Here is a 72,089-nt window from a genome sequence, read left to right on the forward strand (position 1 = left end):
CAATTACATCAAAAAGTGACATATGTTCCTAATAAGTGAAACACATATGTCCTAACAATCTCCCCTTTTGGCAATCCGTGACAAAACCACAACTAACAAATGAACATATGAAAGAAGTCATAAATCACCTAACTCATACTCACTTGTTACATACAATAAAATCTATCCTAACACAAACTCTTGAAAAACTTTGCAAGAAGAGAGTTTATGGCAAGTAGATTTTGACAACCTGCATTTCTGAAACACTTTAAACAAAACTTATCAAGGCATCTTATATGAAACAGAAATAATAGATTGCATACAATAAAAAGAAGCATGTGTATAAAGAGAGAAAAAAAAAACAACACATGTAAGAGGTAGGTGAAAGAAACATACATCCACATATAGAAAGACTAAGTACAATGTATATCAAAAATGGTCACAAGACCCAATGTACATGAACAATGTATCTAAAAAAGAAAGAAAAGAAAAGATACATCAAATCCTCACTACATCCCTCATGAACATATCAACACTCCCCCTAACAAAAATGTTCTATACTAACTCTCCCCCTAACAATAACTACTCTCATATCCCAAAACTACTCCCCCTTTTTGTCATAAGTGACAAAGGGTAAAGTGTCAAGTAGACATCTCATCGGTAGAGCTAGCATCTCCATCATCATCATCAGAAGTATCATCGTCATCGCCATCATTATCATCATCATCCTCAGAGTCGGAAGCCGCTAGAGGAGGTGGTGAAGGAATAGCCTCAGAAGCAAAACCACCCACGGTCGCCTAACGCCTAGCAATACGACCAACACAAACATTCACCTGTAAAACTCAATGGAGAGTGTATCAAGGCGAACATCCATGCGCTGTAGCTGCGCCATGATGTCTTTAAGTGACACATCACTCATGGAGGAAGAGGGAGCGGATGTAGATGGAGCAGACCAAGATGGAGCTGATCGGGAGGGAGGAGTTGAATCCGGCTGTCGCAACCTAAACTGCGCCTCACTACATTTTACGGTAGTGGCATCTATGGCAGACATGAAAGTGAAATGGTCGGACGCAAGAGAAGGAATAGAAAAATGGTATAAGATCCTTGTGATAGCAGAAGGAAAGATGAGCTTATCACGGGTCACCGCATCCAAATGAACATCTATAATAGACAGAATGAAGTGAAAGGGAAAGTCTATGGTAAGATGCTCAATGAGGGATAACAAAAATCAAGAACGAGGCTCTATAATGGAGTCGTAGTGAGAGAGAGGATGGAGTACAAAAGTCATCACCATGTTTAAGAATCTAGGACTTTTAGCAAAAGGCCGACATGATGTATACTGATGCTCACCCCACTCAAAAGGGTGCTCACAAAAAGCAGAAATGAGCTCATCCTTGGACACAGTCCGTAGATGCTCACAACTAGGATAGTCAGGAGACACTACCCTCGGAACCCAAAGCACATTCACAACAAGTTGCGGTGTGACAAGAATGCGCATACCTCGAACGCGAGTGAAGAAAAGAGGTACTAAACAATCAATCCCGTGCATGTTGGAGTAAAACTCTTGAATAAGCATGAGAGGACAAGTGATCGGGACGCCACACAGTGACTCCCATTCCCTACTATGAATCAAGAAGGTCAGTATCAGCGAAATCCGCCAAAATAACTTGGCGTTCCGAATGAACACCTCGTATAGAAAAATTCTCCGAGAATGCCTTGTAGGCATCATCATCACGGAACCGAAGAGTAAGAGGAGCAGAATCAGAAGATGAAGAAGCTTCGAAACAAAGAGGGTTCCGAGTCAAAGTAGACTTACGCTTAGGTGCCATAGACACGACTAATGTAAACAGAATGAAGGAAAGAAAGAGGGAGACAATCAGAAAAATCCCAAAGCAATTCAAATATAACAAGTATATTGAATAGAGAGTACGTATGCATGGGGAATGCATGGACATGTGACATGCAAAAGAAAATTCATCATGGACTCAACCCAATCCAATCCTACCAGCACACAAACATATTACATACACCTAAATTGATGAAAATACCATTACAAAGCAAATGTGATGCAATGCATGAGATTTTAAACTCATTTAAGAGAAAACCCATCCCAAAATTTGAACAATAACTTATCAATTTTGAAAAACCCCAAAATTTTTCAAAAAATCCCAAAACCTAGGTTTCAAATCATGAAATGTATGAAGAATGAAAAGTAAGAGATCATACCAAGTGATTTGAAGCAAAGAAAGGCCGAAAATCACGTGGGTTGAAGGTTTGGAGTGAGAAAATAGAGTTTGGGAGGTGAACAGGTGCGGATAGATCGAGAGAGATCGAGAAAAGTGAGAACCAGATTGCACAAGGAGCTTAAATAAAACCTCAGTAAAGCTCGATAGATACAGGTATCGAGAGGTGTCGAGGAAAATAGTCGTCGACAAATAAAGGTGTCGAGGAGGTATCGAAAAATAAACACCAGAATCAAGAATAGAAGCTTGATCGATCGACAAGGTATCGAGAAGCTATCAAGGAGGCAGGAGATTTCTTGAAAAATCCACCAGGTGTCGAAGAGGTGTCGAGATTGCGATAAGAAAAAGCTTAAGAAGCTCGACAAATAGCTAGGTATCGAGGAGGTGTTGAGCCAGCTTTTAAAAACGGTTTTTTGAGAAGTGAAAAACACAGACATGAATGCAGTCCAAACATGCAACTTAACAATGATCCAAACAACATAATAGGCACTGAAAATCATCTCTCAACAGAATTTTAAGCACATGGATCCCCAAAAACACACGCACACACTAAACAAGTCTAACCAATTTTATATTTCAAAGACAAGTCAGGACAGTTTAGTGAGCATATATAAGCACATGTAAACCCAGTGATGGCCAAATCACATTGTACCTGCACATGTATCAAGAGTAGCAAAGAATATTGCGTGTTGTGTGTGAAAAACATCGCAAGACTGCATAAGTGTATACATGTTATGACGATTTTAGATATGAGAAAATCACTTTAACTCACACACAATCATAATTGTTTGATGGGGACTATCACCTTCGAGGTACATCCTATAACTCCCACATCTCCTAGAATACACAATTGCAATCATATTTAAAGTATTTTTAATCTTTTTGCTTTTTATTTTCTTTGCATATTTTCTTTTTAAGCATATCATGCATGGGCATATAAGAGAGAGAAAAGAAATACCCATTGATATTTGACATTCCAATTTTGCTATGCCGAAGCATACGGGTGTCATTCATGATTGGCGGGCAACAGTGGTGAGATGATTATTTATGTCTTTCTCTTAGGATTCTAGTCCTACCCGTCAAAAAGAGTCATACGAGTGTTAAGTACAAGAGATCACTTAACCTTACTCATCACAAACACGAGCCACAAAGCTCACTTGCTTAGTTGTGCATAGAGATGCTCATCTAAGCTACAAAAGATACAAAGTTTAGAAAACTTTGTTTGAATGGTCATCCAAGGTACACAGGTACCAATGTACACAAAACACACACTGTTTTTGTATTTTTTTTATTTTTCAATTTTTTTTATTTTTATATAAAAAACAAAATAAACAAAAACTGAAAATAAAAAAACAAAAACATGTTATCAAAGCACAGCATAAAACTAGACTGACTCAAAATAAAAGCAAAGCACACAAGTAATGAAACAAACAAAAACAAGAAGATAGAAGAAAGTGATATAATCACTTAGAGTCAGTTTCTTCCACACCTTTTAAGAATCTTTCCTTTGATTGAACCCTTGAACCAGCAGTGAGGGGGAAGAATTGAAACCGTTCAAGTTCGAAAGGAACATAAGAGCTTTCAGAAGATCTCCAAGAAGAACAAGAGAGGATTGAAGCTGATTTTGGCTTCCAGATGCTATCATGCCATTGCTCTATTGAGTGGTTAACCACTTATAGCAATTTGGTCAAGTATGACTGGCAACACCACAATGATGACAGAGATGCTGCTTCTTCTGTTTAGGCTTTTAAGAGTTAGCCTTCTTAGCTCTAGAGTTTTTAACATCTTTCTTATCTTACTTAGGGGATGCTCCTAAGATAGATTTACCTTTGTCTAAGTTCTCTCTAGCTAATTTAGTTTTAACATCATTGTTTTCAATTTCAGCAATATCAGTAGGAGGAACAAAAACAGTATTACTAGTAGAAGCAATATTAGAGGAAGAAAGACCATACCCTAAACCCATTCAATCTGAAGCATATTTCTAAATGCTGAGCATCTCATCAAACTTTGCACTTGAAGTCCTCTCCAATTGAGCTCTAACTTGAAATAGCTCCACTTCAAGCTTTTTGGTCTTCTCAGCCAAGAAATTGTTCTCGAACCTTAGTGCTCCTATAGTCTGATTTGCCTCATCAAACTTTGTGGACAACTCTTCACGGTCAAGTTCCACATCCCTGAGCTTCTTGGTGGTCAGCCTATAGAGTTGCTCGTGTTTCTCAGACAGCTTGTATGGTTTCTTATAGGCTGAATGGATATCATCTTGATCATCCATCTTCTCACACTTAGAATCCACCAATTCTTCTTCTTCTTCCACTTCATCAACAATCCCTTCAGTAGGATTGACTGTGGCAGTTAAGGCATTTAAGATTCCATCATCCTCACTATCGGAATCATCTTCAGGCTCAGTGTCACTTAAGGTAGCAACAAGTGCCTTACTCTTCCAAATGCTCTTAAGATATGTGAGGCACTCTTGTTTCATATGACCGAACCCATGACACCCAAAACACTTAGGTCACGCGGGAATAGTGTACTGACCACCTTCCTTTGCATCCTTCTTCCCTTTATCTTGGCTCTTAAATTGAGAAGAACTAGATTGCCTGTGGTCCTTGTCAAAGCCCTTTCCATTGGCATTCTTCATAAATTTCTTGAACTGCCTGGTGATGTAGGACTTCATCTTGGAATCTTCATCATCTAAAGACTCATCTGTCTCACTGCTCTTGGCCTTCAGTGCCATGCTCTTTCCTTTACCTGTCTAGCCAATTCTGGTCAACCCTAACTCATAGGTCTGTAAGTTTCCAACCAACCCAGTCAAAGGAATCTTGTCAATATCTTTGGATTCCTCTATGGCGGTGATCTTGGCATGAAATCTCTCAGGTAGAGATCTGAGCACTTTCCTCCCAATCTTGGGTTCAGGAATGGTTTCCCCAAGATTAAAAGCAGAGTTCATATGTCCTTCAGCTTTGCATAGAACTCATCAAACGACTCATCTTCCTCCATCTTAATCACTTCAAAGCTTGTAGTGAGCCTCTGAAGTTTTGAATCTTTGACAGCCTTGGTTCCCTCATAGATTGTCTGGAGGATGGTCCTAGCCTCCTTAGCAATTTTAGTTGAGGATATCTTCTTGAACTCCTCATTGGTGACCGCACTGAACAATGCATTCAATGCCCTGCTGTTGAAGTTTGCCGCCTTGATCTTGGCATCATCCCAATCAGTCGGCGCTTCCTTTGGCTTAGTCCAGCCAATCTCTACACCTTGCCACACCTTCTCATTTAAAGACTGCAAGAAAGTTCTCATGCGTACTTTCTAGTATGCATAGTTAGTCTCATCAAGTAAAGGAGGTATAATTAACAACTATCCTCTATCCATGACAAACAGAGGTCAATGGATCAAACACAGTAAAGATTAAAACCTAATCAGAGTGTGCCTACTCTGATACCACTTGATAGGCCAAACGCAAATTAACCCCTTGTGATAAATTAATCAATTAATTTAGCCAAGTGAATTAATTAAGTTAATTAATATGCAAACGCGTGGCAGCACAAACAAATCACTAATAACTAAATATGCAGCGGAAAATAAATAACACAGTGATTTGTTTACGAATGGGGAAAACTTAATTGCAAAAACCCCATCGGATGATTTTCAGGTCACCATTCCCGAAACTCCACTATTATCACAACAAGCGATTATAAGTAAAGGAATCTCAAGTACCTTACCAACCTACAATTGAACTCTTACCCCAATACCCAATTAGACTTGTTCTGTAGTGACAGGTTCCCCTTTTGATGCATAGCTCCCAAGTACGTGATTAACTAATTACGTGAATCCCAGTACACGACTTCAATCACCAACTAAAAAGAAAGGTTGGCTGCAAAGTTCTTTAGTTCATCCACACAATGAAGATCAAGAAGATGCTTGGTCACAAAACCCAAAGGTGCACATACACAACAACTTCTTCAGAAGAGATGAACTAGGGTAGAACTTTGTCTCCGGTCACAATTTGCTTGAACAGAGTTTACTCTATACTTGTGCAACTTATGAACTTGTTGACAGCCCTTAAAACAATCTTTTTATATGTCTAGGGTTAGGAGAAAAGAAGGCCTAAAGACACATTCACGGATCCCAAGAAATCAGATCAGAAATTCTGATTTTTATAAACCTCGACAGATAGAAGCTGCCGAGCAGATGTCGAGCTTATAGGCTTGAGCAGCTTTCTAAACCTCAACACATGCTAGTTGTCGAGCCAGCTGTTGAGTTTTAGTAGACTTGCACTTTCAGCTTGTTTTCTTGGACAGACTTGAAGGCTTCCACACTTGATCTTGAAACATGGTTTCTTGAAGTATTTCAACACATCCTAGATCTACCCAAATACAAGTAAAGTACGTTTTGTCAAATGATTAGCCAATTACATCAAAGAGTGACATATGTTCCTAACAAGTGAAACACATATGTCTTAACAAAGTGGAAAAAGTCCTTTTGAAAAAGAGGACTTTGGGCCTAAGGTAACCAATATGCTATGGATTTAGCATCCAAAATCCTACAAAACCAATGTGAACTTCCCTAATCTTGGGCCTCCTTGCTGTATGCCTCAGCCCAAAATGATGAGAGCTTCATGGACTTTGAGAGGAAGGATACAATATAGTCTAGCTAAAGGGCTATTTCAAAACAAAAAGTGGAATGATAAAAAAAAAAATGAAAAGCCCAAAGGTGATGAATACATTGTAAGCCTATGTAAGGAACAAACAATATGAGAAGCTCACCATAGAATCCATAGTTATGAGGGAAAAAATGGAGAAAATGCGACTTGCCTTCCGCAAGGCACAAGGGATGGATGATTACCTCTATAACATGAGGGGAGTAAGTTTAAAGGCTCCTATTGCAATGCCTCCTAAGTTCAAGATCTCTAATGCAAAAAAATTTGATAGGACTAGAGTTTCGAAGCAACACATAAGAAGATACCTAAGCATCACTGAAATGAAAGGACTAGATGAGAAGCAAACTTTGTATGCATTTTCCCTCTCACTCGCAGGAGGTGCATCAAGGTGGTACCATAGCCTTGATCCAAGCAAAACTAATGTGTGGAATGAACTAGTGGAGTTGTTTGTGGACCAATTCATCTTCAACATCATGATTGATGTGACTCTAAGGGATTTGGGGACTACCAAAAAAGGTCTAGGGGAGACCTTTTCCTAATACATGACTAGATGGAAGACCAAGGCATCTAGGATGCTCAATAGGCCAAATGAGAAAGACCAAATCAACATAATCATCAAGAACTTGCTTCCGGTTTATAATAGTAGGGTTTTATCATCGCCTATTAGCTCATTTGGAGAACTATGTGATTATGGGACAAGAATTGAAGATGCCCTTAACAATGGTCAATTGGAGAATGGTGAAAGTAAGCCTCCATCTAAGAAAACATTTGGAAGGGGAGCAACCACCACTAAAGCACCCAATTCTGAAAATGTAAGCACCATCGTACCCCAACAAAAACTAGCCTACCCAAAGAAAGCTCGCTGAGAACTCTCTAACCTAGGAATGACCCTCACTCAAGCATATGAAAACCTATCCTCTAAAGGATTCACCACAGGAGTGACGGAATTAAAGAAAAGGGTCTTTAAGGAAAATGTAGAAAATATCACAAGGAGTGGGAAGCACTACAAGCCATCCTTTTTGGAAAATGATGATCATGGTAGAGATTTAGGGGAAGAGTCCAAGCCCACGGAACCTAAAGAAGACAAAGAAGAATAAGATAGGGTCTTAATGCAATTGAAGAAGACCTAAGCTCATGTGTCTGTATGGGGCCTACTCATGGCCTCTCAAAAGCATTTTAACGCTCTCTTGGATGCCTTGAATGGGAAAGAAATACCTATAGAAACTATACCACAAGAAGTTTTTTCTCTCATGGGAGTCAAGGGCTCCTCACACCCCCTTCTTGCCTTTTCCGATGAAGATCTCCCTCCCGAAGGAGCTACTCACACTTGACCCTTGCAAATCACTATTGAATGCATGGGTGCCAAGGTTTCGATGGTAATTATTGACAATGGGTCTGCCTTGAATGTTTATCCTTTTAAGACCGCCCTTACTATTGGCCTACATATGGAGACTATCATCCCTTCTCACTTGACCGTAAGGGCATATGACAACAGTTCAAGGAAGGTCATAGATACTTTTAAGGCTCCTTGAAAGATTGGGCCAACGGAAACTATTATGGAGTTTCATGTCATGGACATCACCCCAAATTACAACCTTCTCTTGAGAAGAGTTTAGCTTCACCGCAATAGGGCAATCCTCTCCTTACCACACCAAAAAATGAAGATCACATGGAAAGGAAGGATTGCCATAGTGTATGGAGATGGAGAAATTCTAGCACCGGTTTGTGGACTCGAGGAAGGAGGAGGTGAGCATCAAATGAGTGGCTTTGAGTTTGTGAATACAGCTGACTATGGGTTGAAGGATGAAAGGTATGTTACCGACTTGTTCCCATATTGTTGCCACGAGGTGATTGCAGTGATGAAGAACATGGGATACATGCCTGGAATGGGCCTTGGGAATAAAGGAAAAAGGGTAGTCGAATTCTCTAATGTCAAGACTCAAGTAACTAGGGAAGGCCTAGGATTCTTTGAAGGCTGCGATGGAATCAAGAAAAACCATGGCACTCTCAATGGGAACTTAGTGAAAGAAGGAGGAACCAATATGAAAGATGTACTTTGACGGAGCCGTAAACCAATATGGGAGTGGGATAGGAATAGTCTTGATCACTCCCGAGTGCTCTCACATACATTTGGCAATCAAGTTGAACTTTGAAGCAACTAATAACATGGCTGAGTATGAGCCTTGTGTTACCGAAATGGAAGCTCTTCGAGAGTTAAGGGTAAAGGAGGCCGAAGTTTATAGAGATTCAACTTTGGTTATAGCCTAAGCACAAAAGTTATGGAAGGTGAAGGAGGAACACTTGAAGCCTTATCAACAATACTTAGAGGACTTAACCAAGACCTTTGACAAGATTGAATACACAATCATCCCTAGAACTCAAAATCAATTTACGGATGCCTTAGCTACCTTAGCCTCCATGGTTGAAATACCTGAGGGAGTGTGGACACAACCTTTGGAGATTGAGCAAAGTTATGAGGAACTACTCAAAGGGAAGACTGAAGATTCAGTAATAACTGTAGAGGAAGAGGAAGTCCCATGGTACTATGACATCATGAAGTTCTTGGAACTAGGGGCATATCCGGATGGTGCCGACAAGAGAGAACGTTATTCCATTAGGATGATGGAAACATAATACATCCTATGTGGAGGACAACTCTATAGAAGGTCCTGCAATGGTATACACCTTCTTTGCTTAAGGAAGAAGCCAAGAAGGTAATGGAAGAAGTTCATTAAGGCATTTGTGGTCCTCATATAAATGGAAGGATGTTAGCCAAGAAAATCCTAAGGATAGGGTACTATTGGAATACAATGGTACCTTATCCAAATATTCAAATAAGAACTTTGAAAGCAGAAAAGGGGAAAGGTTCCATGTGAACGGCACTTGCATATGGGTTAGTCGATCCTAAGAGACGGGGGAAGCCCGTCTAATAACATGCTAAGTGCAAGCTTCGAAAAGGAATCAGGTAAAAATTCCTGAACTAAGACGTGGCAGCTGATGGCAATGTTTGGGAGTCGGGAGATGTCGACAAGGGCCTTGGGAAGAGTTATCTTTTCCCTTTAATAGCCTGCCCAACTTGGAAATGGCTCAGCCAGAGGTAGGGTCCAGCGGTTGGAAGAGTACTACACATCACATGGTATCCAGTGCACCCTTGAAAATCCAGAGGACCAAGTGCCTCCTACGCCTGGTCGTACTCATAACCGCATTAGGTCTTTAAGGTGAACAACCTCTGGTCAATGGAATAATGTAGGCAAGGAAAGTCGACAAAATGGATTCGTAACCTCGAGAAAAGGATTGGCTCTGAGGCCTAGGTATTGGGGTCCCAGTCCCAAACCCGTCGGCTGTCGGCGGACTACTCGAGCTGCTCCCACAGTAAGAGTGGGTTGCCGTATGCCAGCCGAGGGACGGATTGGGAACGGCCGCCTCGACGGTTTTCCCTGGTCGCCGAATAGTCAACTCAGAACTAGAACGGACAAGGGGAATCCGACTGTTTAATTAAAACAAAGCATTGCGATGGTCCCTACAAATGCTTACGCAATGTGATTTTTTCTCAATGATCTGAATGTCAAAGTAAAGAAATTAAACCAAGCGCAGGTAAACAGCGGGAGTAACTATGACTCTTTTAAGGTAGCCAAATGCCTCTTCATCTAATTAGTGACATGTATGAATGGATTAACAAGATTCCACTGTCCCTATCTACTATCCAGCGAAATCACAACCAAGGGAATGGGCTTAGCAGAATCAGCGGGGAAAGAAGACCTTATTGAGCTTGACTCTAGTCTGACTTTATGAAATGACTTGAGAAGTGTAGGATAAGTGGGAGCCAAATGGTGAAAGTGAAATACCACTACTTTTAATGTTATTTTACTTACTCTGTGAATCAAAAGCAGGGCTCTGCCCCACTGGGGATTGTGAGTTTAATTCCTATGTCTTCTTAACCTTGATAAAAACTATTTCAATATTTGTTTGCACGCACATCACTTGTTCTCTTTTGTCCTTTAGCCTCGGTTGATGATGAGTGGGAAGATGGAAGGCTCCATTCGGGCCCAAATCTTCCAGAGTTCATCCCACCAACTCACAATCGGTGACATCACCTATAATGGGCTTTGAATACGTTAAAGGTTTGCTACCAATCCACTATAGGATCCACTTAGGCCCTCAGTTGGAATCATAACCCACCAAGTTGTGAGTGACCTACTAATCTATCCCTTTAGCCTTAGGGAGCCTACCCACCCTAGAGAGATCCTAGACCCTATCACAAAGGATACCCTTCATATCTCTTATTTGTTCAACCATATATCATATGTTCACCTAACTCTAAAGAACAAATAAAAGATATAAAAATGGAAGGGATGGCCCTAAAGTTATGGCATACCATAAGATATTATGGGATAAAAGAAAAGAAGTTCTCACGTATAAGAGGCTTATCCCTAAATCCAAAGGTATATCTTAACTTAAAAGGTTCATAAGACTATAGCTTAATTGCTATTGTAGGCCCAAGTGGAAAAAGCCCTTTTGAAAAAGAGGACTTTGGGCCTAAGTTAACCAATAAGCTATGGATTTAACATTCAAAATCCTACAAAACCAAAGTGAACTTCCCTAATCTTGGTTTTGTATGCCTAGACCCAAAATGATGAGAATTTCATGGATTTTGAGAGAAAGGCTACAATATAGTCTAGCTAATGGGCTATTTCAAAACAAAAAGCGGAATGATAAAAAAAATGAAAAGCCTAAGGGTGATGAATACATTGTAAGCCCATGTTTGAGACAAAGGGTTGAAAATTTCTAAGTGCATTCTAATGAAAGCCCTGCTAGCCTCTTCGAACACCTCCTACTCTTCCCCCACAAAAGAGAGTTTAGGAAAAAAAATCCACTCTAGCACCAAGAAACATTGATATGTTGAGGGACATCGAGGGACATCGCCACCTAAACCAAATAGACATATTACAACATAAACAAACAACAAAAACAAGAAAGAAACAAGAATCCAAGCAAGAAAAGCCAAGAAAAGAGAAAGAAAGTTTAGAACTTTATACCTCAAAGATACAAAGCTTCTTAGCTTGATTTTGACCGTTCCCTTCAGTCAATCTATTCACAATCAAATAAAACGTGATAAGCAAACTTTGAAATCCAAAGATCAAGACCAAAAAATGCCTCAATCAGAAAAATATTGAATTGAGAATGTTTTGTGAAAAACTCCCTCTTTGATTCACTATTTCTAGTGAATCTTGTGTTTTCCCCTAGGATTTTATGTGTGTTTTGAAAATGTACCACGTATGACTTTTTATAGTTGAAAAATTGGGGTTTAGGATTGCTCCCAGACGATATGAGATTCATTCCAAACCTTACACTTAATGTAGAAAAACTTGTCTTTCATAGTTTTTGGAATCCTAACATGCGCACGCAAGTTCGTGTATGTGCACACATATATGAAACATGCGTACATAGGCTTTAAGGGTGCGCATGCATACGCATGTATGCGTACGCATGCCCTAAGGTTTCTGTGGTCTTTGTTTCCAAAAATAGTTCATTTTAGTTCAAAAAAGAGTTATATTTTTCCAAAAACACTTTTCTCAAGTAAATCTTAATATGATTAGGTCCTTAACTAACCTTGGGTTTTAGAATTCTAACATCATCAGGAATGGGGACCTGAGTTATAAGGGATACAAAATGCGGTGTCTACAATCGTCAAAGCGGGGGCGCTTGCATCCACACTCACTTATGGGCGCAAGTGCCCCACAATGGGTCTTATGGAAAAGTACGCCTTAACTAAGTGGACCATGAAGAGGTTGAATAATGGATTTACCGCCTAGATTAGGTCTATGAACCATGAATATAACATTCTTATGTGAAGAATTGACCGTATTAGAGCACGTATCCAAAGTTTAGGTATGGGGATGGGACGGTGTTAGGCACCCAACCCCACCCAACCTGTGAATTAGCCTCCACTGATTATGTTCTACATCCTAATTCCATCAAGGGTGCACTAATAGGTTATTCTATACACAAATAGATACACACTACTGGAACATGCATTTAGCAACCAACCTATCATTCATCGATCATGACATAGCGCACATAACATCATATGGCATATCATCTCATCCACAATCACAGCCAAGCATCCATTTAAATAATGGTATCTATAACATATATACACCTAGCATTCATATAAGCATATGCATACATCAACACCAGCATGCATGTCATCATACTTTAACACACATCCAGACGTGGCATCCACTCATGTCCTAACATTCATTTAGGAATGGCACTTCTTGCCATTCATATAGCATTTTATGCTTTATATAACCAAGGACAGCGAGCATATCATGGTAGTAGCATCAACAAGGAAGACAGTATCATTACAACATCTTAGGATATTAGACATAGTACCACATACGACTCATGTGCAGACATAAAAGAAAGTCAAAGGTGACCCAAACGGTTTGCTATCTCCTAGCACAATCTCCCAAAACTAGTATAAAGGATTGGATCATCTAGAGAACGGGTGCGAAGCAACTCTAATGCATTAAAACCAAGGTCTCTAACAATCCCACTAAGTCTCGTGAATGAGCGGCAATGGCATAGAAGCTCTTTGGGTGCACTGTTCTATGACTCCAAGTCAGGCCTGTAATGCGCCAATATCAACAGTTGCAAGTCTCAACGCCGCACTACTCTCTAGTTCAATTTGTTCAACGGTAAACCGGTTTGTCCACAATTTTTTTAGTGCCCGAAAATCGTACAAAATCCATACTGAGCCAGTTTATTTTGTGCGTTTCGTTGATAATTCTTGGAGTTGGTGATTGATTCGAAATATCTTAAACCCAATTTTGAAGCCTGGTTCACTCGGTCGTTGGGTCGGTTCAGCCCAAGAAGTTCAAATTGGTGCCAAAGTCATGCCGGAATCGGTTTTACTGATGCATTACGCTAGTTGTTTGATAATACAGTGGATATCAAATTTCCTTTGAAGATTCTTTAATCGGAAGACCGGTGAACTCAGTGGGTAACCAAATCTATTCAGCAAATTCCACTAAGGTGTGAGACTGCAAAACCGTCTAGGGAAGCTTGTCTTGGTATTTTCCGTTCAAGAGATCTATGGATTCAAGTTCATTTGGGATACTCGTGATTTCATTTCAAGGCTCATTTGCCTAACGTTGGCTGGTTCGTTGTGAAAGCCTATTTTGACCCAAAGAACGGCGAACAATCCATATACTGCGTAGATTTATTTTGCACAATTCAGTCGATGATTGCAAGTCTGGCTAGTCGAAGCAAGAGCCCATATGGTGCCTTTCCCGAGGACTATTCTGGTAAATACAGGATCATTCCATTGTGAAGAACTTTCGATGCTCGAAAGTTGAAACCACATTAAATTCATAGTGGGCAGAGGCGTAGCCAGGAATTTTTACATGGGGAGGCCAATTCAAACCATGAAGGTTAAAATCGATGACGATAAGTATCATCGTTGTATGGATAGTCTATATTTTTAGGTTGATATGAACCTTCTTTGAGATAAGCTCGTTAGATTTCATGTTGTTTGTTGATAGGAAATTCACATATTTGTTTACGTGATCCTGGATTACGATCTATCTCTTCAAATTGAATTCTTAAATATTTGGAAGGGTCAAAGTGTTCATCAGTCATTGAAGTATTAGCATTTGTTTCTACAATCATAGGTGTCCTAATTTCTGAATTGCTAACATCTTTTTTCTTAAAAAATGCATCAATTGTTTTTTGTTTGCTCATAATTCTTTTAGCTTTAAGAATATGACTCAAAAATTAACCTAAAAAGAAGTTTAAAAAATAAAATTTTAATTAGAAATTTTTACTTAGTTATATGGATGTTATTCATACTCAAGAAAAAACAAAATTTTCACTATAATTCAAACATACAACCCATTTTTAATACGACTTTAATTAATAATAACCCCTCAAACAAAAACAAAAATTAAACACACAAGTATTAGTACACAACATAAACCAAAAAAATTTAACAACACCCACAGCCACATCCACAGCCACATGATATCTAATTAATCAAAAATAGATAATAAATCAAAACAATTTTACGTTAGAAACTTTGTCTTCACAAAGTGCAAAGATGGGTCACCCGTGTGGCAATGCCTACTACCTCTACCTGACTGCCTCCAACTTTAGATCTTCCCTTCAAGATTCATCACAAACAATCTCCCCATGCCTTCAATCATGTATTTCTCTAAAAATCTATGAAAATATAAAGAGCATGTAAATATTTAGGTGTAGATAGTTGAGAAAATCAAAAAAAGACACTAAAAAGAGATGAATGTCTAATGCTTAAGAAAGAGAAGAAAACTCACCAGTCACCAAGTAGTCACCAAATTCCAAAACTAAAGCTGATGAAGAAAAAAAAATTTGGTCAAGATTTTTTTTTTTTTTTGGGACTGTGAGTACAGAAGATTGGAGTTTTGGGGGCTGGTAGGTAGGCAACGGTACCAGTGCAAATGAAAGTGTATCAAAGAAGACCAAACAAAAGAATAAGAAGTAAAGAAAGGGATTCTGTGAGTCAGTGGGTGGATTTTTTGAGATGAAGAGAAAGTGAAGTTTTGTTTTTAGTGTTTGGACTTAAGCGGCACAGCTTGTTTTATTTGAAGTACATAAAGTGATAAAGCCTAAAACTAAAGCTGAGCTTGGGAGAATATTTGAGCTTGGCTTGGGAGAATAGTTGAGAATTGAGCATTGGGGGGCCGACTATCCAATATTGAGAGGGCCCAACTTTTTTTTCTACCTACTCTAATGGGAAAAAAAAAAAATTTTGCAGGAGCCGAGGCCCCCCCAAGCCACTATGTGGCTCCGCCCCTAATAGTGGGGTAGTTTTAATTTCAATTGGTTCTGATACATTTTATGGTAGATCAAGTCCTACAGAATGAATGGAGATGCAAGAAAAATATAGAATGCAAGCAGATGCAAGAGTAAAATGGATTAATCACAATCTCAACGATGCAAAAATTTATAGGTGAGTAATGAATGATGTGACATACCCATAATGCGCATGAAATGCTGCATTAGCTGATAAACATACATTTGACCGACAAAAGGGCAATGTCCAAAATACATAATCTAGCCCACTATGGGGCAATAATAATACATATCTGACCCCGAGGGGGCAATGTCTGGAACTGACATCAATATATAAAATGCTCGCACAGGGGCTACAGGAAAGTACAACAACAAGAGGCTAAGGTTATGGACAGCCGAAATCATCTCTAGGTGAGCCACCGACAAAGCACTATGCATCATCAATGTCACCCTCGGCCGCATGGCTGGAAGGTGGGATTGGCGGATCAATAGGATAGCTTCCAAGCACATGCAACATGCAAGCGAAGAGGCTAGCATTCAACTAATGAGATTCCATAAATCCAAGAATCTTACATTACAATGTAACGTAACATTATAATAACCAAATGACATATTACGGCTAAAGATTCGTCCCTTAGCATACTATTCGAAGTACCTATTAGTTCTTCGCAGGGGCGGAGCCACATAGTGGCTTGGGGGGCCCCGGACCCCTGCAAAAAAAAAAAAATTTTTCCATTAGAGTAGGTAGAAAAAAAAACTGGGCCCCCTCAATATTGGACAGCTGGCCCCCCAGTGACCAATTCTCAACTATTCTCCCAAACCCAACTCAAATATTCTCCCAAGCTCAGCTTTAGTTTTAGGCCTTATCACTTTATGTACTTCAAATAAAACAAGCTGGCCTGCTTAAGTCCAAATACTAAAAACAAAACTTCACTTTCTCTTCATATCAAAAAATTCACCCACTGACTCACGAAATCCCTTTCTTCACTTCTTATTCTTTTGTTTGGTCTTCTTTGATACACTTTCATTTGCACTGGTACCGTTGCCTACCTACCAGCCCCCAAAACTCCAATCTTCTGTACTCATAGTCCCAAAAAAAAAAAAAAAATCCTAACCAATTTTTTTTTTTCTTCATCAGCTTTAGTTTTGGAATTTGGTGACTACTTTGTGACTGGTGAGTTTTCTTCTCTTTCTTAAGCATTAGACATTCATCTCTTTTTAGTGTCTTTTTTTTTTTTTTTTCTCAACTATCTACACCTAAATATTCACATGCTCTTTATATTTTTATAGATTTTTAGAAAAATACATGATTGAAGGCATGGGGAGATTGTTTGTGATGAATCTTGAAAGGAAGATCTAAAGTTAGAGACAGTCAAGTAGAGGTAGTAGGCATTGCCACACGGGTGACCCATCTTTGCACTTTGTGAAGACAAAGTTTCTAAGATAAATTTGTTTTGATTTATTATCTATTTTTGATTAATTAGATATCATGTGGCTGTGGATGTGACTGTGAGTGTTGTTAAATTGTTTGATTTATGTTGTGTACCAATACTTGTGTATTTAATTTTTGTTTTTATTTGAGGGGTTATTATTAACTAAAATCGTATTAAAAATGGGTTGTATGTTTAAATTATAGTGAAAATTTTGTTTTTTCTTGAGTATGAATAACATCCATATAACTAAGTAAAAATTTCTAATTAAAATTTTATTTTTTAAACTTCTTTTCAGGTTAATTTTTTAGTCATATTCTTAAAGTTAAAAGAATTATGAGCAAACGAAAAATAATTGATGCATTTTTTAAGAAAAAAGATGTTAGGAATTCAGAAATTAAGACACCTATGGTTGTAGAAACAAAGGCTAATACTTCAATGCCTGATGAACACTTTGACCCCTCCAAATGTTTAAGAATTCAATCTGAAGAGATAGATCGTAATCTAGGATCACGTAAACAGATATGTGAATTTCCTATCAACAAACAACATGAAATCCAACGAGCTTATCTCAAAGAAAGTCCATATCAACTTAAAAATATAGACTATCCATACAACGATGATACTTATCGTCGTCGATTTCAATCTTCATCGTCTGAATCGACCACCCCTCGTAAACGTTCCGGGGCACTCCCCCGGCTCGTCGGTCGAAGGATGACACATTTCACAAGCCCCCTCTTCATTAATCCCGTTTCAGTTCCCTCAAAGACGAAAAGTCACGTTTCCAACATTTTGTGGTGACATTTCAAACTCACCCGCTACTATCTCAATCCATTTTTCCAAAGGCTTTTTATCTATATTTACAAGGTGGCGTTGTACAAATCTTACATCTGGGGGAACAACGGTAAGCTTTAGTAAGAAATAGGATGTGTTGTTATCTTCTTTGATTTTTATAACAAATACAACTTCATACAGAGCTCCTGGTGAGAGATCAACTGTCCAAATCCTGCCACTAATTTCTAGAAGACCTACTTCTTTTAGCTCGGCTACTTCAATGTCTTCACCACTGCAAAGGTGAGTAAGATTTAAACAATCAGTGTGTTGAAAAGAAGCCACCAAACCCAAACAACCACCTCCCAATAAAACACATACAGAAATTGTTAAAACTACAAATATACCCAAATTGAATGAAAACTCTTTTCCCCGGAAAATTTTATAAAAAAGTTATCATTTCCCTAAAGAAAAGTTTCTTGATAAGAACTTCACAATAAGGCCTCTTGGAAATTTGCCTCAAAAGTTCTACCGAACTTTGTTAACTATATTTTCTTTCCTTGGTCTATGGGGGAGTTCCAATTGATTATCTTTTTAGATTTTCTTTCTAAGGCAAGAAAGTCTATTTATTGTCAAAGAAGTAATTGGGTTATTATTTTTTATTTTATATTTTTAGTATGACCTGGGTGCTAGATAAATTATTTGAATTTAGTTTAGCGAAAGAGTAAGGCTTTCTAACTAGATAAGCATTGTTAGCTATTTGTATTCAAATTCATCTCCGTGTTTTAGGATAAGATTAGTTCCTATGTTTTAAGATTTTTTTATGGGGTTATCTTATCTTAGTTATTTATGTTGTTAAATGCATTAACAACAATTGAACAAAAATTTTATATTTCTTCTCTCAAGTTTAGGAGAATGGTCATTTCAAATTGAATAACAATCTTTTATATTCAGTAAATGATTTCAGTTTCACAAAATTTGGTACAGAGCATTTCGATCCATTTGAAGTATCACCCATCTAAAAAAGCAACCAATTTCACCATTGTCAGCACTGAAACCCACATCCAACTAACACCATCATCAACACATCAGAATATTTTCAAACCCACAGTGCAACGACCCATAGCTATCCAATAAAAATATCATAAGCCCAAAAACAAATTGCCTACCATAATCCAAAACCCAACTCACAATACCCATCAACCCATTCACACAAGTTTCCACATCTAACACCAAAAAAAAAATGTGAGATATGGCTCATTAAGCTCATCATGTCTGTAAATTGTGATTTACAACTATATTTTTATGTTGGCTTTAATTTCGTGTCAAGTTTGATTATATTTTTGTTAAATCATTTTCCTGTATTTTTTGTGAGATTTAATGTAAGGGTTGTGTGTGAGAGTTTGGCAAAAATCTATGAAAAATGAGATTTCGTGACTGGCTCGCAAGTGACAACCCACAAAAGGCCACATGAGAAGCATATGATGAAATCTGAAGAGTCTCATGCCAGGCTGGATTTCACAAGTCACTTTGCGACTTATGCCAAGTCGCGAGTGACCCGCGAAACTCACTGTCTGAAGCTTTTTAAAGTGTGTTTATCTCATTCCTTTACCAACACTACATAAGCCCTCATTACCCAAAAATTGTAAGGAGTTTTTTATAAGAACTTTTGAGAGAGAAAACCCTAACTATACACTTAAGAGTTAGAGATTGTATATCCACAATCATCCACACCATTGTATATCCAATCTAAGTGTTGACAAAAGTTCCGGTGCAAATGGGAAGCATTGGAAGAAACGATTAATTGATGGATGCAACTTGGATCTAATTACAGAATTCTGATAACTAGTGAAGACATAGCTCTGTGAAGCTTGTTGGTCGATGGAATTTTGAGGGTTCAAGTACATTGGGTAAATTAGGCTTTGAGGGTCTTTTTGATATTCGTGTACTCCAACTTTATTCACTAATGAATCGATTTAGGCTTAGAGCGCCATTAAGAAGTTTTTCATCGAGTACTTTGGTTTCCTCTTCAATAACACATCTCAATGTTATCTTGTGTTTGCATCTCTCTTCCCTACTCTTTAAGCTTTACTTAAATTGTTTATTGTATATGCTTATGCCTTAAGAGTAGTGTTTCGCCTTTATTACAATTCATTTACTCTAGTTCCACACTAAGTTAAGTTAGAATAAAAGTAATTAAGCCACAATTCAAATTTGTGGGTCCAAATTAGCTAGTGTTTTACACTATTTGAACTTTCAATTGGCATCAGAGCGGGTACACTTTTTGGATTTTGTTATTCTTGTGTGATTCTAGCTCCCATTTGAGATGGATAGATCTCAATCCCTCAACGCACTTCCTTTCTTTGATTTGAGTAACTATGCATTTTGGAAAGTGTGTACGCGTGCTTTTCTATGTGCCATTGATGAGACTGTTTGGGACTCCGTTGTGATTCGTTGGGTGAGCCCAACAACACCCAAGGCCAAGTGGGACAAGGTTGCCTTTGCTTTGGCAAATGCCAATAGCAAAACTATTAATGCAATTTTCTGTGGTGTTTTAACTAATGAATTTCACAGAATCTCTCATGTGAAGACCGCTCAAGAGGCATGGAAAATTCTTGAGACCACCTATAAGGGAACCAAGAAGGTCAAGGACACCAAATTGCAAATGCTTACTACCCGGTTTGAGGAAGTAAAGACAAGTGAAGATGAGTCATTCGACTCACTCTATGGTAGACTCAATGAGATTGTGATTTACAACTATGTTTTTTATGTTGGTTTTAATTGCGTGTCAAATTTGATTGTATTTTTGCTCAATCATTTCCCTGCATTTTTTATGGGATTTAATGTAAGGGTTGTGTGTGAGAGTTTGGTGAAGATTTGTGAAAAATGAGATTTTGCGATTGGCTCGCGAGTGACAACCCGCGAAAAGCCACGTAAGAAGCACATGCTAGAATCTGAAGAGTTTTTTACCCATGAAATTGTAAGGAGTTTTTATAGAAACTTTTGAGAGAGAACCCTAGCTATACACTTAGAGATTGTATACTCACAATCATCTATACCATTTCTCTAAAGTTTTCCTCTACTCCTACCTCTCCATCTCCATATTCTTGAGAGATTCTTAGCCCAAACACTTACCTCACCCAATTTGAGTATTGACAGAAGTTCTAGTGCAAAAAGGAAGCATTGGAAGAAGCCATTGAATAACAGATGCAATTTGTAGCTAATTACAAGATCCGAATAAATAGCGAAGACATGGCTCTGTGAAGCTCGTTGATAGCTAGAATTTGGAGAGTTTAAGTACATTGGATAGATTAGGCTTGGAGGATCTTTTTGATATTCGTGTACTCCAACTTTATTCACTAGTGGATTAATTTCGACTTTAAAAGTTCAGTTAGCGTATAAAACACCAATGAACGTTTAGATCCCCAACTCTAAAATTACCAACACAAGTTTATAATCAAACAATATATGTGCAGAAAATGAATTATAAGCTATAACCAAATTGGTAACACACTCTAAACCATAATTAATCACGTACACAGCAGTAATTAAAAGGTAAAGAGAAAGGGAAGAAAGATGCAAACACAAATATAACACGTCGATGTGTTATTGAAGAGGAAATCGAAGTACTCGATGAAAAACCTCTCCGCTGCCCTCCAAGCGGTCAATAATCTACTAGAGAATAAAGTTTGTATACATAAATAGCAAAAGACCCTCCAAGTTTCTTGCTCCAACAAAGTTATGGACTAGGAATCCCAAAAACTTCTCTACTAAAACACCAAACACACATTTAGTGGGTTCATTCTCATATGGTTCACTTGCCTTTTTGACGTCACTACCACATCATCCACATAATACTCCAATTCATGGTGCATCATGTTTTGGAAGATTGCCGTCATGGTGTGTTGGTAGGTTCTACCCTCAATTTTTAGCCCAAAAGGCAACACCATGTAGTAGAAATGCCCTACGGGAGTCCTAAAAGCTATCTTGTCCGTTGCCAAATGAATCTAGTTATAGCCATCAAACCCATCCGTGAAGGAAAACAGGGCACGTCCTACGATAAAATCTATCAGCATATCCATATTTGGCAAAAGGAACTCATCTTTAAGACAAGCTCAATTCAAGTTCCTGAAGTTCGCACATCACCTAACCTACTCATTCCTTTTCCTAACTGGTAAGATGTTGGACAACAACTTCGGGTGTTGAATGGGCTTGACAAACCCAACTGCGAGTAATTTTTGCACCTCTTGCCCTATTTGTGCCTCTATGCCCAATTACCTTTCTTTTTCACTTCTTGGTCCTCTCTTTGGGGGCTAGTTTGGGCTTCTTGCCGTTGGGCCTTTGGGTCTATATTAGCAAAAATGGGTATCAACAAATATCAAAGGATCAACAAAGTAGAAAAAATAGATCGAAGCAATCCACTCATGATTTTGAATAAATATACTCTAATTTCACATATTGAATTTGTCATTCCCCATGAGTTCAAGGATGTAGGAATCAAAGTTTTTTTTTGTTTATAAAAGTGGTTAAAGAAATATTGTTGCAAGTATCCATGGTCATCCTTCATCACTTTAACATTTGAGGAAGAGTATTCTGCAATCGATGTGTGCAAGTGTCAATTTCTATATCTTTGAATCTTGAGGACAAGATTTATCTTGAAGGAGAAAGAAATGTTATGAACTGAGTGCTAGATAAATTATTTGAATAGTTTAATGACAGAATGAAGCTTCCTTGATAGATTAGTATTGTTATATATTTGTATTTAAATTGAGCATGATAAGATTAGTTCCTATGTTTTAGGAATTTTTTATGAGATTATCTCATCTTGGTTATTTATGTACGTTAAATATATTAATCAAAATTAAGCAGATTATTAACCAAAAATATATATTTCTTCTCTCAAGTTTAAAATATTTGTCATCTTGAATTGACTATCTTTTATATTCAGTAAATTATTTCGGTTCATGATAGTTTTCTTCTTTGTCATTAAAGAATAAGATTTATAACCAGCACAAGGTTACATGATATTGGTCCAAGAGTCTTCGAACATGGAAAGAGGAAAAAACCGTTAGAAGAAAAGTTCTTCTAAATGAGGAGAATACTTTTACAGGAAGATTTATATTGAGAGAGGGGTTGAGAGGTTGAGTATTGCAATTTTCATTGAGTACTGTGGATTTAATCTCATATAGTATATAATTAAAACACAAGAGTTTTTGTCTCTATTACGTGTGCTTGTTATTTTTATTTTTCTTTAACGTTATTTCTTCAAATTCGTTAACCAAAATAATGAAGTCAGAATTTCCACTATACTAAGCATTCGCATCAGCTCATACAAAAATTTTTGTCTATTTTAGTATAAGAACATATTTTTTTCAATTTTACATACTTTTCAAAATGCTCCACGTAATATTATTTATTTTATACTACATTTCATTAAAATATTAATTTTTAAAAATTGTTTTTCTTTTTTCACACACAACCATAATCAACCCTCTTCCTTCATCCTCGAGAAACTTAAAAACAGAATAAATAATTAAAACCAAAGTAAATAGTGTCTATATAAATTTTCACGTTTACTATAACAAACTTGTAAATTTACACAACTATACACAAACTGATGTGGGTCATTTTTAGACCTAATTGTGTCAATTCTACACATTTTTCTGTTATACACAAACTGATGAATGCTAGAAATCCTCTATTGTCTCTCATGTCATAGGTTTAAGTGATTTGAATAATTTGAGTAGCATGAAACATAATATGAATTTCAATTAATGTAAGCAAGAAATTAATAACAGTAAAAATAATTGTTAAAAAAAAAATACCTATCTTTCTCCATGTTCCACCCCCAATATTCTTCATGTGCCCCCCAAATGACGGAAAGAATTCTGGCAAACAACATGAAGCAATTCTTGTTTTCCTTGTCAACAAAATACTTCTGTAGTAGCAGCAAAAAACAAAAGCAACAGATAAGTTAGGACTCCTAGCCACAAGCCGAGGAAAAAGATTGAGGGCCTGTTTGATAACATTGTTTAAACAACAATTTTCGTTGTTTAAACAACGCAACACGTATTTTCACAATACTTTTTCACTTATACATATTTTCACAACACTTAATTAACGTTACTAAAACAATATTACCAAACGAACCTTGAGTTATTACACACAAATATATAGTAGCCTCATTACACATGATTAGTGCGTGCAATAGTTTTTTTTTTTTTTTTTTGCCTAGTGTTATAATTTTCCTTAAAAAAAAAATTGGATTAGTTTTTCTTTATTTTTTTTTTTTATGGGAAATTTTGTATAAGTTTGTTTTAAAGACATGAATAATAAAAAAATGTTATATTTTATAAACATTTTAAATGAAATTGGAGATATATTTTTACAGAGTTGTTCTTAAGTTTTTTTCCTTTAAACATAAAGTTTAGGAGTGTTTCTAAAGTCTAATTCAAAAAAATGAATCCTATTTTATATATATAACCAAGTGTACGTATATAACTAGGATACGACGGAGTGAACGAATAAAGAGAGGAATATGGATGAATACTTGATTCTTGAAATTTGGAATACATATCAAACACCGTTTCTCATTCAAATACTGAGAGTATTACAAGGATTATTTTTACTAATACAAAAAATGTTTTTTTGGATCCAATTAAAAAGGCTTGTAAAAACAAGTGCTTAAAGTACTCGTAATGTAAAAAATATATATACCATGTTTTTAATAATATATTTTGAAAGTTCTCAAAAAAAAAATAANCCCCCCCCCCCCCCCCCCCCCCCCAACATACTACAAACTACTATAATTATCCCCTAAAACCCTAAACAAATAAATCACCAAATGCCCTGACCTTCTTCCAAATCAACTCTAAAAACTTCATTCGTTAAAGTTCCAGCACACTGGTCATTAATATCATCATCTCAACCACAAGATGATGAAGACTTGAAGCTCATTTCAAGAGCTCATACCCACAAAGAATGAAAGTGACCAATTGCAAACTACAAATCAACCACAGAGACAATGATAAGCATGCCATACCATTGCTCATTTTTCTCTAACTTCAAAAATTCCTTTCAACCACCTATTTTGTCAGAGATCATATGTTATCCAACAATGATTCGCATGCCTGAATAAAACCATCCTCACAAGGTTTTCAGACCCAAATTGTTTATTGAATCGTAAAAGTGAGAGGTTCAAGGTTTTTGAAGTCGAATTGAGATTGAACCGGGGTCGAACCGAGATGACGTCATAATTAATTTAATAATCATTTTAAATATAAATAAATGTATAAAATTATTACAAATAAAATATTTTATTAAAACAGTACAAATAAATATAGAGATGCAGCACTTTTTAGTTTAAAATATTACTTTAAAGTTTATCTTAATATATTAAATTAAAAAGTTTAACGTTTAAAAAGTTCAACATTTAAAATTAAATATAAAAATAATTGAAATGTCCACTCATGTATTTAATCTACCATTTTCCCAAACAAACTCTCTTTCCCACGTCACTATTCCCTATTCTCATAAAACCATCAGTCCCTTGCCCATTAGTACATTGCCACTAGGCCGGCTAGTCTTTTCTTTCTTTTCCTTATAGGCTTCTTGTTTGTCTTAATATATTAAATTAAAAAGTTTAACATTTAAAAAGTTCAACATTTAAAATTAAATATAAAAATAATTGAAATGTCCACTCATGTATTTAATCTACCATTTTCCCAAACAAACTCTCTTCCCCACGTCACTATTCCCTATTCTCATAAAACCATCAGTCCCTTGCCCATTAGTACACTGCCACTAGGCCGGCTAGTCTTTTCTTTCTTTTCCTCACAGGCTTCTTGTTTGTCTTAATATATTAAATTAAAAAGTTTAACGTCTAAAAAGTTCAACATTTAAAATTAAATATAAAAATAATTGAAATGTCCACTCATGTATTTAATCTACCATTTTCCCAAACAAACTCTCTTCCCCACGTCACTATTCCCTATTCTCATAAAACCATCAGTCCCTTGCCCACTAGTACACTGCCACTAGGCCAGCTAGTCTTTTCTTTCTTTTCCTCACAGTCTTCTTGTTTGTCTTAATATATTAAATTAAAAAGTTTAACATTTAAAATTAAACATAAAACTAATTGCACCATTTAATTTACCCTTTCCCCAAACAAACACTCTTCCCCACGTCAGTATTTCCCATCCTCATAAAACTATCAGACCCCTGCACACTCCACTAGTACACTACCACTAGGCCGGCTAGTCTTTTCTTTCTTTCCCTCTTGCCTTCTTGTTTTCTTTCTCTCTCGCCCCTCTCTCTTTCAGAATTGATCTGAGCAAACTCTTCTCCCTTTTTTCCAAAACAAGTCCGAGCAAATTCTCCCCCAAAACATCAATTTAGCAAACAAGATCTACTACTTTCAGCTTCTAGCAAACAAGATCTACTACTTTCTGCTACATCCGGCGAGTTTTCAGTGAATATTTTCAAACAAAAAGCCCAGGTCTGACCGGAAAACTTGTGCACAGTCTAAAATGTCCATTTCGATGCCTTTTTTTTTTTTTTTTTTTTCCAAGGTTCAAATACAAATGGAAGTAAGGAACCGTGAGAAAGGGTCCAGTCACAGTTCTTAGAACCGTGAGGTCCGATCGCAGTTTCACACAGGTCCCAGATTTTTTCCCATTGAGTGGTTCTTGAAGCTAAAAGAACCGCAAAAATGAGCGGTTCAAGGTTTTTCCAGTCAGACCGTACGGTCTGGTTCGGATTTCAAAACCATGCATCCTCATACTCATACTCATGATCACGCATGTAACTTTTGAACTTTTCAGCAAATGAACTTGAACTTCCCTAAATATTGTTAAAAGGTTTAAGAACATTTTGAAATTAAATGCAATTGACATAAATGATGATAAGATTCTAGTAACACTAATGTGTTTGCTTTAGCATCTTGGTTAGTAAAATTGTAACTAGCTTCTTTCCACACCTCGCTTTTATTAAAGTTAGAAATAATTAGGAATCAGATTTAGCAGTTTCCTTACACAAAAATACAACACCAAAGACCATTGTTTGTCTATGATGATACACTCCAATTATAGGTGCCAATGATGATAGTTTTTATTGGTTCAGTACATGGAATCAAAATGAACTACATCACCAAACAAATCAAAATCCACGATTATTTTATTGTCCATCCAAAATATATAGTTATTTGATCATCAATATCAAATTATATTTCGTTGAAAAATGATACATTTCCAAAACTTCTCATCTCAAAATAATGAAAAATATATATTCCTTTCCCTCTTTCCCTCATTTGTTTAGATTGTAAATACTCTTAGAGTGATTTGCTAATTTTGCTGGCAACCAATATCTTCCTTTGCAATGGAAATTTATGTTTACTCCATGGAATTACAACTTCTTGATTGTGTTTGGATTTTAAAAAAAGTAACACAATATTTCAATTCTTTTGAAAAAGGATAACTATGTAGTTAGTGCAGAAACGAGGTACAAGCCCCAATTACACGCACGTATAGGAGGAAGAGCAAAAAGAAGACAGCCCAACCTATGGCCTTATGGATGGAGCCTATTAGTTATTGGGCTTGAGTTTAAGCAAGCCCGAGCATTTAATAATTAGGGTTCCTTTATGCATTTTTATTGTTAGCTATTTAAACACTTTTTGGGATTATTGTTAGACAGTTTTGAGAATTATTAAAAAAACGTGTTTTCTTTTTCCTGGTGCTGACTCCAGTTTTACTTGGTGCTGATTACCCTTAGGTGCTGACTCCTAGGGTTTACCTTTTTATTCTATTGTTATTTGTGGTTGTCCTACATCAGTTTTGGTATCAGAGCAGACTTCCGATCCATACAACACTACCGCCGACAACCACTTGAAAGCAAAACCATCAAAAGAGAAATCCAGCCAAAGATGACATTACCTTTCAAGTTTTTGCCCCATGAGATCTTGAACAAGCCCAAACCAGCCCCTACAATTCGTATATACCCCGTAGCCCCACATAAGTTTTTCATCCCCAAGCCAACAAAGAAGCTAGTGACGCCTCCTAAGCCAGTGACCACCATCCATGCCCGCCTCTGATCACAGAACCACACCCATAAACCTTTAAAAAAAAAAAAAAAAAAACCATCGCAAGCCCACCAGCCCGGCTTTGGGTGTCTAGTTAGTCCTGCTGCCTACCCATCAGCCACTTGCTGCCGACACCATCACCGCCGCTGAGGACGTCGACCACCTCCAGGTCTCGTGCCGCCGTTGTCTTCCTCATTGATGCTGGCGTCCTTGTTGTTGTGCTGCCACGGTCGTCAATCCCTAGCCCCGCAAGCCCATCGCCGAGCAACCTTCTTTCAATTTAGAGATTCCACTCTCTTTCATTAGTTTCTGTGGTTTCTTTTTCATAAGCCTGTACTTTGAGTCCGTGTCTTTCAATTTAGAGTCTTTCGTTTGACTTTCTTTTAAAGTCTATATCTGTAGCTTCTTAAATTTTAAGTCCATGTAATGTATTTTATTATATTTCATTAAAAAAAAGAAAAGAAGAAGAAGAAGAAGAAGAAGAAGAAGAAGATAATGTGTTGTTGCTACCAGCCCATTTACGTATGGGCCTTACATTGCTTTTCACATATTCACTTTGTCCAATTAGAACCACTCAATTGAGGAGCCAAGCCCGTGACTATCAAGTGCAGTAAGTTGGCCATTGACAAGGGTACAATTCTTACTCTCTTTTTGGTGGATTCAATTTTGTCTCTTTGAAAAATAATATCTTTATGTTTTTTATGTGCATGTCCCACCATACTCCACTGGCCTACCCATTTTGTGCTCAAGTTAGCTATTTTATTATTTGTGCTTTCTTTCAGTACCCATTCTAAAATTTCAAAAAAAAAAAAAAAATCTTTGAAATATCTGATTCTCATTATTAATTGTAGAGCTTATTGGAATTTGACTTTTATTTAGGCTGTCTCTCAATATTGTGAACACTGTCACTATTTGACTGTAATTTACTCCTTTGATTCATTGATCTAATCTCTAAATGCACTCTTGCTTGACCTTAATTTTACATTGAGAATTGGTTACTTGAGCTTTTTTGAATCTCAATTGCATTCATAGATATAGTGTGCATGCATCTACGTAGTGGTTGCATTATGTCAAACTCTGAACATCAATCCACATCCGAGTCTAGGCCATCCTTAGAGCAAACCATAGAAGACCTAGCAAAAAGTCTCCATAATTTACTAGATAAGGTTGGGAAAATTGAAGCATCTCAACGAGAGACCATTAACCATGAAGGAGATAACATGCTTAGGCAACATAACCTCTATTACTTTAATAGGGCTCCAAACTTTAAACATGATCATTATAATCACAATGGCCATAAGGATTATGATAATAGGATGTTTAAGGAAAAGATAGAAGCACCCAGCTTTGATGGCTGCCTAGACCTATGGGTTTTCACTGATTGGTTGCGTCAAATGGAGAAATTCTTTAACTATTACCATTGGCCTGAGAACAAGAAAGTGAGATATGCCAGGATGAAGTTAATTGGAAGAGCTGACCTTTTCTGGGAGGACTTTGAGGAAACCCTTAAGAGACAACGTGAACCCCCCATTATTGATTGGCTTGAGATGAAGGATGCACTCTCGAGGAATTATCTTCCTCCAACTTATAAGAGCTCCCTCCTTGACAAATGAGATCGCCTAAAGCAAGGCACTGCTCTTGTGGCTGAATATATAGAGAAGTTCAAGGAGTTCAAGAGGCAAATTCAAATAGTTGAGGAAGAGGTTGTCACACTCAATAGGTTCAAGAAAGGTTTAAATGCTAACCTACTAGGCGAGATTATCACCCAAGGAGTCACTACCTTAAGAGAAGCATATGACCTCACTAGGAATTGTGAATTAGCATCAAAATCTATCTTTTGGTGATGTTCTGAGCTCCGAAGTGTTCCCACCAACTCTCAACCTTTTGATAGCAGATCTAGACTTGCCTTACCCCTAAGAGTATCCGCATCAGATGTGGCAAAAATTATGCCATTTTGCGACATTAAAACCCTACTTTATTATTTTACCACGTCATTTTACAACATCTCATTTATCAAATGTTTTATACTACAATTCTATACATTAAAATAATATTTCCTACACATTAAAATAATATATTAAATTCCTCCCCCCATCATCATCGTCATCATCAACCACCATGACGGCAGCAGCAGCAGCAACAACAACAACAACTACAACAACTACAACCACAACCAGAAAACAGATCAGAACAGAACAGATCACTAGGAAAAAAAAAAACCACCACCGAGATCAGAATAGAGATCAGCACCACCACCACAACAACAACAACAACACAATCTAAAATGTCCATTTCGTTGCTTTTTTTTTTTTTTTTTTTTCAAGGTTCAGATACAAATGAAAGTAAGGAACCGTGAGAAGCGGTCCGGTCACGGTTCTCAAAACCGTGAGGTCCGACCACGATTCGCACAGGTCCTAAATTTTTTCCCATAGAGCGGTTCTTGAAACTAAAAGAACCGCAAAAATAAGCGGTTCGAGATTTTTCCGGTCGGACCGTACGGTCTGATCCAGATTTCAAAACCATGTATACCACCACTCCAAAAAATATTTCACTCACATTGACGTAGCAATTTTGACAAACGAAGCTATTGCCATGTAGACTTACATGCAGTACAATATGTAATACTCCTGGCACTACTCATTTAATAAAATTCTACATCATTTAAAAAAGGTCAAGTAACTATTATGTTGCTCACGTAAGTAGTACCACTGATATGAGTTAATAGAAAGACTAATATAGTTCATATTTTAAACTTGATGGACTAGCATTTATTGAAATTTGAGGGTTCAATTTGGGGGTTCAATTGCGCTCATAGGATAAGCCTCAGGAACCAGTAACATAGTTTCTCCTTACTTTTTGAAGGGAACAGTATTTGTTACTAGTGGTTTAGAAAAGTATTTTTGTAATTGTTGGTTGCATCTATTTTATGTAACGACATAATCTAATTTATGATAATAAAATATGAATTTGGCTTGGGTCCAATGCTTTAGTGCATTATACCCATTCCGATGGTTTCATGTGTTCATTTTTGCTCACACATTATCATTGCAACAGACACAGGAACCAAACTTTGCCTTTCAAAACCTGTTCATTGTTTCTATATTTCAGTTTTGTGTTTCTACTCCATCATTTTCTATAAAATAAAAATTTTTAAAAAAAAAAGAAGAAAAAAAAAAAGAAAGAGAATGAAACAAATTGGGCTTTCTAACAAACACCTAATAGACCAATAAATTCCACTGAAAATCTCAAAAAATTTAGCTCTAATCACCACCCAAACGAAATAAATACTACTATTAGAATATAATCTTCAAAACATCATATTAAAGCCCAACAAAAAATCCAAATCTGAACAACAAGGATGTGACTAGGTGTATTTGAAATATAATAAATTCATTAAGGATATGGGGTGTATAGTAAGGTATTTTAAACAGTTTACGGTTTTAAACAATATTACACGTATTTTTACATATTTTTTCACCCATACATATTTAAAAAAAAAATACTACCATTGTTACTAGACGACATTACCAAACACTTCAATAGTTTTCTGGAACACACGTTTGAAATTTTAAAAAGTAGAACTAAATTATCTCAATATTTAAGGGAAAATATTGCAATTTAGTTAATATAATATCTTACATGACTTTAATACGATTCAGATCGATCTAATTTTGAAAGGAAAAAATGACTGTTGAGCTCTAATTGGTCATTAACAGAGACACCATTACAACGCATCAACAAAAGGACTTAAATCTACGTAATATATGATGTTAGGGTAAATATCAAAATTTTTAAACTTTTGATGGAAAAATCAAAATTATCTCAACCTTATTTAAGATCACCCTAAAATATTAGATATATACAAATTTTGTGATAATGTTCAACAAATCGATATAAGATCTGGGGAAAGCGATATGGAACTTAATGATAAGATAGTTAATTCTGAGGAATATAGCATGGAAGATATAGACAGAAGTTTGTTAGAATGGAATAAATAGAATATACCAACAGAGAAAGTTGATAAAATTTACAGACAGACTTCCTTTTCTAAACTATCTTTCTTGACAGATTACACTAAAAACTGTTGAAAGAACTTACCTTTTATTTAATGAATATGAAACAATTCAGTTATTCTCAATAGACTCTATTAATCAACATAAAGAAAAGAGAGATGCTACGTCTACAACAATTTTACAACAAATCATAAGTGGTTAGTTGTTATTGGTTCAAATTTGAAACTAACATTAAGATTACTTTTTTGCCCCAACAATAACAACCAGTAATAACTTGCCACTTAGGATTTATTGTAAAATTGTTGTAAAAATTTTGTAGACATATCATTTCTCTAAAGAAAAATACGCATTTTTATATATTAGTTTGGTTCAAGTAGCTGTAAAATCATTAACCAGAGAAGCTTTAAATACAAGTATTTTACTTTGTTTAAGAGATGACAGACATTTAAAATTTAATGACTCACTCCTAAGAATGATGAAAACAAGTTGACATAACGGACTAGTATACTTTAATTGTTATCCTAATTTTGCCTTAAGTTTATCTGACAAAAATATTATGGATGCTTTAACCTTGAATGTAAAGACAAATGGTTACTACATGAAAGGAGGTTCAGAACCTTTAGCTATTATTTATAAGATTTATTATAAACTCATGAAAACCATAGACCCCTAATCTATGGTTGAACCCTCTCCCAAAGGTCATACTCTCCTTCTTCAAGCCTCAATAGCAAATAGTAGACTTCATGTACCTAGATAGATACAGTGGAAAGATATAACCCTTCTTGAAAGATGGCAACTTGAGGCTATTGCACCCACGCCAAAATTAGAAAATACTAAACCAGACTTCATAGCCCAAAATACAGACGGTACAGTTATTATTTCTTTTAATAATAATGACAAATCCACTAATAGCCTTATAAGACCCAGTAGTTCTACAGGCAGAAAAACCCCTATGATGTTTACCCCTAGAAGCTCCTTTTCCTCTAGAACACCTTTCTCTGATTCCAAACCTTTACCTTCTCAAAATCTTCCCCCAGTTATACACCTCCCTTCTATAAACACAAAAAGGAACCCCAAACCATGTTGAGACAGCTTATTACCTAGCAAAAACCACACAACCAACCCCTACTGTTCACCAAGCCCTTTACCAGCGTCAACCTCAACCTCAACCTGATTCTCCTACCCACACAAATATATTAGGATTTACAAATGATAGACAAATTAATGTTTTATCTAAGGAATTTGTTTTAGATAAAGAATTACTAAAATATGATTATTTAAAACCTGAAAACACTAACAGAAAAAATCAGTTTTTTAAAGAATATAATGAACTAGAAAAGAGTATTTTAAGAACTAAATATTATGAAATGGTGACATGCCTACAGATACACTTTAGCTTTTTTGACTTTTTGGATTATCATAATAAAATAATAAGTGTGATAGAGAAGACATTGTCATGGACAAAGACAGAAAATCATGAAAAAGTTTATCAAACTTATCCACCTTTTGAATCAATCATATTAAATCAAAATAGTGAAATCCAAGTACTGGCTACTCCTATCAAAAATCCCAGCCTAAGTGATGACAATAAAAATCTAGATAGCATAACTCAATAGAATAATTATACCAATACCTATCTAAAAAAAATTGGTCAAAAGTTACAAGACATAGAAGACAGAATAACACCACCTTCCACTTCCAGAAAAAAAAGAAAACACGTCCAATATCCTTTTGTTTATCCCACATGAAATACCTACTCACCTTAGAACACCTTTAAAGAAGCCTATGACAAAAAAAACTAATAATTTACTTAATAATACTACTATTAGAATATAATCTTCAAAACATCATATTAAAGCCCAACAACAAATCCAAATCCGAACAACAAGGATGTGACTAGGTGTATTTGAAATATAATAAATTCATTAAGGATATGGGGTGTATAATAAGGTATTTTAAACGGTTTATGGTTTTAATTAATATTACAATATTTTTACATATTTTTTCACTCATACATATTTTAAAAAAAATACTACCATCGTTACTAGACAACATTACCAAACGCTTCAATAGTTTTCTGGAACACACGTTTGAAATTTTAAAAAGTAGAACTAAATTATCTCAATATTTAAGGGAATATATTGCAATTTAGTTAATATAATATCTTACATGATTTTAATAAGGTTCAAATCGATCTAATTTTGAAAGGAAAAAATGACTGTTGAGCTCTAGTTGGTAATTTAACAGCGACACCGTTACAACGCATCAACAAAAGGACTTAAATCTACGTAATATATGATGTTAGGGTAAATATCAAAATTTTTAAACTTTTGATGGAAAAATCAAAATTATCTCAACCTTATTTAAGATCACCCTAAAATATTATATACATACAGATTTTGTGATAATGTTCAGCGAATTGATATAAGATCTGGGGAAAGCGATATGGAACTTACTATGGAGTTGGGCTCTAAGGGTTTTCCTTTCTGCAAGGGTACTCCAGCATAATTTTCTAAGAATACTCCTTCAGAGAGTATTTTACAGAGTTTGCCCGGGTCAGACGTGTCGATGGGTATCTTTGCGTCTTTGAAAATGGATAGGAAAGTAAGGGGGGGCCTTGTTTCCTCTTTTGACGTCGTCACAATCTCCTTTCCTGGGGCTTTGACTGAGTCAATGTCGCCGGTTTCTGTAACTTCTCCAATCTCACGAGGTGCCATTCTAGCCCCCAAGAAGAAAAAAAGTTTGAGAAAGATAATAACAGAGAAAAAAGAAAGTAGTAACCACTAAAACCACAACAACAACAACGTATACGCTCACATCTTATGTCCTTCCTCCACAGCCAAATTGAAGAGAGAGAGAGAGAGAGCCCTTAAGGGATGGGGACATGGACGGAGCTATATATTTGTACAAGGGGGCAATGGTCCCCTAAATATATATATATATATATATTATTTTTTAAATATTAGTATATTATTAGGAATTAATTAAGAATACTCCTTCAGAGAGTATTTTACAGAGTTTGCCCGGGTCAGACGTGTCGATGGGTATCTTTGCGTCTTTGAAAATGGATAGGAAAGTAAGGGGGGGCCTTGTTTCCTCTTTTGACGTCGTCACAATCTCCTTTCCTGGGGCTTTGACTGAGTCAATGTCGCCGGTTTCTGTAACTTCTCCAATCTCACGAGGTGCCATTCTAGCCCCCAAGAAGAAAAAAAGTTTGAGAAAGATAATAACAGAGAAAAAAGAAAGTAGTAACCACTAAAACCACAACAACAACAACGTATACGCTCACATCTTATGTCCTTCCTCCACAGCCAAATTGAAGAGAGAGAGAGAGAGAGCCCTTAAGGGATGGGGACATGGACGGAGCTATATATTTGTACAAGGGGGCAATGGTCCCCTAAATATATATATATATATATATTATTTTTTAAATATTAGTATATTATTAGGAATTAATTTAGCAATTTTGTTCAATAAAATTATACTATACCTTCTTAACAATGTCATCAATTCTTTTAAGAGTAATGTTATAACTACAAATTTTTTTATAACATTTTTACAAATTATTAAAGTAAAAAATTCTTACTGGTTTGCACATTTTCATAATTTTTTATTTACTAATAATCACTCACTATACTAGCAATTTGTAAAAAATTTGTAATTTTAGCATTTTCAACCTTTTAGACGCCATAAAAAATTAATAGATTAAATCTTAAACAAAATATAAAAGCCCAACAAAAATTAGTCCAACAAAAAAATTATCAATAATAAAGCTAAAAAAAATTAAGTCTAGTCAACCTATTTTACCTAAAACAAAAGACTTGGTCCTTTGAAAAGTTTTAAACAAAAATCTTTAGTGGTAAAGTAGCAGAGTCAAAGACCAGAGCTGCCACACACAGCAAGCAATAGAGCCGCCCCCTAACTTTAAGTCCTTACTCCGACCCTAGATGGAGATGTGTACGTTGTTGGGATTTTTTTTTTTTTTTTTTCTGTGTCTGTCTTTCTACAATACTATTAATTTAAAAGAAGAATTTATTAAAATAAAGGAATTACAAACTAAGATTGCGTGCCTCTACCTTACATTTTTTTTTTAATGCAAGTAAAATAAAAAAAAAAAAAAAAAAAAAACTTAACTTGTTATTAAATATCCAAACTAGGATTAACAAACTAAGATTGCGTGCCTCTACCTTACATTTTTTTTTTAATGCAAGTAAAATAAAAAAAAAAAAAAAAAAAAAACTTAACTTGTTATTAAATATCCAAACTAGGATTTAAACCCGAAGAAGTGTGTAGGTATCTTTTTGTGCTTTTGGGTTAAGGCTTTTGCAGAGGGTAAGGGAGTTGGGTCTAACCCTCTCAATGGGATTCTCTTGGAACCAGTCTACGCACTAGACAAAACACTCTAAGCAATTAGGATTGTCCATCAACCCGTCAGACCCAACCTACTTGTCCGACCCAATGACCCACGATTAGATCCGAATTTCCATACGGGTCAGGTGGGGGTCTGTTAATTAAAAAAATCGATTTTTTGAGTCCATTGTGATAGGCCAAAAAAGTATAGACCCCTTGTGATAAATTAACCAATTAATTAGTCAAGTGAATTAATTAAGTTAATTAACATGCAATACTCGAGAATCTACTATTATCACAACAAGCGGTTACAAGTAAAGGAATCTTAATACCTTATACCAACCTACAATTGAACCCTTACCTTAATACACAATTGGACTTGTTCTATAGTAACAATCTCTTCTTTTTAATGCATGGCTGCCAGTAAGTGACTAACCAATCGATGCACGGATCCAAGTACGTGACTAACACACCAACTTGAGAAGAATGTTAGCTGCAAAATTCTTCAGCTCATCCACATAATGAGGATCAAGAAGCTCCTTGGTTACAAAACCCTACGATGTACAAACGCAGCAGCTTCTTCAAGAGAAAGATGAACTATGACAGATTGTCTCCAGTCACAATATGCTTGAATGAAACCTTTGTATCAAGTTGCATCCACTTGCATTCACTATGACGGCCCTTAAAAATAATCATTATATATGTTTAGAGTTGTGAGAAAAGAAAGTCTAAACAAGTATATACGAATATGTATGAAATCAGATCTGAAAAACTGATTTTCGTAAATCTCGATAGATATGTTATCTGTCGAGCATCACGTTAAAACTGCCTTTTAAACCTCGATAGATGCAATCTATTGAGCTAGCTGTCGAGCTTTAAAATACAACACTTCTTCACTTGTTTCTTGAATAGATTTGCATGGCTTTAACTCATGACTTGAACAACATGTTTCTTAAAGAGTTAAACCCATCCTAAATCTACCCAATTCTAAATGACATATATTCTTAACATGATTTACATATGTCCTAACAATCTCCCCCTTTGACAATCTGTGACAAAACCACAACAAACAAATGAAATATGAGAGAAGTCATAAATCACTCAACTCATACTCACTTGTTGAATACAATAAAATCTATCATAACACAAACTCTTGAAAAACTTTGTAAGAAGAGGGTTCATGGCATGAAAGACTTTGACAACCTATATTTTTGAAACACTTTAAACAAAACTTATCACGACATGTTAGTGTGAAACAGAAATAAAAGATTGCACACAATAAATAAAAAGCATGTGCATAAAGAGAGAAAAGAAACAACACATGAAGAGATAGGAGAAAGAATGTAATAACAACCTCAATATATATATATATATATATATATATCAATAAGAGAGCACAAGGCTTGCTATCACAAAGTAAGAAAAATATATCTAAAAAGTAAAGAAGAGAAAAGATACAAAAAGTCCTCACTACATCCCTCAAAAGATAAACACTCCCCCTAACAAAAATATCTCTTATACTAACTCTCCCCCTAAGTACATGACTACTTTCATACCCAAAACTACTTCCCCTTTTTGTCATGAATGACAAAGAGTAAGTCACTGAGAAGCAGTCATCTCATCATCACCGGAAGAGCTAGCATCCTCATCAGCAATAGCATCAGCATCAGCATCACTACCAGTGTCACCATCGCTGTCCTCATCCTTAGATGCCTCTAGAGAAAAAGAGGGAGACTCTATAAAGCCACCAAGGCGAGCCTGTCGTCGTGCAATACGACCGACACGGGTGTTCGCCTAATACAACTCAGTAGTGAGTATATCAAGGTGAGCATCCATACACTGAAGTTGTGCCATGACTGCCTTGAGGGTCACACCACCCACAAAAGAGGAAGGAGCAGAAGAAGTTGGAGGAGTTGCTATCTCGGTTCGTGGCCGCTTCGATTGAAGCTGGGCCTCGCTCCGTCTAATGGTCGTTGCGCTAATGGCACACATCACGGAGAAATGAGGAGACTTGGGATAGGAGACAAATGCGTAGCGAAGAATCCACGTGATATCAAAAGGGAAAATAAGCTTATCACGGGTCGCCATATCCTTATAGACATCTATAAGGGAGAGTATGAAGTGAGAAGGAAAGTTAATAGTAAGTCCCTTAAGTAGGGATAGAAAAAATCGAGCACGAGGCTCAGTAATAAAATTATAATGAGACAAGGGATGTAAAACAAATGTCATCACCATATTCAGAAACCTCGGACCCTTTGCAAAGCCCGAGCAAGGGGTGTTTTGACATTCACCCCAAGATGAGGGTGTCTCACAGAAAAGAGACATGAGCTCGTCTTTGGACACAGTCCGAAGATGAGGACAGTTGGGGTAGTTAGCAAACTCTACCCTCGGAACGTGTAGTACCTCAGATATAAGCTTCGAAGTGACTATAATGCGCATACCTTGAATGTGTGTGATGAAATGAGGTACAGAGTAATCAAATTCATGCATATTAGAGTAGTACTCCTGTATGATCCTAAAAAGACAAGTGACCGGGATGTCACGCAGAGACTCCCAACCCCTACTATGAATGATAGTGGGAAGGTCAATATCGAAAAAATCCGAAAGAATGACTTGGCGTTCCGAATGAATGCCGCGTCGAGAAAAGTTCTCCAAAAAGTTCTTACAGGCTTTATCATCACGGAACCTGACATGAGAGGGGGTAGGATCAACAAAGGAAGAAGATGATGCCCCAGCATGAAGAGGGTTCCGGGACGGAGTAGACTTGCTCTTTTTAGGTGCCATGAGCAGACTAATCGAAAGAAAAAGAGAGAGAGAGAGACAAGCAAAAGAGTACCAAACAAAGTTAATATCAATAAGAAGGAAAGGAATGGTACGTATGCATGAAAAATGCATAAATAAGTGACATGCAACAAAAAATACATCATGGGCTTAGCTCAATCCAATCCTACCAACACACAAAATTTCAACATAGTAAGCACGCATCTATAATGCTTGAAATATTGTGAAAATGCAAATGTGATGCAATGCATGAGCATATAGGATCATTTAAGCAAAACCCAACCCAAAAATTTGCAAAAACCTCATCAATTTTGAAAAACCCCAAAATTTCTTAAAAACCCCAAAAACCTAGATCTAAATGAAATGCATGAAAAAGAGTGAAAACAAGATCATACCAGAGATGGGAAGATTAATCTAGGCCAAAGATCCACTGGGTAAAAGGTTTGGAGAGAGAGAAAAGTGTTAGGGGAGGTGAAGGGTCAGAAACTATTGAGAGAGATTGGAGAAAATAAGAGAAAAATATCGCGCTAAGCTATATAAAGAAACATGAAGCTCGATGGATCGAAAGGTGTCAAGAAGCTATCGAGCACTAAATCTCGACAGATGAAGTTGTCGAGGTGCTATCGAGAGGTGTCCATAGCAAAGTGACCTCGATGGATCGAAAAGCTATCAAGCATCTATCAAGTAGACAGAAACTTTCTCGATGGATCAAGAATTTGTTGAAAAGCTATCGAGACAAATTCCCAAGAATTTCGATGGATCGAGATTGCGTTAGCTTTTGTCGAGAAAGAAGATCAAAGATCTCGATAGATAGCTTAGCTATCGAGAGGTATCGAGAAACTGTCGAGAAGTGCAAAAAAAGTTTTTCAAAGAAAAGAAAAACACAGAAATGAATGCAATCAAGCATGTTACTCAACCAAATATTCAATCAACATTTTAAGCTCTCAAAAACATCTCTCAACAAGAAAAATGTCAAGCATTTAGATCCAAAACACACACACACACACACACACACACACACACAACAATTATAACCAATTTTATATTTCAAAAACAAATCAAGACAGTTTAATGAGCATACATTAACACATGTATCACTTGTGATGGCCAAACCACATTGTACTTGCACATGTATCAAAAGTAGTAAAGAATATTGCGTGTTGTGTGTGAAAAACATCGCAAGATTGCATAAGTGTCTTCATGTTATAACAATTTGGGATATGAGAAAATCAATTTAACTCACACACAATCATAACTGCTTGATGGAGACTATCACCTTCGAGGTACATCCTATAACTCCCACATCTCCTAGAAGACACGCTTGCAATCGTATATAAAGTATTTTGATTCTTTTTACTTTTATTTTCTTTGCATATTTTTCTTTTGTTAAGCATATCATGCACGGGCATATAAGAGAGAGAAATGAAATACCCAATTATGTTAAGTTTTTGACATTGCACTTTTGCTATATCGAAGCATACAGATATCATTTCATGATTGGCGGGCAATAGTAATGAGATGGTTATTTATGCCTTTCTCTTAGGATTTTCTAGTCCTTCCTGTTAAAAAGAGTGATACGAGTGTTAAGTACAAAAGATTATTTAATCTTACTCATCACAAACACGAGCCATAAAGCTTACTTACTTAGTTGTGCATAGAGATGCTCATCTAAGCTACCAATGTACACAAAACACACACTATTTTTATATTTTTCTGATTTTTCAATTTTTTTTTTTTATGTTTATTATGAAAAATAAAATAAAGCAAAACTATAAACAAAAACATGTTAAATAAAGCAAAGTATAAAAACTAGATACAAATGCATGAGGAAGGAAGAGGAGAAGGGAAGATCAATCCATGGAGATCGCACCAATATTTTGGCGAAGGAATTCAAACTGTTTGCTATCAAGAGGTTTGGTAAATAAATTAGTCTTCTGATCATCAGTGTGAATAAACTCAAGAGTGAGAGTATCGTCTTCGACAAGCTCGCGAATGAAGTGATGTCGAATCTCTATGTGTTTAGTTCGAGAATGTTGAACAAGATTCTTAGAGATGTTAATGGCATTGGTATTGTCACAATAGATGATAAGATGTTCTTGACGAATACCATAATCAAGGAGAAGTTTTTGCATCCATAGAAGTTCGATGCAACAACTACCGGCAGCGATGTATTCAGCCTCTGTAGCGGATAAAACTATGAAATTCTGCTTTTTGCTCATCCAGGAGACAAGATTGTTACGCACATAAAAACAACCCCCCAAAGTACTCTTTCTATCATCAGCATTCTCAGCGCAGTCTGCATCAAAATACCCAGCTAAGACATCATTTGTGTTCTTACTATACCACACACTGAAGCTGGTAGTGGTTTTGACATACTTTATGATTCTTTTCAAAGCAGTCATATAAGACTCTTTGGGATTAGCCTGATATCTAGCACAAACTCCCACACTATAACTAATGTCAGGTCTACTAGCAGTAAGGTAAAGAAGACTATCTATCATGCTTCTATAGAGAGACGAATCAACATTTTTACCCAACAAATTAACAGTGAGTTTAACATTTGGGCTCATAAGGGTTCTAACAAAACTAGCAGATTCCAAACCAAATTTTTTTCACAAGATTTTTAGCATATTTAAATTGAGATATGAATATACCTAACTCTTGCTAACAGATCTGCAACCCAAGGAAGTTATTCAACTCTCCAATCATGCTCATCTCAAACTCGACCTGCATGAGTTTAGAGAAACTATGAGCAAGTTTATCCTTTGTTGACTCGAAGATGATATCATCAACATAGACTTGAGCAACTATCAACTCGCCGTCTTCCTTTTTTATAAAGAGAGTTTGATCAGTTTTTCCTTTTGTGAACCCATGTGATACCAAGTATTGTATAAGCTGATCATACCAAGCTCTAGGGGCTTGCTTTAAACCATAGAGTGTTTTCTTGAGGTACAACACATGATCCGAAAAGTGTAGATCAATGAATCCTTTTAGTTGAGTTACATAGACATCTTCTTTAAGGAACATATTCAAGAAGGCAGTCTTTACATCAATTTGGTAAAACTTGAACTTCAAGTGACACGCTAGGGCTAGGAGAATCCTGATGGACTCCATACGGGCTACTAGAGAAAATGTCTCATTATAGTCTACTAATTCCATTTAAGAGTATCCTTGAGCCACAAGATGAGCCTTGTTGCATATCACATTACCCTTCTCATCAATTTTATTGCGGAATATCCACTTTGTGCCAAAGATGTGCTCATCTTCCGATCTAGGTACTAGAGTCTAGACATCATTTCTTTAAAACTGAAGCAGTTCATCATGTATAGTTTCAACCCAGCTTTCATCCTGAAGAGCTTCCTCAACCTTGGTGGGTTCAACCTGCAACAAATAATAAGAATATGACACAAAGTTAGTAACACATTTATCAATTGTATACTTCCTTAGTGTAAGTTCATTCATGTTTCCCACAATAACTTCAGAAGGATGATTCAACTTAATCTTAGAGGAAGGTCCTTTCTCTTCATGGGATTCAGAATCAGGTGAGGTAGGTATATCTGCTGAACCTTCTACTACACTTGGAGTGTCGGGAGTGCTTGGAGATATGGGCTCTTGATCAACAATTTCTTGAATATCCTTGGGCTCGGGAGGAAGAATTTCTTTGGGGATTTCTTCACTTATTTTCTTAGAAATGGAATCTGAAGTTTCATCGATAACAACATTGACAGTTTCCATTACCTTCTTGGTTCTCTTGTTATATACCCGATAAGCCTTAATTGCAGATGAGTATCCCAAAAATATCCATTCATCGCTTCGGGAGTCAAATTTTTCCACATTCTCTCTATCCTTGAGAATAAAGCAAGTACTTCCAAAGATTCTGAAATACTTGACATTTGGCTTCCTTCTCTTCTATAACTCATAGGGAGTTTTCTTGGTACCGAGTCTGAAACACACTCTATTAACCGTATGACACGTAGTGTTGATGGCTTCTCCCCACAAGTTTCTAGCCACATCCTTGTTATGGAACATGGCTCTAGCCATTTCCTAAATAACCATGTTATTTCTTTCTACTACACCATTTTGCTGAGTAATAGGAGTAGAGAATTCTTGAGATATACTTGATTTAGTGCAAAAGGACTCCATATAAGAGTTCTTAAATTCTTTACCATGATCACTTCAAATTTGATTGATCTTTAAGTTTTTTTCATTTTGCAATCTTGTGCACAAGGCTTCAATGTGCTTAAGAGCATTTGACTTGGATCTTAGAAGAATGACCCAAGTGTACCGAGTGAAGTCATCTACCATAACCATGATGTATTTCTTTCCACCAAGAGACTCGATTCTAGTTGGACCCATAAGATCCAGATGTAGTAGCTCCAATGGTCTAGATGTAGTGGATGTCTGAGTACTCGAATGTTTAGCTTTTGTCTGTTTCCTAAACTGACACAGTCCACAGACAACATTGTTCACTCTACTGAGTTTTGGTGTCCCCAAAATAGATTTATGCTTAGATACAATTAAAAGATGTTTGTAACTAACATGTCCAATCCTTTGGTGCCATAGATCTTTATTTGGCAAACGAATGCTATTGCACACAATATCAGCATCAGAGATTAAACCATAACAATTGTCTAGAGTGCGAACACCACTTATGAGTTTCTTTCCAGAGCATTCAACATAAGGCATTTCCCTTTGGAGAATAGCACCATAAAGTCTTGATTACATATCTGACTTATGCTCAATAGGTTCACTCTCAAACCTTCTACATATAGTACATTGACAATGTTTGGCAATCCAGGTAGAGAAATGGTTCCCTTTCCTTTAATTTGTGATTTGCTCCCATCACCGAAAGTAACATTACAGCCTTTCTTAGACTCAAAAACCTTAAAGAGAGATCGGTCTCTAGTCATGTGTCTTGAGCAGCCGCTATCAAGGTATCACAAACAAATGTCCATAACCTTAAATGCGGGCTTCATCATAAAAACACCTCATGCTTAGATGAAAAATCAGTAGGAATGATGTTTTCTCTTATTTGCCATTTATGAACAAAGTTTTTAACTTTCACTATTCTTAGACGAACTCTTTTGCACATTTTCATTTTGAGATAGTCTAGTTTCTTCTTTGTTAAGCTAAGATCTTTTCCAATAGTCATCATGGTGGATTTCAAATAACTTTTAGACTTTCATATTCTGATACACTCAATCAAGTAGAGATTAGAAAAACAAGATGTATTTGAAAACAAAGATCTTTTCATATCGGTTGCAGCCATGACAACAGGGGTCAATGGATCACACAGCAAAACTTAACCTTAATCAAAGTGTGTCTGCTCTAATACCACTTGATAGGTGACCTATTGTGATAAATTAATCAATTAATTAGCCAAGTGAATTAATTAAGTTAATTAACATGCAATACACGTGGTAGCACAAACAAATTACTAACTAAGTTAAATGCAGCGAAAAATAAAGTTGACACGGAGACTTGTTTACAAATGGGGAAAACCTCCAAGGTAAAAACCCCACCAGCTGAATTTAAGGTCACCACTCCCGAGAATTCACTATTATCACAATAAGCTGTTACAAGTAAAGGAATCCTAATACCTTATACCAACCTACAGTTGAACTCTTACCCCAATACACAATTGGACTTGTTCTGTAGTGACAATCTCTCATTTTCAATGCACGGCTGCCAATACATGACTAACCAATCAATACATGGATCCAAGTACGTGACTAATATACCAACTTGAAAAGAATGTTTGCTACAGAGTTCTTCAGCTCATCCACATAATGAAAATCAAAAAGCTCATTGGTTACAAAACCATACATCGTACAAACGCAACAGCTTATTCAAGAGAAAGATGAACTAGGGCAGATTGTCTCCGGTCACAATATGCTTGAATGAAACCTTTGCATCAAGTTGCATCTGTTAGGACATATGTGAATCATTGTTAGGAACATATGTCAATATAAAAATTGGCTAATCCTTTGATAAAACGCACTTGTAATTGAGTAGATCTAGGATATGTTTAATGTTTTAAGGTACAAGATTTTAAGATTAAGTGTTAAAATCATGCAAGTCTGTCCAAGAGTCAAGTGAAGAAGTGCTGGATTTTAAAGCTCAATAGCTAGCTCGACAGTTAGGATCTATCGAAGTTTAAAAGGCTGTTCAAGCACGATGCTCAACAGTTGCTCGATAGATAGGGTATCTATCGAGAATTACAAAATAAGAATTTTCAGATCTGATTTTCAACCCATGCTTATGTATTTGTGTAGGGTTTCTTTTCTCACAACCTTATACATATATAAGGCTTATTTTAAAGGCCGTCATATAAGAGAATACAAGGAGAACACATGCAAAAAGTGACCGAGTGTCTTATTCTCTCTGAAAGAAGCTATTGTGTCTTTGCGCCTTAAGGTTTTGTAACCAAGTGCTTCTTGATCTTCATTATTGATGAAATGAAGAACTTTGTAGTCAACATCTTCTTCAAGTTGGTGAGTTAGTCACGTACTAAAAGTTGTACATCATTGGTTAGTCATGTACTGAGATCTGTGCAAAAAGGGTGGCGTTTATATATTGAAGAGTTCAGAGGTTTTGAAGCGGTAGAAGGTTTCTGCTGTAAGTTCATCTACAGGGATTGTAGAGTTTAGGGATAAAGATTTTGTACTAGATCTGAAATTTCTCTTTACTATAGTGAATTGCTTTTCGGGAAGGTTTTCCCTCATTTAAAAGATTTTTGTATTCCTCCATTTAAAAGTGTAAAGTTGTAATTTACAACTATATGCTTTGTTGGCTTTAATTCCATGCCAAATTTGATTATAATTATATTCAATCTTTTGTACCCTGTATTTCATGTGGGATTTATTTATAAGGGTTGTGTGTGAGTAAGGCCTTCCCACGAGATACCCGCGAAACATTCTGTTTTGCTGAACTGTCAATTTTGATATACTCTATCCTTACCCATACTATATATACCTTATTCCCCACATATGTTGAAGAATGCTTCTGAGAGAAAACCCTAGCCATAAATTTTGAGAGTTAAAGATTGTTATACCCACAATTCTCTACACATTTGCTTATGGATTTTCCTCAACTCCTATCTCTCCATTTCCATACTATGAAGAGGTTGATAGTCCAAACACTTACCACACCCTTTCAGAGTGTCAAGTGAGGATTTGGTGCTGCTGGGAAACATTGGAAGAACCAGGCTTTGGCGGACACAATTGAGCGTAATGCGGGATCCAGAGAGCTAGACAAGACACGGTTCCGAGAAGCCTTGTTGGAGTAAGAGCTTGGAGGGATTAGGTACATCAGGTAGATTAGGCTTGGAGGGTCTTTTGCTAACCCATGTATCCCAACTAATTGTTTAGTGGATCGATTACCGCTTGGAGAGCGGTGAAGAGGTTTTCGTCAAGTTCTTCGGTTTCTTCTTCGATAACACATAGGCGTGTTTTCGCCAAGTTCTTATTCCCAAAAGTGGGCTTGGTGGAATACCAAATCTAGGTCATTTCCCACCTCTACCAAACCACACCCTCTACACCTCATCGATCATGGGTCCTACTCTCGTGCATGGCTAGGATGCAGAAGAGCAATGCCCAGGCCTTATCTTACTCACCTGCCTTGCTACTTTTGTCTTTTCTCTAATTTTGTTTTCTTTCTCCTTAATGCTTTTTCTACCGCTACTGCTTTTGTTTTCTTTCATCATGTCTCTTATTAGAAATAGATTTGGCTTTTTATCCTTTTATACACAATTATTTGGGCCTTTCTTGCTCTTCAATCTTCTTGGTAGGCCTTTTGGCCTTACTTTTTATTGGGCTTTTGGATTACTTGCCAACCTTTTAAAAAATGGGCATCAACATTAGTCTCCTAAGCATGTGGGTTGTTTTACAATTCACATGCAAATATCTCACTTATCATCTTTCACATGCTTTTTGAATAATGGTCCCCATATTTTCTCTTCATTTTTATTTTCTTCTTCTTCTTCTTCTTCTTCTCATTTGTCGTGAACAAATCTATTTAATGGGCTACTTCCTTTAGACCACGCTTCACCTTTTTTTTTTTTTTCATTGTTACTCCTTTGGTAATCCACACATTAGTTCACTTCCATTTGTCTCTTCTCTTTTAAGGTGTGGGCGCAAGCACCCGCAAACAGTGGTGTCATCCTTGTGATGGGAAGTACACCTTAGCCTAGGCTTGATCCTGTGCGCGAATATGGGGTTCCAAAAACTATGAAAGACAAGTTTTTTGTATTAAAGATAGAGGTTTGGAACGAATCCCAAATCGTCTGGGACTCATTCTAAACCCCTATTTTCTCAATACAAACAACCATACATGGTACCTTTTTCATAAACATATGGAAATTCTAAGGGAAAACACTAAGATTCACTAAAAATAGTGAATCAAAGAGGGATTTTTTCATAAAACATCATCAATTTTCTTTTGATTGGGGCCTTTTCTTGCCTTGGTCTTTGAATTTAAGATTACTTATCATGTTTCTTATTGATTGTGAGTAGATTTGACTAAGAGAAATGGTCAAAAATCAACTTTGAAGAGCTTTTGTGTTTGAGGTATTGGTCTAAACTTTCTTTTTTCTTTTCTTTCTTTTTATATACTTTAATATTTTTGCTTTGCTTTATTTTTTTTATTTATTATTGTATGTTTTTATATGTTTATGTAGTTTAGGTTTGTGTTTTATAGCATGTTAGATTTATCGTTTTGAAGCCTTGCTTTGTTTGCTGTGTTGCTAGGGTTTCTGGGGAGGATTCCACATGCACATAATCCTGCCTGCTTATGCGGGCTTGATTATTCATATGCAGGCTTGTTCATGCATGCGCATGATCCTACCTAAAAATCCTAACCCTAGTTTTTCTGATTTTGTTTCTGATTTCACATGTAGTGCTTCTGTTTTAGATCCTTCTTATATATTCGTAACTTTTAAGCTTTTGTTGCACATGTTTGTTTCTTTGTTTGCCTTTCACATCTTAAATTAGGGTTTATCTTGTATTTTCCTTGTTTCAATGCCATGAACATGCATTCACATGTTTATGCATGAATGCCATAGGAGGTGAGCTACTGTGAGGTAAGTCATGCATTCATATGGACATGCATTTGTTTGCGATATAATCTTATTTAAGTTTGATGATATGATGATTTGAATAAGTATGCTTGCATTCTTAATGCTTTGGGTGATAACATGATTTGTTTTTTTTTAATGTTTCTATGTTGATCTAATGTTCACTTGTTGCTGCCTTGGATGATGTAACATAGTGTGATGAGAAGTATGCTAGATGAATGTTAGGTTGACATGAGATACTATGCTAGATGAATGCTAGGTTGATTTGAGAAGCATGATAGATGTGTGTTAGGCTTAAGTTGTGATATGCCATGATAGATGAATGTTAGGCTTTGGTTGATTATCATGATAGATGTATGATTAGGTTTTTAGGATGATTGATGCCACGTTGTATGCTTAGATATATGCTGGTGTGTGTATGAGTTAGAATGCAATATTGAGTGTGCATTTAATAGGGTTAAGACATAAGACACAACGAGAGGAAGCCAACCTTAGGGTTGGGCGGTTTTGGGTGCCTAACACCTTCGCAAGACCATACCTAAACTCCAAACCCATATATCTGGTAGTAAGATAAAAAAAGGTCATTCCTCGAAAGGATGCTACACATATGGTTTTTAGACCATTCCAAAAACTAGGTGGCGACTCCCCCCATTGTGACCATAGTGGTGACTTCGTTGGAGATGATGAGTTTAATTTCTATGTGTCCTATGTCTTAATCTTAATAAAAGCTTATTCAATACTTGTTTGCACACATATTCACTTGGTTTTATTGTTCCTTTACCTTGATTAGTGATGAGTGGGAAGACGGAAGGCTCCATTCGGGCCCAATTTTTTTGAAGTTCATCCCACCAACTCACAATTAGTACCATTTCCTATGATGGGCTTTGAGTAAGTTAAAGGTTTGCCACCAAACCACAAAGGTCCACTTAGGCCCTTGATTGGAATCATGGTCCACCTAGTTGTGAGTGACCTACTTATCTATCCCTTTAGCCTTAAGGAGTTTACCCACACTTAGAAAGATCCTAGAACCTATCAAAAGAGAGTACCCTTTTATATATCTCTTGTTTTTTTAACCATATATCTTGTGATCACCTAATTCTAAAGGACAAATAAAAGATGAAAAAATGGAAGGATAACCCTAAAGTTATGGCATACCTTAAGACAACTGGGATAAAGGAAAAGAAGTTCTCATATGTAAGAGGCTTGTCCTTAAATCTAAGGATATATCTTAACTTGAAAGGTTCAGAAGACCATAGCTTAATTGCTATCATAAGCCTAAATCAAAAAAGCCCTTTTAAAAAAGAGGACTTTGGGCCTAAGATAACAAGTATGCTATAGACTTAGCATCCAAAATCCTACAAAGTCAATACGAATTTCCCTAATCTTGGACCTCTTTGTTGTATGCCTAGGCCCAAAATGATGAGAACTTCATGGACCTTGAGAGGAAGGCTACAATATATTATAGCTAGAGGGCTACTTCAAAAAAAAAATGATGGTAATAATAAAATAAAAAGAGAAGAGACCGAAGGTGATGAATATATTGTAAGCCCATGTTTGATATAAAAGGTTTAAAATCTCTAAGTGCATTCTAATGAAAGCCGATGAGAGCTTCATTGTAAATGGACCAAAACCCAATGAAACAAGGGGCAAGTCCATGAGAGGAAAAAGAGTGGCTTTGTAATTGGGCCTTCATTAAAATGGAATCAAAGACTTTCTAAGAACATTTAAAAATCTAAAAGGAACCTTTAATTAGGACATGAACTTAATAAAAATGGGATTTCTTTTCAAGCACCATTACACCGCCAAGGTCAAGAAAACACGTCCCCACTCCAATTTGGATTCGAGAAAAGTATGGAAGGTGCTTAGTCAAGATTGAGGACACACATCAAGAAGTGTTACAGCAAGGGGAATCATCTCAAGAAACAATGACCACTCCAATAGATGACACAATGACACAAAAGATCCTAAAGGTTTTGGACAAACATGGTGATACCTTTAGAAAGATAGGGAGTTGCCTCACTAAGCTAGAAGAGACTAAATTGAAGAAAGCCGAACATGTAGAGGTTCTCGATGATGAAGAAGTGGAAGATTAGGATGAAAGAGACAAAGCTGATTATGAAAGAAACAAGCAATTTGAAAAACTAACAGTAGAAACCATAGCCATGAAAAAGAAGATGGAAAAAATGCAACTAGCCTTTCGCAAGGCCCAAGGGATGGATGATTGTCTCTATAACATGGGGGGCATAAGCTCTAAAACTCCCATTGCACTACCTCCAAAGTTCAAGATTTTTGATGCGAAAAAATTTAATGGAACTGGGCACCCAAAGCAACATGTTATGAGGTATTTAAGCATTTTTGAAATGAAGGGGTTAGATGAGAAGCAAACTTTGCTTGCATTTCCTCTCTCACTCACAGGAGGTGCATCAAGATGGTACTATAGTTTGGATCCTAGCGAGACTAAGGTATGGAATGAGCTAGTGGAGTTGTTTGTGGATCAATTCATCTTCAATACTATGATTGATGTGATTTTAAAAGATTTGGAGACCACAGAGCAAGGGGTAGGGGACACATTCTCCGAATACATGACAAGGTGGAAGAGAAAGGCATTTAGAAAGACAAGGTCATTCACCGAAGGTTCACCCATGATTGCACTGATCTCCTTAAGAGTGGGGCATATCTCTACACCATTGAAGTGAAAAACATGTCGAGTAAGGATCCAATAATTGGCTGTAGCATAAAGAAGAGATTCATCCATCTTGATTTGATGGTATGGAAAAATGCAAGAGAAGCCATAAGGGATGATAGCCTCGTTGAAACTAGGGCCAAGCTTCCTAATCCAAGTCAAGACCTCGAATGGGGAGAATTCTGTCATTGAGAAACTTGAAAGGAGTTTTTTCTAGGAGCAAAATACGTTTGGTGAGGTTTGGGAGCCCCCAACGGCCTTTTTATACTAAGGAAAGGCTGCTAGGGTTTCTCTAACCTGTGGCATGCGTATGTATAGTCAAACCTACGTACGTAAGGTCAAGGTTGCATACGCAGGCTCCTTGGGAACACTTTTAATCTTCACTTCAATTCCACTAACGCCCAAGAAGTGTGGTCTCTCAATCAGTTTAGATGAATGTGTTCAAGGGAGAATAATAGAGTGTCCAACACTCACATACAAACCATTTCATTCCACAATAGTGTGACAAAAAATTCTTATGTTTCTCCCTTTGTATCTAACTAATCATCTAATTGGACTAGCCTTTTGAGCCATTCCAATTGGGCTTAAATATGTGGCTTGGAGTGGAACCAAAAGGGAACAAATAAGACTCTAGCTCTAATAGGCATTGGGCTTTTCTGTCAACTCTTGACAGTTCAAAGTTACCATTAATTATATTTAATATCACTATATAAATATAATTGCACTCTAGGCCTTATTAATAAATTATATCCTAAGACTTTATTATACATGCAACCCCTTCATAAAATATTCGTAGTAATATGAAGTCATGAATGCAGACTATCACTCTTGAGTACTCGGTTTAATCCTTTAAGTTATCCATCATATATTTATGAAATTGGATTTCATAAATATATGATGAATAAAGTAGTTAGGCCTAACATTCTGAATAACCAAACCTATTAAACTTATCTCAAGGGAATATTTTATATCTCCGTTAAAAGATTATGAATTCCATCTTGAGAATATATGTTCCATCAACACTAAAAGTGGCTGCCTAACATACTGAGGTTTTGATCGTGACTTTAGATCTCCCTCCTGATATATCAAAGTAACCTACACTTCATGATCAGGTCATTTATTCTCTCAGGATTAAGAGTTAATGTAAATAGAAGTCGTGAGATTTATTATTCATTTGACAGTTGTTAGGAGAATAATAAATCTCACAGCAGTCTAGTTCAATATGTCTTAACTCTTAAAACATATAAACATATTAACTAGAAGTTTCCACTTCCATGATCAAGATAAATCATCTTAGTTGATATGTTATAATTTTCGCAGATGAAATGTCCAATTTCATCATCAACTATGAACTAAAATTCTGAGTTTACAAAAAACTTGTGACTTATATCTTCTGTGACTAAATCACATAAATCACATACAATGCATCTCATGGACTATATGATAATGTCCAAATATTCATATTTCCATTATTTTAGATAATAATAAAACAACTTTATTAATCGCAACATCAAGTCATACATAATGTCTTACACAATGTCATACATCGCATCATGCAGTAGGATTTAAGAGTACTAATCCTAACAATCTCCCACTTGCCCTAAAGACTATCGTCCACTAATCTAACTCTCATTCCCTCCAAATGTTACTCAAAGGTCTCTTAGGGCAAGGCTTTGGTAAAGGGATCTGCTAGATTTTTTGCACTATCTATCTTTGCTACTACTACATCTCCTCAAGCTACAATGTCTCGAATTATGTGGTACTTTCTTTCAATGTACTTTCTTTTCTTGTGATTCCTTGGATCTTTGGATTATGCAACCGCTCCATTATTGTTACAAAACAATGTGATAAGAACTTGCTCCATTCTCACAACACCAAGATCAGAAAGGAATTTCTTAAGCTAAATAGCTTCCTTTACTACTTCACAAGCAGCAACATACTCAGCTTCCATGGTGGAGTCAGCAATACAAAATTGTTTAATACTCCTCCAACTTATGGCTCCACCTCCCAAGGTGAACACATAACCTGAAGTGGACTTTCTGAAATCAAGATCTGATTGAAAATCTGAATCTGTATAGCCAATAGGTATCAAATCCTCACACCGGTAATAGATATCTGGTCTAGTACAAAGTATGGCATACATGAGACTTCCTACTGCTGAAGTATAAAGAACTTGTCTCATCATATTTTCTTCTTCAAAAGTCTTAGGCCTTTGGTCATCCAACAAAGAAACTCCATGTCTAAAAGGAAGTAATCATTTCTTGAAGTTTTGCATGCTAAACCGTTCTAAAACCTTATCTATATACCTAACTTGTGACAAGCCTAACATCTTATTCTTGTAATCTCGCCAAAACTTGATTCCTAGAATGAAGTTAGCCTCACCCAAGTCCTTCATATCAAATTGGCTTGACAACCAAACCTTTACTGATGACATTACCCCTACATCATTTCTAATGAGTAGAATATCATCAACATAAAGCACTAGGAACATTACTACTTTGTCTCGATGCCTTTTGTACACTCATGGTTCATCAAGATTTTGTTGAAAACCAAATGACTTGATTGCTTGATTAAATTTGATGTTCCATGACCTAGATGCTTGCTTAAGTCCATAAATGGATCTTTTCAACTTGCATACCATATGCTTTTGGTTCTTTGTTATGAAACCTTTTGGTTGCATCATATAGATTTCTTCTTCAAGATTACCATTTAGAAAAGCAGTCTTGACATCCATTTACCAAATCTCATAATCATAATGAGCAGCAATGAATAAAAGAATTCTGATAGATTTAAGCATTTCTACTGATGAAAATGTTTCTTCAAAATCAATACCTTCTTTTTTTATACCCTTTTGCTACTAGCCTTACTTTAAAGGTTTCAACTTTTCCATCTATCCCTCTCTTCCTCTTGTAAACCCATTTGCAATCAACAAGTTTAATGTCGTTAGGTGTCTTTACAAAATCCCAAACTTGATTGGAATACATTGAATCTAATTCATATTTCATAGCTTTGACCCAATGATGTGCATCTACATCATTCATTGCTTCTTCATAAGTGTAAGGATCAGTTTCGGCCTCTTCTGAGATAGTTTCATAAGTTTCTCCCAAACCTATAAATCTTATAGGTGGGCTAACAATCCTCCCACTATGACGAGGCTCCTATGTACTAGTCATCTCATGAGTAATGTCTTGTGGTGTATCCGATACAACCACATCATCCCTAGTTTCATCTATTGGTTGTTCAAATATAGGTTCATTCATTTCAGACAACTCTACTTCTAGGAGTATAATCATTCATATATTCATTTTTCCAAAAATTTGGCATTTGTACTAACAAATACTTTATTATCTTTATGATTATAGAATAAACCTCCAACACCTTTATGCGTTTACCTAATTGATTCTTAACTTCAGGCTTAAACTCTTTGAACTTTTCCAAGGTTTCGGACTTCCGTTTCATTAGGTACACATAACTAAATCTAGAGTAATCATCAGTGAAAGTAATGAAATACTCATAGCCACCTCTTGCTTGGGTTGACATAGGACCACATACATCTGAATGTACTAGTTCTAGCAAATCTTGGGCTCTTCTACCCTTTGCATTAAAAGGTCTTTTGGTCATTTTTCCCTCCAAACAAGATTCACAAATTGGAAATCCAACAAAATCCAATGGCTCTAAGAGTCCATCTTTGATCATTCTTTGAATTCTGTTTAAATTAATATGACCCAAACGTAAATGCCAAAGATATGCATCACTAGTAGAAGGAAACTTTCTTTTTAATGATTTCACATGTGAATTATTATCTGATTCAGAATTATATAATTCATGCTTATCAGGAGTTAAAATATAAAGACCATTAATAACATTGCCAAAAACAGATAAACACTTTACCCTTCTTTATTACAACATTGTCTTTAAGGATAACACAATATCCAAGTTTACCTAAATAAGTTGTAGAAATTAAATTCGTACAAACATTAGGTACATACAAACAGTCTTCCAATATTAAAAATCTAGAATAAAAGCATAAATTAAACACTCCAACAGATACAACTGGAATTCTGCTTCCATCAGCCAAAGTAAGAAACAATTCCCCTTCATTCAACTTTCTAGTCTCTTGGAACCCCTGCAAAGAATTGTAGATATGATTAGTACAACCTAAATCCACACACCAAGAATCCGTGGGATTTTGTACTAAACATATTTCAAGAAGGAATGTACTTTTCATACCCTTATTATTGGCAGTTCTGAATTTTGGACAATTCCTTTTCCAATGTCCTTTCTCACCACAATGGAAACACTTTCCTTTGGTTTTCTTTCCTTTGTTGACAACTCCTAAGGCAATTTGTTTGTCATCTTACTTGGTGAAGTCCTTCTCCTTCTTCTTCTTCTTCTTCTTCTTCTTCTTCTTCTTCTTCTTCTTCTTCTTCTTCTTACCCTTGCCTTTCGACTTAGGTTGAGAAGTAGAAGTTTCAGTCATATTAGCATCTACACTAGATGTACTAAGAATGCCTTCTGTTGCTACCAATTCATTCATTAATTCAGACAATGAATAAATCTTTTTGTTCATATTATAATTAAGTTTGAATTCCTTGAATGATTTTGGTAGTAACTGGAGTATCATATCCACTTAAGATTCTCCATCAATATTGGCACCTAAAACTTCCAGTGAATTTAGATTAGAGATCATCCTAAGACAATGCTCCCTCACTGAAGTGCCATCAGTCATTTTGATATTATAAATTTGGCTCATAGTTTCTTGCCTTGCAGAATGGCCTTACTCACCAAACAACTCTTTCAAACTTAGCATTATGTCTGAAGCTAGTTCTACATTCTGCATTTGATGTTGTACATCATTTGAGATAGATGCTAGGATATAGCACTTGGCCATCTCATTAGATTTCTGCCAACAATCATATCATTGTTTTTTCTCAAGAGGAGCATCTAATGATGGAAAGCTAGGGCATGGTTGCGTAAGCACATATTTGTGCTCTTCAACACTAAGAACAATGGCCAAATTTCTTTTCCAGTCAACATAGTTGGATCTAGTTAGTTTGTTTTGATTAAGAATAGTAACAAGTGGGCTAAATGATGCCATGATTAAATCTGAAAACAATAAACATGAATATAATAAGTAAACTAGACAATCTCAATTTAGCATATAAACATATAGTATGGAACCTTAATAAAACCATAATATAATATATGCAACGACAACCCAATCCCATTTTTAATATCCCTCAGCATAGAGTGAACATTAAACACTATGATTGATTAAGAACTATTCTCATTATTAGTGCTATGATGATAACTCTTATCAAACACTAATAATATGTTGTTATACATTTAGTCTCTAAATAATAATAGTAAGAACTCAACATAGAGGATATTATAATATTTAGTCTAGTGTATACCATTGTCTAGAATTATGTATAGCCACACTTCATCTACCATTTACAGTATATATTTCATACTACTATGAATCGACAACGGAGGCCGTGAGATCCAACCCTTGTATCTCTCTCCCACTAGATGTTTTAAAATAAAAGTTTTTAATTAATTAGAAAACATGCGTAATCTCATTACACATAGCCTTGCACTTTATCTATATGAAAACACTTAGAAAAATTCAAAATTCACAGTTTTTGGTCGATCAAATGTGTATCTCAATCGGTCGAAAAAATTAGAAAATTCTCACCAAACAATCTACCTAGCTTGATTGGTACTCGATCGTTGCTCGATTGATTGAGAAAGAATATTCAATTGATCGACTAGCAATCGAATATCAATTGAATTAAACTTAACAATCTGCCTAGCTCGATTGGTACTCGATCACTTCTCGATCGATCAAAAAAGAACATTCAATCGATTGACTAGCAATCAAATATCAATTGAATCAAACAGATTGGTCATTGTTTCACTCAATCGATTGAAAGTAATTTTCAATCGATCGAATCTCGTGAAACTTGAATTTTCTATAATTTTTCTGAAACAGTTTTGAACGGTTTTCATGAATAAACAACCATCATATGAACACAATAGACAGAGATTGATATCAAAACTGAATTCCATTAATGCTATAGCCTCAAAATTCAATTTAGCATACTTAATATCAAACTTAAACAACATCATAACATCAATATCAGCTTTTATCAAACAATAATTTCAATAACCATGCAGAAAATTAAATGTATAATCTTCCAACAACATGAAATTACTATCTCTAATTCGAAAACTTACAATACATGTTATACCGATTCGAAATTGAAGACCATTCTGATACCAATTGTTGGAAAAATACATGTTTGTATCACATACAAAACATACGCAATGGAAAAATTAACGAATCTACTTCATTCGTAATTGATAACATGTACTATGTAAATTTCAGAATATAAGAACAAGTGAGTATACCTTGGTGTGGTGAATTTCAAAACAAAGATTAGAAGTACTTGGGAACACTTTTAATCTTCACTCTAATTCTATTAACGCCCAAGAAGTGTGGTCTCTCAATCTGTTTATATGAATATGTTTAAGGGAGAATAATAGAGTGTCCAATACTCACATGTAAACCATTTCATTCCACAATAGTGTCACACAAAATTCTATATGTTTCTCCCTTTGTATCTAACTGATCATCTAATTGAGCTAGCCTTTAGAGCCATTCCAATTGTTAAATATGTGGCTTGGAGTGGGACCAAAAGGGAAAAAATTAGACTTAATCTCCAATGGGCCTTAGGCTTTTCTGTCAACTCTTTACAAGTCAAAAGTTACCATTAATTATATTTAATACCACTATATAAATATAATTGTACTATAGGCCTTATTAATAAATTATATCTCAAGACTTTATTATACATGCAACCCCTTCATAAAATATTCGTAGTAATACAAAGTCATGAATGTAGACCGTCACTTTGAAGATTACTACATTTTAATCCTTGAGTACCCGATTTAATCCTTTAAGTTATTCATCATATATTTATGAAATCCAATTTCATAAATATATATACTTTAGTAACTCCTTACTAAAATAGTTAGACCTAACATTCTGAATAACCAAACCCATTAAACTTATCTCAAGGGAATATTTTATATCTTCATTAAGAGATTATGAATTTCATCTTGAGAATATATGTTCTATCAACACAAAATGTGGCTGCCCAACATACTAAGGTTTTGATCGTGACTTTAGATCTCATTCCTGATATATCAAAGCAACCTACACTTCATGAGCAGGTCTGTTATTCTCTCAGGATTAAGAGTTGATGTAAATAGAAGTTGTGAGATTTATTATTTATTTTACAGTCATTAGGAGAATAATAAATCTCACAGCTCTCCAATTCAATATGTCTTAACTCTTAAAACATATAAACATATTAACTAGAAGTCTCTACTTCCATGATCAAGACAAATCATCTTAGTTGATATGTTATAGTCTTTGCAGATAAAATGCCCAATTTTATCACTGACTACGAACTAAAATTTCTGAGTTTACAAAGAAGTTGTGACTTATATCTTCTGTGACTAAATCACATAAATCACATACTATGCATCTCATAAACTATATGATAATGTCCAAATATTCATGTTACCATTATTTTAGATAATAATAAAACAATTTTATTAATCACAACATTAAGTCATACATAAAGTCTTACACAATGTCATACATAGCATCATACAATAGGATTTAAGGGCACTAATCCTAACAGATAGTACTTTGGGCTTATTGAGGAGCCTCAGATCCGTATGGAGTGGCTAAAGGAGAGCATACCTTGGGGTGGTGGAGCCTGACGACATTGCTTTCAGGCAGTTCTTTTTCTATTTCATCGGTAGTTGTCTATCTGGCAATAATCAGTCAGTGCTAACCTGCAAGCTGTTAGGAGCCATGAGCATAGTGTTAGACATTGAGGCCTATGATTGGTGGGGAGGAGGGGGCCTTTCTTATGGATTCTTTATCACTTTCCTGAGGTAGGCTTCGTGATGTGGCTTTAGGAGCCTCAAGGGTTGCTGACAGGTTTTGACATACTGGGCATACAAGTACATCCCATCCCTGCGCCTACAGTATACTGGCCTATCATCAGAGCCACAGTATACTGGCGTATCATCAAAGATTTACCCAGGGCATATGCTTGGTCCCTCTGTGATATCACCAGAGTTGTCTTGACACAGTTATCTACCGTCGGCGCTGCATTGGATTATGTCACCTGGGTGAGATACTCAATTGTCCTTATGATGGGCGTTTGTTGGCTAGGCATAAGGTTACTCAGGTCATGGCTGAGTCACGGGCCTAGCTCTAGTTCTGGGTTTTGTCAAGCTGGGAGTTCTTCTTGGCTAAGAGGACCTATCATTAGGTTATGCCGATCTTTAAAGTACCCAGGGACACTCCTCAGAAGCTTACACATTCTGAGATGATTTTGGTTGATCCTGACTATATGACAGGCTCCTTCAATGGTTTTGTCACTGAGGACACCTACTACTTCACTTGGTTCTTGCAGTCATCAGCCAGACCCATTATGGATGATTGCCCTGTGAGTAGGAGTAGAATGCTTGGTGGTATAGCACGTGCTTGTTGGGCTTTAAATGCCCACTTGAGATTACAAGTAGATACCCTACAAGCTAGGGTGAGAGACCTTGAGGGCACTACTGCCGTTAGAGAAGGGTACATACAAGAGGAGATTGCCAAATTACTTGCCTAAGAAAGGGACCTATGGCAAAAAGAGAGGGAGGCCCATGTCGTTGCCACTAAGAGAGATGCCGATGACGGCAACGCTGGGCACTTTGCTGGTGATGCCGTTAAAGGTGATGACTCCCCCTAGGCCAACCACTATTGTTGTATCATGATGATGTATCCCCTGCGTGGGCATGTTTTTCATTTTTCTCTGTACTTCGTAGACATTGTTGTATTTTATAGATATTGCCCCTTGGTGGGCCAGACATTTATATATTAGATTGCCTCTTGGTAGGCCAATACTATATGTATGATATTGCCCTATAGTGGGCCTTAATGTATGATATTGCCTTTTGGTAGGCTCCTGATGTATGTATGGACATTGCCTCTTGGTAGGCCTTACTTGTATGTTTCTAGATTTTTCCTATTAGTAAGCTCCTGATGTACGATGAACAATGCCTTTTGGTAGGTCTTACATGTATGTTTCTAGATTCCACCTGTTGGTAGGCTCTTGATGTATGATGAACAATGCCTTTCAGTAGGTCTAATATGTATGTTTCTGGATTTCTTCTGTTGGTAGATTCCTAATGTATGATGAACAATGCCTCTCGGTAGGTCTTACATGTATGTTTCTAGATTTTGCCTATTGGTAGGCTCTCGATGAATGATGAACATTACCTCTCGGTAGGTCTCACATGTATGTTTCTAGATTCCGCCTATTGGTAGGCTCCTAATGTATGATGAACAATGCCTCTCGGTAGGTCTTACATGTATGTTTCTAGATTTTGCCTGTTGGTAAGCTTTCAATGTGTGATGAACAATTCCTCTCGGTACGTCTTACATGTATGCCAGTAGCACTATAGCATTTTGGAGCCAATTGCACCACTGTGGTCACTTTACATCTCACCGTACTGTTATGGATTTACCAATAAAATCTAATGTTGATTGACCCACTAAGGGACATAGGGAGAGGAAGTACCTCATAAAATGAAACTTCCCTAGTGTAGGTTTTATGTGGTTCTTATCATGAAAGGAAAGGCTTTTGGTGGGATGGACTCGTTCTTGAGAATATTGACTAGCCGAAAGTGGGCTGAACCATGCAAAATAAACTGCCCTAGTGTAGGGTTTTGCATGGTTCTAAAATGATCAACCGACTTGAAGCGGGATTAGAATTGCACTAGGCGATACAGGTTTCTTTGACAACCCTGATGACGATCGTGGATCTTCCCAACGGGATTTTTGACTCGCTGTGCGATGGAATGCATTGATTGTCTCGGTTTTTGATAGAACCAAGCAATGCTTCGAGGAGAGTTCCCTTGGGGAAATGATTGTTGCAATCTTCATACCATGCTAGATGGACTGCTAATATTTGCCTAGACCACTCTTTCGGGTTTTCAATTGTTAGGATTTGTGCCCTAGAATTCTATTGTATGATGCTATGTTTTATATTATGTATGACATTATGTATGACATGATGTATGACTTAATATTGAAATTAATAAAGTTATTTTATTATTATCTAAAATAATGGTAACATGAATATTTGGACATTATCAAATGGTCCATGAGATGCATAGTATGTGATTTATGTGAAAAGTCACAGAAGATATAAATCACAAGTTCTTTGTAAACTCAGAATATTAGTTCGTAGTCGGTGATGAAATTGAGCATTTCATCTGCGAAGACTATAACATATCAACCACGATGATTTGTCTTGATCATGGAAGTGGAGACTTCTGGTTGATGTGTTAATATGTTTTAGGAGTTAAGACATATTGAACTGGACCGCTGTGAGATTTATTATTCTCCTAAGGACTATCATACGAATAATAAATCTCATGACTTGTATTTGCATGAACTCTTAATCCTGAGAGAATAATGGACCTGATCATAAGGTGTAGGTTGCTTTGATATATCAGGAGTGAGATCTATAGTAACGGTCAAAACCTCAGTATGTTAGGCAGCCACATTTAGTGTTGATGGAACATGTATTCTCAAGATGGAATTCATAGTCTCTTAACGGAGATATAAAGTATTCCCTTGAGATAAATTTAATGAGTTTGTTATTCAAAGAGTTAGGCCTAATCACTTTAGTAAGACTAAAGTATATATATATTTATGGAATTGGATTTCATAAATATATAATGGATAACATTAAAGGATTAAACCGGGTACTCAAGGATTAAGATGTAGTAATTTACAAAGTGACAGTCTACATTAATGATTTTGTATTACTACGAATATTTTATGAAGGGGTTCCATGTATAATAAAGTCTTGGGATATAATTTATAGATAAGGCCTAGAGTGCAACTATATTTATATAGTGGTATTAAATATAGTTAATGGTAACTTTGAATTTGTCAAGAGTTGACAGAAAAGCCCAAAACCCATTGGAGCTAGTGTCTTATTGGTCCCTTTTGGTCCCACTCCAAGCCACATACTTAAGCCCAATTGGAAAGGCCCAAAAGGCTAGCCCAATTAGATAATTGGTTAGAGACAAAGGGAAAAACGTACAGAATTGAGTGAGTAAGAAAAACAACATTGTAATGGTGTGGAAGTGAGTGTATGTCACTATCTAACCATCCCTTTGTAACCAATTGAGAGTCCACACTTCTTGGGCGTTAGTGGAATTGGAGTGAAAATTAAAAGTATTCCTAAGTGCTTCAATTTTCGGTTTTGAAATTCACCGCTTTAAGGTATGCTCTCTTGTTCTTAAATTCTGAAATTTACTTAACACAGGTTATCAATTTCGAACGATGTAGATCCATTTTAAACTTATTTTTCCGCTATGCATGTAATTATTCCATCATCAATCTAGCAGGCTCCCTCACGCTTTTTCTTATGCTTACCTTTTGCATAGACCGCCCTTTTGGGTACTTAATCTACCTTTTCTTTTCTTTTTTTTTTTTTTTTTTTTGTTTACATAAAAATGTAGAAAAGAAGTTGCACTTAGAAGCTACCTCATGCAAAGTACTACATAACAGCATCAAAACTGGTGGCCATATTGAAGTTGTGCCCATCCATATTGTCTAGAATGATAGGCCAAACGCGTATTGACCCCTTGTGATTAATTAACCAATAAATTTAACCAAGTTTATTAATTAAGTTAATTAACATGCAATTACGTGGCAGCACAAACAAATCACCAAAACTAAGTATGCAGCGGAAATTAAATGACACGGTGATTTGTTTACGAATGGGGAAAACTTAATGGCAAAAACCCCACCGGGTGATTTTCAGGTCACCACTCCCGAAACTCCACTATTATCATAACAAGCGGTTACAAGTAAAGGAATCCAAGTACCTTAGCAACCTACAGTTGAACCCTTACCCCAATACCCAATTGGACTTGTTCTGTAGTGACAGTTTCCCCTTTTGATGCACGGCTCCCAAGTACGTGACTAACCAGATGCGCGGATCCCAGTACGCGACTTCAACACCAACTAGAAAGAGGGTTGGCTGCAAAGTTTTTCAGTTCATCCTACACGATGAAGATCAAGAACACAAAACCCAAAGGTGCACATACATAGCAACTTCTTCAGAAGAGATGAACAAGGGCAGAACTTTGTCTCCGGTTACAAATTGCTTGAACAGAGAGTGCTTAATACTTTTGCAAATTGTATATCTGTTGACGGCCCTTAGAACAATCCTTTTATATATCTAGGGTTAGGAGAAAAGAAGGCCCAAAAACATATTCATGAATCCCAAGAAAATTAGATCAGAAATTCTGATTTTTATAAACCTCAATAGATAGAAGCTATCAAGCAGGTGTCGAGCAAGTGTTGAGAACACGGGCTGGAACAGCTCACTTAAGCTCGATAGATGCAGCTATCGAGCCAGCTGTTGAGCTTTAATAAAATTGCACTTTTTACTTGTTTTCTTAAACAGACTTGAAGGCTTCAATACTTGATCTTGAAACACGGTTTCTTGAAGTATTTCAACATATCCTAAATCTACCTAATTACAAGTAAAGTGCGTTTTGTCAAAGGATTAGCCAATTACATAAAAGAGTGACATATGTCCTTAACATGAACCACATATGTCCTAACATAGAATCAAGGCTCCTCCGGAGAAGACCTTCTTCACCACATACGGACCCTCGTAGGTGGGGGAGAACTTTCCTTTATTATCAGGCATGGCTTGGTTGTGCTTTTTCAAGACTAGGTCGCCTTCTTCAAAGACTCTGGGTCTAACTTTCTTATTGAATGCTTGCTTGACGCGGCATTGGTACAACTGCCCATGGCACATTACAGTCATGCGCTTCTCATTTGTCAAGGTTAGTTGTCCATATCAGGAACATGCCCATTCAACTTCTAACGGCTCTATTTGTGATAAGATTTTGAGAGATGGGATCTCTACCTCTATAGGGAGGATGGCTTCCATGCTGTAGACCAAGGAATACGCGGTTGCACCGGTGGAAGTACAAACAAAAGTAAGATAGGCGCACAAGGCAAATGGCAAGAACTCATGCCAATCCTTATAGTTTTCAGTCATCTTCACTAAAATCTTCTTTATGTTCTTGTTGGCAGCTTTTACTGCGCCATTCATCTGAGGAGAGTAAGGAATCGAATTTCAATGTTCAATCTTGAACTGTTGGCAAAGTTGCTTGATCATTTTCCCATTCAGAATCTTTCCATTATCTATAATGAGCTCTACTTGTATGCCATAGCGGCAAATGATGTTCTGTTTCAAGAATCGAGCCACCACAGCTTGGGTGACACTTTTGTAGGAAGCGGCTTCCACCCATTTGGTGAAGTAATCGATGGCCACGAAGATATAATCATGTCCATTGGAGGCTTTCAGAATCACAGGTCTGATGACGTCTATTCCCCAAGCTGAAAAAGGCCATGGCACTACTAGAGAGTGCAGGAGATGAGGAGGAACATTCTTTCTATTCTGATAGACTTGGCAATGGTGGCATGTCTTAACATGCTTGATGCAGTCACTTTCCATGGTGAAAATGGCCAAATACCACCATTTTCAAAAATTTGTAGCAAAAAAGCACTGTTTCGGAACTAAATGGGAATCTACCATTTTTTATGTACTCGAGTTTAGTAAACTTGAGTTCTTAGTTTCATTCCACCATGGCGTTGCTGACCTGGAATTTGTGCAATAAAAAAAAATAACGTGGTACTCGAGCTTAGTAAACTCGAGTTCCTTGTAATATGGAACTCAAGCATACCAAGCTCGAGTTCTTTGTAAATAAAATGTTTGGTATTGTTTTTCTAAGGTACTCGAGCTTACCAAGCTTGATTTCTTACAAATTTTTTTTTTGGGATAATCAACAAATAAACATAAACATAAAAATAAGTAATATGGAACTCGAGTTCCTTATACTTTTTTTTTTGGATAATCGACAAATAAACATAAACATAAAAATAAGTAGCATAAAATTATTTCTAGCATTCTGCATAAAATTATTTTCTGTTCAGCATTATTTTAAAAATTGTTCACTATCTTTTCTGCATAAATTATTTTCTGTTCACTGTTTTCCCATAAAACACCTCCTGCAATTGTGTTCTCTAAATTTAAAAGCCAAATCTGTATGCTTTTAAAAGCCAAATGTGTATGCTTTTTCATGTTTAAATTTCACAATAATCGAATATGTTTTTCTGCATTCATAAAATCTATTTCTACACATCATGTTTACTATATATTCGAATCTGCTTACTGCATTCATAAAATTTTTTTTCTGCATTAACTAAAACGGTTCATTGTTTTCTCATAAAAATTGTTTACTGTTTTCTGCATAAACTATTTCTAGCATTCTGCATAAAATTATTTTCTGTTTAACATTATTTAAAAAATTGTTCACCCTCTTTTCTGCATAAATTATTTTCTATTTACCATTTAAAAAATTGTTCACTGCTTTCTCATAAAACACCTAATGAAATCGTGTTTTCTAAATTTAAAAGCCAAATCTGAATGCTTTTTCATGTTTGAATGTCACAATAATTGAATCTATTTTTCTGCATTGATAAAATCTGTTTCTACATTAATAAAATTTGCTCTCTGCACATCATGTTTATTGTATATTCAAATCTGCTTACTGCATTCATAAAATCTGTTTTCTGCATTAATTAAAACTATTCATTGTTTTCTCATAAAAATGTTCATTGTTTTCTGCATAAATTATTTCTAGGATTTTGCATAAAATTATTTTCTATTCAGCATTATTTAAAAAATTGTTCACTCTCTTTTCTGCATAAATTATTTTCTTTTCACTATTTAAAAAAATTGTTCACTGTTTTCTCATAAAACACCTAGTGAAATCGTGATTTCTAAATTTAAAAGTCAAATCTGAATGCTTTTTCATGTTTGAATTTTACAATAATCGAATCTATTTTTCTGCATTGATAAAATCTGTTTTTACATTAATAAAATTTGCTCTCTGCACATCATGTTTACTGTATATTTAAATCTGTTTACTGCATTCATAAAATCTATTTTCTGCATTAATTAAAACTATTCATTGTTTTCTCATAAAAATTGTTCACTGTTTTTTGCATAAACTATTTCTAGAATTTTGCATAAAATTATTTTCTGTCAGTATTATTTAAAAATTGTTCACTCTATTTTCTGCATAAATTATTCTCTGTTCACTATTTAAAAAATTGTTCACTGATTTCTCATAAAACATCTAATGAAATCGTGTTTTCAAAATTTAAATGCCAAATCTCTATGCTTTTTCGTGTTTGAATTTCACAATAATCGAATCTATTTTTCTGCATTGATAAAATCTATTTCTACATTAATAAAATTTGCTCAGAGTGAGAGATATTGTAATATATACATAGATAGAATCATGGCAAAATTTGTAAAGTTTTTGAATTCCAGTCACCCTGATCATCATGGCTACTCTTATACCACTGCTCAACAAGAGCACAAAGGTGTACAGAAAAAAGTTTGTTTTGTTATATATGCTTTAAATTTTAAAGATGATTTTCTTATAAAACATTGTAAAAGGACTTCACAAAACGACATTGACAAAAAGGATTTGGAATTACATCTTGTTAGCACTAGTGCATTTATTGAAGCATCTGGTTATCAACTCCCTGGCAAGGAGGTTGGAGATTCTAGCTCCACAAAGACAGAATCATAGTCTCCTAAAAGCTATCTTATGGGAACAAGCTTTTCAAAGCTCCACCCTAAGATTCAACAGAAAAACGAGACTTGCCATTAGAACCTTACCCCTAAAATCCAACAGAATATACTAACCCATAGAGCCATAACATGTTCTTATGATAGATGGATGTACCTTTTCAAAGTATTAGTCTCTACAACATTTATCATAACAAAAGACATTACAGACGACATATGGCTATCTCATAAAGCTACATGGAATGAAAGTTTTAGAGAAGTAGACAGAGTTTATGAAGGAACAGGAGACAGATACAATCCCTATTCGGGATTACTTATCAATACGGAGGAAAAAGATCCAGTAATTCGTGATACTTTATGGTTATCTGAAACACTAGAAGCAGGGTTTATCAGCAAATTAATCATAACTTCTAGAATTTAGATTAGTTTATTTCCCAAAGTCATCCAAGAAGTAGCCGCACAGATTGGAGGACTTAATTATATGAAGATCACTATTTGGAGTACTCTTTTAGCTTGGGACAGTAGTTATTATATGGAAGCTCAGCTGGCACACATTTTGGTTCTTATTCATGATTGGGGTTGTATCCCTGAATACAACTAGTATACAGGAGATACTTACTTACCACTTGATGATTCGGATGCTCTAGCTCAAGAATAGTCTAATTTCATGAGTAATAAGATTTATGAGATAGAAAGAATTAGACAGAGGCTTCTACTTATATAGTTACACTAACAGGATAGCCGTATATGGTCCAAGACCTTCAGCAAGGAGGCTAGAATGATGGTTAAGGATCCTAGAATGATGACGACACAGGATCGTGTTCCGATTTATCTTTCTATTTCATACTGCGTTCGATGTAGTAATTATGGAGTAATCCATAAGCATGAGCAGTATGAGAATAACTCCAATCCGCTAGATTATGATAACTACGCGGATACAGATTGAAAGACAGATAGATATGCCAAGATAGAATGCTCTCCCATAGTGATAGATCATTATTCACTGGCGACAGATCACTATTCACTGGCAACAAATCACTATTTCACTGGCGACAGATCACTATTCACCATCACTTGTGAATAGCTTCCAGACAAATCAAGACAGTCCAAACAGATACAAACAAATGTTCAAAAGTTACTACTGTTTATTAGCATGCGTAAAAAGAGATCTGATAGATTCCTGAGATCTGAAAGATTCCCAGACAGACACAAACAGACTACTACTCATCAGTACTAATTTCCATACCACCGACAGATTAACTTGAGTTAAATTTACCTACTCAGGTTACTTTACCGTGGTTTATTTCACCTATAAAAGAGACGGACTATGAAGATAGAAGACAAGTTTCTAAGTTTCTAAGATTCTAAGCTTTTAAGTTCCAATTTTTAGAAAGCCTTTTGTAATAGCCTTCCCTTTCCCTCAGAAAGACTTATGCACTCTCTCCCCCTCTTGTAATCTTGTAACCTTTCTCTTCAGACTGTTTTATTTTCAAACTTGTATCAAAGACAGCAGTTTGTTTTCAAGTTTATCAAAGACTAAAGTTTTTATTCAAGTAAGATTTTACTAGTTTCTGTTTTCACATTCCATACTCCATTTTAACCTTATTTTGAATATATCTATTTTGTTATTTACTTCTTTATTATCTATTTTATCATTGTTTATGCTTCCATATTACTGTTATGCTCTCTCTTGGGTAGTCATTGGTATTAGAGCATCCAGATCATAAAACACCTAATGAACAGTGAATAATTTATACAGAAAAAAACAATGAACATATTTTCAAATAATGCTGAGCAGAAAATAATTTTATGCAGAATGCTAAAAATAGTTTATGCAGAAAACAATGAACAATTTTTATGAGAGAACAGTGAACATGATGTAGCACCAACTGTGGCATGAGTAGTTTTTTAAAGACACGTCACTAGCCTACTACTGTAGCACCAATTGTAGTCATACGAACCACATGTGCCAACAGACGCTACTGTTTCACATATGCTACTCAACAGCTCGGTACATTTCACACATTGTCCAATCATATCATCCACATTCATGTGAATACTTAAATATATGAATAATCGTACCCTGGTGCCAGGGACATAGCACTGTGTTAATTAAATATGATGCTTTGTTCAAGAATGCTGCAATTACCACCCACATCCTCAAATCTCACTGTGACATTGGGAATATTTAAAATCCTGTTCATGTAGTGTTTTTCCAGCCTGTATTGACATGACAAGCCCTACTAACTGAAATTATAATGCTTGGAACATGAAATAAGGTTATAAATGCACCACAATAATGATCTTATTTCTACCCCCACTAACTTCGTAGATTGACTAAGCTATGAGTCACAATGCCTCAACATTAAATTGTACAATGCGAAATAAGTTTGGATCTACTTCAACAGATGGATTATCACAAGTTCCAGCAAATCAATAACTACAGACATACATAGACCACTATGGAGGGAAATGGGTTAGAAAGAAGAGAGATTTCCTTAATATGCCAATATACGCGTATGAGAGTCTTAGAAGCGTCGGGCACATCATGGTTCACAAACCTACAAAACTAAGTACAGATACCACGCAATAGAGTTCACCATAGCAAAACAACCATGGTCAACCCTATACGAGAAGAAGTGTGAGTTGGAGGTGTAATGTCGATGGCACAGATTACGAGTTCCTAAGGCACGATCCGCCGAGTTACCTAGAGATGAACCTACCAACATACTTGCTCATCTTGAACAAGAGAACAATCAAATGCAAAGGCGATTAGACCATTTTCATGCAATCCAAAAAGCTAGGAAGCATCTAAAGGGGAAAGCGCAAGAGCGAGCCATCAAGTCTATTAATGAAGTTACTACGTTAGATGATGAAAGAGATATTTTAGACTTCTCAGATTCAAGCAATGATGATTTCCAAAAATTTCTACCTACGAACATTAGACGTTGTTGTTAATGTCTACACGTTCTGTGCAATACAAAATGTTGTTGTTAATGTCTAACAATTGATGATTATGTACATTCAACTTTTGCAAATATAAAGATTAACTGTTCATTAGTTTTGGCTAAGTTTATATGAAATAACTTGCTCTTCCCTACTGTTCTTTAAATTGAATTTTCAAGATTTTGTACATTTGACGACTCCAAATTTAGAAACAAATTTGGACGATCTATACATCTAATGTAATTAATTTTCCATTGAGTTTACTCATTTTGGTATGTTTTTCAATTTTTATTTGAATTTTCACTATTTTACACACTCAACGAATTCGAATTTTTTAACAAATTCGTACTATCTGTACATCTAATATACACAATTTTTCCTTTAGTTTTCACAGTTTTGTACATTCAATGAATTCAAATTTTTAAACAAATTCATATGATCTGTACAACTAACGTACATACTTTTCCATTGAATTTTCATTATTTTGTACTTTCAACGAAATCAAATTTCTCAACAAGTCTAGACTATCTGTACATCTTATGTACACCTTCACGATTTGGTACGTTTATTGATTTTCCATCAATATTTCCCGAATTTCTACATTCAACTAATTCGAACTTTTTTACAAATTCGAATTATTTGAGGCATTTACCATTAGGTGATTTATATGAATCATTCATTTTCCCTTCATAGAGTTTGTCCATTATTCAAAAAAAAAAAAAAACCATTTTAGTGCAATAACCACGCCAATGCTAAAAACGGTTTATGTAGAAAACAGTAAACAATTTTTATGAAAAAATAGTGAACAGTTTTAATTTATACAAAAAACAGATTTTATGAATGCAGTAAGCAAATTCGAATATACAGTAAACATGATGTGTAGAGAGCAAATTTTATTAATGTAGAAACAAATTTAATCAATGCAGAAAAATAAATTCGATTATTATGAAATTCAAACACGAAAAAGCATTCATATTTGGAGTTTAAATTTAGAAAACACGATTTCATTAGGTGTTTTATGAGAAAACAGTGAACACTTTTTTAAATAATACTGAACAGAAAATAATTTTACGCAAAATCCTAGAAATAGTTTATGCAGAAAATAGTGAACAATTTTTATGAGAAAACAATGAATACTTTTAATTAATGTAGAAAACAGATTTTATGAATGTAGTGAGCAGATTTGAATATATAATAAACATGATGTGTAGAGAGCAAATTTTATTAATGTAGAAATAAATTTTATCAATGCAGAAAAATAGATTCGATTATTATGAAATTCAAACATGAAAAAGCATTCAGATTTGACTTTTAAATTTAGAAAACACGATTTTGGTGTTGTTGGGAAGCATTAGAAGAAGCCAGGCTTTGGTAGATGCAATCGGGCGTATTGCGGGATCCAGAAAGCTAGACAAGACACGGTTCCGAGAAGCCTTTTTGGAGTAGGAGCTTGAGGGCTTAGGTGCATTAGGTAGACTAGGCTTGAAGGGTCTTTTGCTATTCATGTATCTCAACTGATTGTCTAGTGGATTTGATTACCACTTGGAGGGTGACGGAGAGGTTTTTCGCCGAGTTCTTCGGTTTCCTCTTCAATAACACATCAGCGTGTTATCTTGTATTTGCATTTTTCTTCCCTACTCTTTTACCTTTCATTTTACTGTTGTGTTATAATGATTATGGGTTAGAGTAGCTTGTTTATTTATCCGCTCGCATTTACTCTATTCTGCACTTATTTTAAGTTAGAGTAAAATCAACAGAGCCGTAACTTTAATTTGGGGGTCTAAATAGCTCTTGTGTTTCCACACAGTTTTGAGCATTCAATCTCCTTCTACCAACTAAACCATGCTTGCCAAGGTTGCTAAAGCATCTATGAACTGGTTGTTTGCTCGGGAAAAATAAGCAGAAGTAATATTTCGGAACTTCAGGATTAGGCGCTTAACACACTTCTGATACGGGATCAACTTGGTGTCTTGGGCTTGCCATTTCCCCTCTATTCGAGAGATGATCAACAGGGAATCTCCAAAGACACTTAGAGCGTAAGCGCCAAACTCTAATGCAACTTGCAGGCCAACTATGCATGCTTCGTACTTTGTAATGTTGTTGGTGCAATCAAAATTCAGCTTGACTGAAACAGGGATTTGCTAACCCTTTGGGGATACTAGAACTGCTCCCCCTCCATTTATGGTTGTTAGGGACATATTTTATGTAATTGACTAATCTTTTGACAAAATGCACCTTACTTATAATTGGGTAGATCTAAGATGGGTTTATGACTTTAAGAAATATGTTGTTCAAGTCAAGTGTTAAAGCCATAAAGATCTAACCAAGAAACAAGTGAAGAAGGGCTATTCATTAAAGCTCGCACAATCTCGACAGAAAGACTTCTATTGAGATTTAAAGTTGAAGCTCGACACAAGCTGTTTCTGTCAAGACTTACAAAATCAGAATTTCTAGATCTAATTTTCAACCCATGCTTGTATATT

The 72,089-nt window shown here is 35.9% G+C and overlaps 1 protein-coding gene and 1 pseudogene across 1 annotated transcript; both read right to left on the reverse strand.

Moving 5' to 3' along the window:
- Positions 1-17,853: 17,853 nt before the first annotated feature.
- On the reverse strand, positions 17,854-34,881 carry LOC112035130 (protein PHLOEM PROTEIN 2-LIKE A1). The gene is made up of 5 exons (XM_065761247.1): positions 34,815-34,881; positions 34,454-34,715; positions 23,735-23,847; positions 19,101-19,135; positions 17,854-18,271 (listed from the first exon to the last, which is right to left on the reverse strand). Exons 2-5 carry the CDS (start codon positions 34,712-34,714, stop codon positions 17,901-17,903), a joined length of 780 nt encoding a protein of 259 aa, XP_065617319.1. The 5' UTR covers position 34,715; positions 34,815-34,881; the 3' UTR covers positions 17,854-17,900.
- Positions 34,882-63,603: 28,722 nt separating this feature from the next.
- Positions 63,604-64,512, reverse strand: LOC136061021 (uncharacterized; annotated as a pseudogene).
- Positions 64,513-72,089: the final 7,577 nt, after the last annotated feature.

This window comes from Quercus suber, unplaced genomic scaffold, assembly GCF_002906115.3.
Source record: "Quercus suber isolate HL8 unplaced genomic scaffold, Cork oak 2.0 scaffold_403, whole genome shotgun sequence".
In the NCBI taxonomy this organism is placed as follows: Eukaryota; Viridiplantae; Streptophyta; class Magnoliopsida; order Fagales; family Fagaceae; genus Quercus; species Quercus suber.

Coding starts and splice junctions, on each gene's coding strand:
- LOC112035130 (XM_065761247.1), bottom strand. CDS start 34,714: ATGGCACCTCGTGAGATTGGAGAAGTTACAGAAACCGGCGACATTGAC. Junction 23,848..34,453: donor CCTTAGAGCCCAACTCCATA/GTAAGTTCCATA, acceptor CTGCTACTACAG/AAGTATTTTGTTGACAAGGA. Junction 18,272..19,100: donor TGAATGGGTTGATGGGTATT/GTGAGTTGGGTT, acceptor TTTTATTGGGAG/GTGGTTGTTTGGGTTTGGTG.